This window comes from Argiope bruennichi, chromosome 2 (genome assembly GCF_947563725.1).
Source record: "Argiope bruennichi chromosome 2, qqArgBrue1.1, whole genome shotgun sequence".
NCBI classification, from domain to species: domain Eukaryota; kingdom Metazoa; phylum Arthropoda; class Arachnida; order Araneae; family Araneidae; genus Argiope; species Argiope bruennichi.
In genome coordinates, this window is record NC_079152.1 from 123,403,845 (window position 1) to 123,475,933 (window position 72,089).

At 27.0% G+C, this 72,089-nt stretch overlaps 2 protein-coding genes across 4 annotated transcripts; one reads left to right on the forward strand and one right to left on the reverse strand.

Annotated features, from left to right (window-relative positions):
* Nucleotides 1-1,348: 1,348 nt before the first annotated feature.
* On the reverse strand, nucleotides 1,349-10,378 carry LOC129955617 (RWD domain-containing protein 3-like). Of its 3 annotated transcripts, none has more exons than XM_056068240.1 (5): nucleotides 10,170-10,378; nucleotides 8,491-8,667; nucleotides 5,798-5,958; nucleotides 4,804-4,910; nucleotides 1,349-2,654 (listed from the first exon to the last, which is right to left on the reverse strand). In XM_056068240.1, the coding sequence occupies exons 1-5, from the start codon at nucleotides 10,246-10,248 to the stop codon at nucleotides 2,534-2,536; spliced, it is 645 nt and encodes a 214-aa protein (XP_055924215.1). In that variant the 5' UTR covers nucleotides 10,249-10,378; the 3' UTR covers nucleotides 1,349-2,533. The 3 variants fall into 3 exon arrangements, with proteins under 3 accessions (XP_055924215.1, XP_055924214.1, XP_055924213.1); XM_056068239.1 differs by having other exon boundaries at nucleotides 1,351-2,654; nucleotides 8,491-8,766; nucleotides 10,210-10,349; XM_056068238.1 differs by having other exon boundaries at nucleotides 1,353-2,654; nucleotides 8,491-8,766.
* Nucleotides 10,379-10,760: 382 nt separating this feature from the next.
* LOC129961571 (DNA-directed RNA polymerase I subunit RPA2-like) lies at nucleotides 10,761-51,523 on the forward strand. The gene is made up of 26 exons (XM_056075067.1): nucleotides 10,761-10,952; nucleotides 14,611-14,688; nucleotides 17,096-17,155; nucleotides 18,605-18,676; nucleotides 19,134-19,253; nucleotides 20,258-20,323; nucleotides 21,356-21,430; nucleotides 23,850-23,948; nucleotides 25,478-25,650; nucleotides 26,774-26,920; nucleotides 30,125-30,178; nucleotides 30,549-30,666; nucleotides 30,822-30,906; nucleotides 34,630-34,872; nucleotides 36,474-36,547; nucleotides 40,422-40,625; nucleotides 41,942-42,139; nucleotides 43,199-43,306; nucleotides 43,399-43,575; nucleotides 44,508-44,743; nucleotides 45,150-45,291; nucleotides 45,401-45,557; nucleotides 46,810-46,935; nucleotides 48,455-48,582; nucleotides 48,940-49,104; nucleotides 51,204-51,523. Exons 1-26 carry the CDS (start codon nucleotides 10,890-10,892, stop codon nucleotides 51,414-51,416), a joined length of 3,381 nt encoding a protein of 1,126 aa, XP_055931042.1. The 5' UTR covers nucleotides 10,761-10,889; the 3' UTR covers nucleotides 51,417-51,523.
* Nucleotides 51,524-72,089: the final 20,566 nt, after the last annotated feature.

A 72,089-nucleotide genomic window follows, 5' to 3' on the forward strand; every position in this document is an offset into this window, starting at 1 on the left:
GTACCAGATGCCTCAGACTACATATCAGCACCTTATGCAGTCAATGCCACGTCAGGTACTGGCAGTTTTCGGGTAAAAGGTGGTCATAATGTAATGGCTCTTCAGTGTATGGTAAAGTTAAAATTTTAAAACAAAATTTGACCATCTTTATCAAATATTTGTTTTCTTCGTAATTTTCATTTATTTATTTTCATTTCTTTGAATAATTTATTTCTCAAAGTCGGTTTCTGTTGACGAACACCTTCTAGATTATTTCGAAGAAGAATAGTTTAATTTTATCTTATAAGTAAAGTGTTTTATGGCAATATATAAAAGTAAAGCTATAGTTATTAAAGATATAAAGGTTTGGTAATTTGGTATTAAAATAAATACATTGAAAAATTGAATTAATTTAAAAAATAATATTCATTAAAATCGGGGCATTACATAAAAATAAAAAAAAATATGAAATAACTTTTTCCGACTATTTATACAAGGGAAATTTTTTAACTCTTTACCAAATGTTCTTACAAGAATCGGAAAAACTTCCTAATCACTAGCTTTAGGGGAAAAAGTTGTTTTAACAGTGTTTCTGTAGTAAGAGATCGTTACTAGGTAACTAATGATTTCAAAAGGTCCAATTAATTTTAATCTATAGTTATAGATGAAAAGGATTATGTAATGTCTAGGCAAATATAGGACGATTACAGAAGTTAAATTTGCTTTTTGATATTATTAATAATAACTCATTACAATTTGAATTTTAAAATTGAAACTTTTTTATCAAGCTTATATTCTTATCAAATTCTAATTCAAATGTGTCGAAAGGTAATCGTCTGTTTATCTGTACTAATTGTCTGTAATATTGTTTCTAAAATTGTGGCTATGTGACAAATGTTTGATTTTAATCCATGGTTTGAAAACAAAAATCTGGGATCATGTTGCGTTTACAGCCAGAAATTTACACTGACAGGGACGGGGAGGGATGACAGTACCTTTATTAAAGATATGTGAGAAAGTTTAGGGAAAGCCACTCCCACTGGTTTTTATTCAAAATACATTTTTCAATAAAATTTATACTAAGGAGATAAAAAAAAATCCCTATAATCGACTAATTAATTTCTCTGTATTTGCGAATGAGATCGCAATATGGAAATAGTATAAGGAACAAAGCAGATCTAAATTCTGCGGGCTGCATCTACCAGATGCCGGATGTTGTTGAAAAATAATTCAGTCTTCAACTAGAAAAATAAAGCATATTTATTCAGAGCAACCGCCGAGCTTATACTCGTCATTGCTTCGTTCTACAGTAGACTCCCGATTATCCGCGCCTGCCGCAGTAAGGTTTTTTTTTTTTTTTTTTTTTTGACTGATTTTTTCAAAAAGGTGCAGTTTTACAGTTATGCTTTTGTAATTGCATAATACATTACAGTATTAAAACAGTACATATGTATTAATTTTTCTGTGTATCCTTGACGCCTCTCGTAAGTACAAAGCACTGTTCTGTTTTCATTAACAAAATGCATTTTAGGTTAGTTTTGAGTGATATACTAAAATATTAAGCGTTAGTTAAACATTTCCTGCTGTTTATTTTACGTTTTATTGTACATAAAACGATTTTTCAAAGTTGGAATGACTGTTTTCTTTTTTGCTATACCCATTTTTAGCTTTTTTTCGGATTATCCGCGATTTTTGTTATCCGCGGCGGCTGCGTCACCCAATTCCGCGGATAATCGGGAGTGTACTGTATTTACAAATACATAATGACGTCACGCAGCAACGTCACAGTTATACACACGTGGTGGCAAGCAGCGCCACTCACTTAAAAGAAAATTTTTCTTCACAATAATAGTTTTAAATCCTAATTGTACGGGATTGACGTCCCGTACGATTAGGATTTAAAACTGAATAATGGAGTACTCCTTAGGATATCAACGACGCAAAGATGGCAGAAGCTGATTTATTTTGAGGACTGGATGTCAGGACAACACGTTTCATAATTTGCTGCGGATGGGAAAATTTTCTTGCAGTCGTCGGACGACTTTACTTTCGCTTCATCATTTTCCTGGAACACTATGATGAACCATTCAAGAGATGAGAAAAATTATTCTGTGTCAGGATGACACGCTTCTCAATGTGGTGGCAGGGAAATTTTCTTGTGATCGTCGGGACGACTTCACTTTCGTTTCATCAGAAATTCTTTTCTGTTGGGCGCCAATGTGCTGGAATGTAGATTATTATGATCTGTGCAGGAAGCAGCAAGACTGTGTTTTCGGGAATATTTCTTTAATAATCGCATTCACACACTAAACAAAAACAAGACAAGCCATTCAAGTGCGCAGCTTAACAGAACAGCATATCATCTCATTCTCATTACGCTCGCAATGCACTATGGAATGTGTATCTAATCAGGCATCGCCATCTATCGTCCAAAAGAGAAGATAAGAATAATGCAACTGCTACATTATTTTGGTTTTTCTTTATTTCACGATCACAGTGAAAAATAGAAATAACTAAGAGAATAATTTTCATATCAAACATTGAGAAGTAACCATCAGCTTTTTAATATAAGTGGTTTTAGTACTTCTTGATAAATAATTTCTAAATTCTTGAATTTTAAATATTCTTCTAGATTCTTCAAAGTTGATAATTCTTCTACCAAAAATGATGAGAAGCTAAAATGTAAAAAATACACTGTTTTTTTATTCTTGTGTGAAATATGAAATTGCTCATTTTTATGTATCATATGTATAGAACATTTTTCATTCACATGTGGCGGCTACAATGTTTCAAAAATTATATACTTTAAAAGTTAATTTCCATATAATCATGAATGACTGTTTTAAAAATTTATATTTTTGCACACTGAATCAAAGTTTCTTTCTATGTTTGAAATATAATATATTTAGAGCATAAAGAAAGTGATATATTGTTTACAAATAATTTTTTCTGTACTTTCTATTTCAGTCATGGGTTTCTCTTCTGTATTATTTTAATTATATAAAATACAGAATATTCTGTATTAATTTATTTTCTAGATTGGTTCATATTAAATATTTGTTCAACTCAACAAGTGAAACAAATAATTCTTTTTTTATGTGATTAATAACACCTCAGAATTTTGAACATACATACTTGCAAATGTCTTTTTATGTAAATCATTGTCTAATTTATTGTAATGCAAGTCTAACTGCATTTAGAGCAGTCGGTTTTATATTAATATTAAAAGATTCAGCACTACAATTATAAACCAATATTTTAAACTTAAAATACAGATAAATTATTATTATTATTATTTTTTGTAAAAAATTATTTTAATTATCTTTAATATTATATGTGTATGGGTTATAGATAAACTTGTTTATCACTATATATTGTCTAAAAATGTAGAATTAAACTAGACAATTTCAAGAATATCATTTTCCACATAGACTTTTACATGATTCTTTGATTTTAAAACAACAACTAAAGGAAACCCAACTTTGTTCAAATAAAAAAATACAAAGTGTAATTAAAATTTTCTGGAGGAAAGGAATGAAAATTTATCTTTCACTATCCATCAAGACTCAGTTAATAGAAGATAATCTAATTTTCCTCATATAACAGGGAAAAATTCAAACAGGTTATAAATATGACAATTAGATCCCAATCTCTGGCAATAAAATTTTTATGTGAAGAAGAGTATTGGGAAATTGGAAACTAAACAAGCTACTACTAGAATTATAGATTTTGAAGGAACATAAAATAATGCAAACCATTACTTATTGATCCATTTCAGACCACCAATGCATTGCAAAATGTGAAATTGAATTATAATTGTAAATAAAATTTTGAAAATGATGTATCTCGCATAATCCCTCTGAGTGAATCAAAATTCCACAAGTGTAACTAACAGCTTCACTGTGGAAGCCACTGCCATTATAATAGCCAATGTAAAGTAATACTAAAATTATAAAAAAGTTACTTAAATATAATACTGCCACATTTTCACATTTTTCTAGGGATAGAAGAATAATAGTGTCAAATAAGAGAAAACGCAAATGTAGGAAACCATTACAAAGCTATGGAGAGACCAACAACAGTGATTGTGAATGATGGGAAACATTAAAGACTGGAACATAAATAATACTGCAATACCATTAAATTAAAAATTCATATTGAATAGTTCACTCTTAGTATTCTGTTATCATATGTTTCGTCCTTTTTTACAAAGTTATAGATGTACTTTACTAAAAAGCACGAAAAGAAACAAATTTTTATAAATTTTACACAGCATCAACAAATAATTATAAATAACTTTAAATATGGAAAATAATAATTGTAAAATATAATGAGTTCATGAGTCTTATTTAATTTACTTTCATTTGCATTTTCTAATCATTTTAATCAAGAACTTTCACTACATCTCTTATATTCATTAAAATTATTTTTAAGATCCAACTGTAATCGTTTTAGAAAAAGAGCAAAAAAAAAGAAAAAAAAAATCTTAAAAATTAATTTAGACAAAATATTTAATGAGTAATATACTGAATTAATGCGTTCTCAAAAGCAGGATTATAATGATTTCTTAATAGGAGTGCTAGAGTAGAAATTGAAAGCAAAGAAAGATCTCAATAAAATTTGTTTTATGCCAACATAAAAAAAAAAACACTTCAACACAATAAGATTTGGTGTTGCTGGCTCCTGATTAGTCATGATATTAAACAGAAAGATTAGCGGAAAAAAAATCAAGCTTAAATATTAGTTGCATTTTGTTAAAGATTTTTTCACATGCAAGAATGCTTTTAAGTTTTATAATTTTTATATAATAAAAATAAAAATTACCTTTTTGGACTATCTCCTTCAAATAGTATTTTAGACATTTTTTCTTTACATGGCTTTCCAGAGGAATCTACATCAATACAAATTGTTCTATGATGAATGATATAATCCTATAAAAAATTTGATGAAATGAAATAAATTTTATTTAAATCAACAAACATTCATAAGATACTGCTATGGCCTGTGTATAAATATTTTAAAAAGTTTTTAATAATTGTGAAATTTTTTGTTAAATAAGAAAATATCTTTAACAAATTTATCTCACAATTCAATTAAATAACTATATATTTTCTGTCTTTCTAAATAAATTTTTTTTTAAAAACCATGTAATTACTTTTTCAGTTTTTCAACAATGCCATCAAAGGCCAAAATAACCATGTTTTACATCCCCCTCCCTAATCCCGATTGCATTGTAGTATATTATTTAAAAATCAATACAACTTAATGAAAAGATAGTACCTCATTGTCTTATAACAAAAATGAAATTCAAAAGTATGATATAATAAATAACAATTTCTCAAATTACTTTTAATGTTATTTTTACCTAAGAAGATAAAAAAAACATGTTAAAAAATGATTAGAATTTTATAACATCAATAGAAAGGGAAAGAACATGCTTATCCTCAATTTTTTTTTAATCCCCACGTTCAGCAAGGTCAACATGGGGATTAAAGAAGTTGCAAGATAATAAGAAGTTACAAGAACTTAATTATAAATTTGAAATCTCTTTGCATGCATCAAAGAAAAAAAAAAGACCTAAATCTTGAAATAATGTAGGTGATTCTTAAGTAAATATTTTTTCAACTTAATTAACACATTTAAAAAAAAAAGATTTAAGATATTTTGCCAAAAGAATATTTAAGAAATAAATTATTCCTTACACATTCCTTTTTTATTTTGTTTATAATGAAAGTAAAATATTCCAGAAATAAATTATTATATGCATATGTTAGTTACTAACTTCAGTTAAAATAATCATTTTTGATATATTGCTTACTTTCACATTCTTTTTTGAACCTTGGATAATTAAGAAAATCCATTTCTGACAAAATATTAGAATACCAACAATATTTAATTCTGATGCCCAAGTGCGTAATGCTTTTAAATATCTATTTCTCTGCCTGATGTGATCAATCAATATAACAGCTGTATAATCATCTGTAACATAAAATATTAAAGTTTTAAAAGTTATGGAATAATAAAATTTAGAATTATTTACATAATAAGAAAGAAATGGCAGAAAGCTTATGCAGTCTAAGCCAACATGTAATTACCCCTTGCAGCTTTCTTTAAAATGAAGTAATTAGCTTTAGTTTGATGATAATTCCTGAACTATTATTAGTTTAACTATCCAAATACCTTAAATGTTATTTTTATAATAACAAAGTAGATTGGGTTGAATAAATAAAATTAGTCACAGTTAATTATTCTTTAATGCTAGGGCTTCTAGAAACTATAGTTTCTAAACACAACTGAGATCATATATTAATGAATTTTGGAATGACAAATATACTGGACATATATTAGCATATTGCATGTGTTCAAAATATCATTAAGTAAAAATAATTCATTTTGGAATGACAAATATACTGGACATATATTAGCATATTGCATGTGTTCAAAACATCATTAAGTAAAAATAATTCATAAAATCTTCCATATTTGAAACATTTCAGCTAAATCTTATAAATATGCTACTAATGCTAAATTGTATGTTGTTATGAGAAACTTCAAGTTAAACTCAGCAAATTAAATAGAAATTCATATTTCTATTTAATTATACAGCAATGTCATGATGATAAGGCAATAAGTTGCATACAATGTTTTTAGTACACATGGACAGATATACTCATTGGATTTATTAAAGCCTATTCATTCATCATCTTTCTCAATGAAAATAAGTCTACAATACTAGAAAAATTGGATTCGCCATGGTGAAAAGGCATTATGTGAGTAAGCAGTTACATTTCATAAACTCTTCAACAATTATGTAAAATTGTCACTTCTGTACTAACAGTTCTTATAAATTTAATTTCTGCGTACAGTTTTTTTTTTTCTCTTAAAATTAAAAATACCACCAGAAAGCCCCTGTTCTAATATTTACTGAAAGTACAGAAGGTTAAGGGTTCACTTATCATTTCAAATCATATGGAAATGGTAGTAAAAATACTGCCATTTACAGTCTATATTCAAAGCATTGTTCATGCTTAAGGTTTTCCTGAAGTAAATTTCATAACTTTTTATATCCTTACTTGTACTTGAGATAATAAAAAAATTTCATATTAAAATAAGATTAAAAATTATTTTTGCATATAAAAGGAAAATAAACAAGGCAGATCAGTTCTTATAAGTGGCCCTCAAGCAAAGCAAGTTTTGATGACTCATTTTCTGTTTCTTCTGCTTCCAAAATGAGATTGTGTGTGTGTGTGTAAACAACTAAGAAATATAAAAAGAGCATAAATACAATTTGCAGATCATCTTCAAAGGAACTGCTTTCAGTATGTTGCTTTAAAAATTAAAATAACTTTAAATAAAATGGCAAATAAATTTTTACAACCCAATTTAAATACTCTAATACAAAATTTCTCAAGATTTTTTTTCCTCTTTTGTACATTTTGACAACTTACCTTCACTGCTCCCAAATATACCATCTTTTCACTTATGTTCAACATAGCTATCAATGTCCACCATCAGATTTCTGTATAACCCTAAGACCATTTCACATATATCTAGGAATACACACACAATAGGCTGAGAAATGATATTCTATTACAAAGTCTATAGGATTGTCAACTTGTAAATCAATCAGCCATGGACTGCAATATCAAAGGGATGAAATATACAATTGCCTAAGGATCCTGAAGACTTGAGATTGTGTGTGTGTATTTTCAAAATAATCTCATTTTGTACTTTCATTTGATTCACAAGAGGCATTTATTTAAACATATTTGAATTAAAACCAAGCATTCATTAAATCTGGGAACATTATTTTTGACATATTTTCATTTTATAGAAAAGGATAGAGAATGCTTTGTGATTTTATTAATATTTTGTTTAAAATTACTTTGAAATTTAAATCTTGAATTCAACTTGCTTGAAGGTGCTCTGTAATTATATTTTTCTGATTTCAATTTACTATAAAATCTGTTATTTAAAAGCAACTCATACTGTTACCAAAATAAAACCTATAAAAAATATAGTTTTGGTAAAGGAAAATAGATTTCTGAAACTTACATTGCTTAGAGACTTCTATATATCTTCATCTGGCTGTAAATCAGCCAATTACAAAACAAACTGAAACACATTTATCTGTTAGAAAACATGAAAAATATCTCTAGAATAATATTCTGAAAATTAAATGATACTTGATTTTAATTTTGATAAATTGGAGTACATAGCTCCTAGAAACAAAAGTTAAAACAAATTTAATTCACCCAGATAATAATGCAAATAAAAAATCTTGCAGTTTTAATAATGTAGATTTTAAATCACACATTTTGGGTGAATTTTAAAATTTACTATCAGGGAAAGCACAGCATTTCCTATTAGGAGTTGAGAAAAATGGAGATAAAGTGGCCAAATGGCAAGCATAAATCTCAAAATACTACTGAGCTGAATTGAACCTTAAAATAGTAATCACTAGAAAATAGAAATATTAATTTTTTAACTAAAAACAAGGTTGAACAATACCTTCACATTCCAAAGCTTTATCCTGAGACAGTTCATATTTGATAAAATGTTTTTCAAATATTTCTCGAAATTTGATAACTAAATCCATTATCATAGGAGATCCAATTAATTCTTCAGCATGATCTCTTATTTCTTTTTCGATTGAAATCCTTTCAGCTTTTAATAACTTTGTTGATGCTAAAGAGATTTGAGGTATTACTTGTGGATACTGCTCAGGAATTTCAAAAGTCAAGCAAATGTCTTCTGGTAGATTAAACTTTAAAATATGACATTGACCTAAATCAGTCAAACACAATTAATAGAGAAATAAAATATCATTTAAAAAAAAATTTCAAACTTTTAAATGAAGAATTAAAAAAAAAATGTATTGTAATAAATTAATTTGCTTAAAACTAAAGATTCTTCCTCTGATTTTAAAGTTGTTTTTTCAGTTTCAGGAAAATTTTCAATTCTACTACTAAGAGAGATTATGTGTGTTTGTACTCCATAGGCCATACTTTTCAACTCAAAACTATCAAATCTTGTACAATGGCCAGGCACATGTTAGTACGATTTTTTTTAAAAAATTAATTAGAATTACAATTTATAAAAAATTAGAGATTTTTCTTTTTCTATGAAAAATTTGAAAACTATTACATAGCATAAAAAAAAACTTTTAATACAATTTTTAAAAATTATTTGCATAATTTATAGCAGCACATTTTATTCTTGAAATAAAATTCAAATCATTTTCATTGTTTCATCCAATATTGAATGATTACATTGTTAAAAGCAAAGGAAAGATATTTATTATTTGCCCAATTTACAAGAGGAACCAGAAACTGAAGTTACAATAATGAGAAAGACAACAAATAATTAGAAGGTAGATTACTGGACAGTTGTGTTTTTAATGGCACTGTAATATCACTGGACTCGACTCCGTTAGCAGTGTTCATACAGAATTGTAAAAGACTATTAAAATAATAACCAATGCCTCTCCCAATTTGATGCATAAAAATAATTTTTTGAGGAAATGAATCAACTTTAAAAGTATTTCCAGTACAATATTTTCAACATATAATATTACATTGAAATAAAATTTAGCATTAAAATACTTAAATCAGTTATAAAATTACTAAAAAACTTTAAAAATTAATTATAACATTATTTACTACATTTAATAATTAAAAAAAACATTATTTACTGCATTTGCTGTATGCATTATTTTTTCAGTCAGATGTTCAAAAAAAAAAAGTGAAATATTTTATTAAGGAAAATGAAATATTTAGTTCAAAAAGCATGCAAGTTTGATGAAAATGAAGCAGGAGGGGGAGTGTAAAAAAGTTTTCTGCAAATGAAATGAAAGCATATATTCATCAATGAATTTTGGTAGAACGCTGTTTTATCAACAAACGTTCTTTCCAGCAACATATAAAATAGTCCCTATTTAAAATATAAAAATTTTCTAGCGCACAGGCTTGCTGAATAATTCTTGCAATAAATTTACATAGCCATCCTAATTAGACTGGCATTTAAAAAAATCTGAAAGATGAAGTTTATTATAACTTTATAACTATGCCCTAATGCAAAATGTATCTAATTTTAAATAATGTATTTTTCACCCTTCAAACTTTCTTTCAGATTCCACCAAAATCAAGAGTAGAATATATTTTCAAAATTGAAAAACAAAACAAACGCACTTGAAATAAAATGTGTAAATTCACGTGCGTCATAACTTGCTTTTAAACATTCTAATTCATCTAAAAACGAAACTTCCATTTTAAAAGTTCATCTAGAGCAGGAATTATCAACTCATCACATCAGTGGATACAAATCTTTACTATTTTGTCACAGTAGCAATCACCCCAATTTGTCGCCATGTGGCAATTCAAAATAGTAAATACGCAAATTTTATGATTGCCATTTGTTTTCTAAAAATGTCAAATACAATACGTATATTGCTTAAACAACCCTAGTCGCACAGCGGCTAATAGAAATTATTGTCATATTTAGATTTTTTTTAATTTCAAAATTTTGAATTGAAAGAAGGTATGAACTCTTTTGTATGTACTATTTATCTATAAAATTAATTTATGACTGATTTCCATTACTTATAGTATATTTGTTTTGTATAATTAAATGATGAACTTAAAATAAAAGGAGAGGAAAACCGGCACAAATAAGAAGCGTGTCCAGTAAAAGCTGCGCATACGCAAGAACGTGTTTGAGGTCTAGAATTCAATTTAAGTCATGCGCATTAATGCAGTACTTCCTTCTCAAATTCATCAATAAGCAGTCGTGTGTACGCACGTGTTAGCTAGCTTAAACATGCATCTGCTTTTTCTTACGATTTTCGGAAGGCTTCAATGAGATACATGCTTAATCATAAATTTGGTTTTCAGCATTAATAAGCGGAAAATATGCCTAGTCTACGTGAAGTACAAACACCTAATTTTGGTGTACCTAAAGATAAACAATACGAGGTAATATAAAACGTTTAATAATAGTATTGTTTGATTTGTATGGTAAAATCAAAGCTGTATTAAATAAAATCGTCAGCATAAATTTACAAAACTTGTATATAAAGAAATTTATTTTTTCAAGATAATAATATAATTTATTGATATATGAATTTTTATATTCAGAAAATATCAAATAACTTTTAAAGTGTTTACTACTTGAATATTATGTACTGTTTTAATATTTGCTTCAAGTTTTTTTCATTTTACTTGCTCAGTTTTAAATTGCAGAAACTAAATAGTTTTAAAGTAGCTCTTATATATATAAAATAAAAAAGTATATTTTCTTTCTTTCTGTGCAATAACATAGCATTTACAAATAGTACATTAATGATTTTTTTTTTTTTTTTAGTTTTGTATACCTGAATTTCTTTTATTGTTATGTACATTTTTTCTCAATTTTTATAATTTTGTAACAAATAAGTGTATCTAAATCATGTATGCCTGAGGGATTTTTAATGAAATTTTTTTAATAAAGTTTTTATTTATAGAGAAGTATTGTAAATCAGTATTTCTACAAACGCTATTCTTATTAATTTCTCTTTTATTATAAGATACATATAAGAGCATTATATTGTTAAGTTATTTCACACTTATGATAAGTAGAAAAATTTTGGTTTAAGATCATAGAGAATAAATAAAATATTTTTTTTATGCCATATTTTATATGCAGCTAATAGTTGTACCTCATGTGTTATTGATATTTTGGTGCTGTAATTCACAATGCTACATGTCATAATGGCAATTTCCTCACAGTGTCAATTATAATTTGTTATGAATTTTTAATTAAAAAATACTTAATAAAAAATTGTAAAAATTTGTATTGGTGAAGGCTATTTTTAATTAGGAACATAGTTTAAAATTTAAAAAAATTATGTATTCCTTACTCTTATTTATAAATATTTAGGCAATTGTGGTTAGATAATTAAAAAAAATCATGAAATGTTGAAAACATGTAGAGATTTTGTTTATTGGTATTAATAAACATTTCTGGTTTTATTTTGTGCACAAAAATTAATAATGTTTCTCTTTATGTAATAATTTAATGTATCTTTCTAATAATTTTTTAATGTATCATTATAAATTTTTCTCTTGCACATGTACAAAATTCTGTCATGAAAAAATATTTTATATGCAGTTTCTTGCATTGCCAATAGCACTTTTCATAATTAAATGCTCTATTGAGGATTATCAGCATATTATAAATGACCATAGTAAGATTTTATTATATTAATGATGGATTTAGATATAGCATGGAAGGCAAATAAATAAGTGTTGAAATTTATGCTCAGAAAAATTATAAATTGGCCAGTTTCTATAATTTGTATGTAAAATAAGTTTGACCTAATTTGTGAAAGGAAAAAGATCGATAGAAGAACTCATGTGAATAATACAGCACTATGAAAATTATATGCTATCTTTTACTCATTGCAAGTTATGATGGATAAAATGTTATCATTGAGGGAAAATCTTATTTTATGAAGTTTTTGGTTAACCTGCAAGCAAAATAAACACACATTTTCAAAGAGTAAAAAAAAAATCCTATAAAATAGCATTATTATCAAAGCACCTGGACTTAAAATGAAGCTATAAGTGCCAAAACATTATCAAGATGCATAATCAAATTGTCACTCAAATTTTTAATATTGAGTATTGCAATTATTATTCTAGCTACAAAAGTTAAATTTATCAAAACTCGTCTGATCCATCAGCTTTCATATGGGCCTGAAATATTTTATCAGTTCTAATTTCACTTAGAAGAATTCTAGAGAAATTTTGTCTTTCATTTGCAATATATCACTGAAATTGGCATTTTTCGAAACAGATATTTGTTGAAAAGTCAGCAAATGAAAGGATGATTGGTAAAGGGAATATATGCAAATCTATCAGTATGATTATTTCTCATATGAAAATGTATGTCTGTTTGTTTCTGTTGTGTTTATAAATTAATAAAAATGTTGTTTTTTCTTATTTGATTTTAAAATTTTCTCTCGTGAACCTAACTATAATGAAAGACTTAAGGTGGGCTAGAAATTAAAGTTAGAAATGAGAATATCCCTTATTATTTTTTATGCAGGTTTTATTGATGTTTTGTAAACAAAAGACTAAATTTCTCCTGAACTTAAACACTAACATGGTTTATTGTAAGTTCGTTCAAAAGTTGATGGGGACAAGTTTTTGGTAAATTATTTGTAGTATTAAAAAAATTGGTAAGTTACCAGATTTAAAGCTATCATCATTGGTATTTGGTGATTAACTTTATAGTAAGGTGACCATTCGTACTGATTTTACCAGTACAGTACTGGTTTTCAGGGCATAAGTCCTGGTTAGTCATTAAACAAAAGCAGTACATGAAAAGTACTGGTTTTAGATTAGAAAACATTAAAACAAAAAAAGTAATAAAATAAAAATAATAAAATTAAAACTGGCAACCCTGATAATTCCATGTGATATTGTCAGGTGTCGCATGAGCAGGACTGCCACGAGATAGGTGGATTGAAATTTTTAAAGCCTTTAAAGAAAATGATGTGTCCAGTAATATTGGCAAATTGGTAGAGTATTGCCTCTGTATGCCAGGAACTAATGCACCGACCGAACGGGATTTTTCTTTATTAAACAACATCTGGACTAGCGGGAAAACCCAATTGAAAGTGGAAACTTTGAAATCCTTGTTGATTGTCAATAATAATTTAAATGCAACCTGTATGGAATTCTATGAAAATATACAGGAAAACAAAAATTTGTTAAAAGCAATTCATTCCTCAGAAAAAAATAAAAAAACAAACTAAATTAAATAACTCCTTATGTTTTATTATGTTATTATATTAGGTATGGCTTATCATGTTATGTTTATTATGTTTTATTTTTATATTGTAAAATCATATTTTAGTTTTCACATTTCTTGTGTTTAAATAAACGCAACATTTTTTGATATCTAAAAGTTTTTTTATTTACTTTGGTATACAGGTTGGCCGTTGGGTGAATTTGTGATAAAAATTTATAAAATCTGGGCGTGGCTGGTCAAAATTCACGTTGTCCTGGTTTCAGATTTTAAAAAAATGGTCACCTTACTTTATAGCAACTTGATTTTCAAAATATTCCACCCATTTTAGTATTTATTTTTTATTTTTTAGCAGTTTTATAGTAAAGACTTGATAGATATTGGTCTGGATCATTGCTAATGGAATTATGCTTTTTTTTTCAATAAGATTTTTATTTATTTATTGCATGAAGCTACAATTATACGCTCTATTGAGTAAATAAAAAAAATTGATTTTTTTTCTTTTTTCTTCAGTTTAATACATAGACATTGAATTTAAACATTTATACAACATATTAGTTTCTTTCTTCTTAATAAAAATGTTAATTATAGACATTATAAGAAATTTCAATATGTATTATCTTGATAAAATCTCGCCATTATTTACATGCATGTTTTAATTATCAAGATTTTGGTGCAGTTTCAAATTTATAGCAATTATTTTTCTTATGGTTTAAAGTTTATTATTTTTATATTTTAGCTTTGCTTGTTGCAAGATAGTTAACCTTAACCTTTTTACATACAATAATTATATTTTTAAAAATCTCATGGTATTTTTAAATGCAATTTTGTCATTTATAGGTTTTATTAAATGCAAGTATTGCCCATGTTGACTCATTTAATTATGTGTTAAGAGAAGGACTCACTCATATGATACAGGTAAAATTTACATTTTGCTTTTAAAAATATGATCATCTTTAAACTATCCTTAAAATATGATCATCCAAACTTGTGAATCTGTGTCTTGTTTTAGAAATTAAAAATTTAAGCTATATATTTTTATTTGTTTGTAATAGATACTTATTCATTATACTTTCTGATAATTTAAAAGTAATAGGAAAACTTGAAATATTTTACTATTTTACAGCAATTGACTTTCATAATTTAATAAGAATTCTTAGTTATAAAACCTCTATAGTAGAGCTAAAAATAAAAGAAACTTCTGTGGTCACTTAAACAGTTTTGATATAAAACATTTTATATTGAATCTAGAGGATGAAAACAATTACTTAATACTGTATAAGTTGAATAATAACATATAGAAATGGTGTAAAGATACTTTTAACTTGCCAATTAGTTGATTATAAGAAGTAGAATACAATACACTGAGAAAATTTTTACTTTAATCTTACAAATTTTAATATTCTACCCTGTGCCTGTACTTTTCTGATCAATCTAATAAGACATCCCCCCTCCCATGAAGAACAGAATAATATTGTAGAATTATTCTGTAAACTATCTCACCACATCCAAAAATTACCGAAATTCCTTTTCTGTATTGCTGTCTATTAATTATAGAAATCTGGAGCATAGAATGTTTCTTAAAGAAACATTGATAAGTTAATAATTTATTAATTTTTTGATAGTACTATAGTTCTTTCCCTCCTTAAGGATATTGAAACTCAGAAATGATAAAATAAAAAAAAAGTTATTATAATAAATTTTAGATAGAAAAAGAATTATAGATAATTTATAATTGTGATATGTCTGGTTTTTATATTTGAATTACATTTCATTTATCATTTTAAGCAATTTGTAACTTTTAGTGCTGTATAATATCTTTATAATAAAGTTTTAAAAGAATATATACAGATTTTGCTTCCTTTTTTTTTATATGTAAATGAGAATATCTATATTGTATAATATGTTACACTTTTCAGTTATGATCAATGCTTTGTGTGTGTGTTTTAACAAGTATATAAAAATAGGGGTTTTTTTGCATATGTTTTATAAAAATAAAAAATAAAATCTATTTTTAAAAAGATTTATAACAATATTTTGTGTGTGTGTGTGTTGAGTTATTTAATATGGTGTCAGTGTCAGATATAGATTAAATGCAATTTTAAAGTGTATTAAAATAATTTTATTAAGATTGGACAGTTTCCTTGAAATTCCAAGTATAAAAAATCTATGGTTGAAATATGTAGAGGGTCATTTCAACTTAAACCTTTTCATATTTATCAGAATCCATGTTCTTTTTTATATTTTATCAATTTTACCTTTTGCAGTCTGGCTTTGTTCCTATTATATTCTGTTGTGATAATTTGTTTTTAATTCTGTAAATAATTTATAGGTCATTGGAATATTAATAGATTTCATATTTTTTTTTCAATAATATTATGAATATATAAATTTTAGTCCCTAAATAAATATAATAATTTGATACATAATTGTGACTTGCAATTGAGAGTTAATAAATTTGTTACTGGGACCTGATTTTTATAATTTATAAAATGTAAATAAATTTAGATTAAAATTTATTTGGCTACTTAGTTTTATTATTCTAGTTATCTGAGATAACTTAAATTTTATTGTATTTATAATTATCTAATTCCAAAATGAAAGCTATGCTCTATGTCAGTCATTCAATATTTCTTGCAAATATGCAGGTTAAGCTTGTTTGATTTCACTGCAGTCTGTGAAAAGTTTCTTTACTTACATCACAATTTACATCTGTTTGAGTTGTCTTAGAAATGGCCATTTCTATTTGTGTTGTAAAAGCTGATTAAATAACTTGGGATTTAAAATAGAATAACACTCATTGAAAATTGTTAATTATTAATAACTATTAAATTAATAAAAATATGAAATAATGAATGTGCATATTATCTTTATATCAAAATAATAGTAATAATCCTTACAATTTTATGCTAGCACATTGAAAGAAAAAAAGCTCAATCTTATTAGAAATATCTAAAATGCCTGAGTCAATTTCTGCCCATTAAATCTAAAATTCTTTCATTTGAAGTCTTAAAAAATTTGTTTATTTATGAACTAAATTATAGCAATATTTGCATTGTTTTGAAAATTTTAATGAATAGAAATAATTCTGTTCCTAAGAAATAAAATAATTTAAAATGACAAATTTATGATGGCAGGCATGTAAAAGTAGCACAATTGTTCACCAAAAACACTGATTTAGATTCTTTTTTGTTTTCTATATCTACATTTAACTATACTTTACTAATTAAGTATTTAATATAAAATGCTTATTTTCTTTCTTATTTCATGCTAAATGTTTTGCTTACATTTCTTTTTATTTACACTAATATTTGCTTTTTCCTAGAGTATCCCACCACTGGAAATGGGTCTTCCAAATGGTGATCGTGTTCAAGTTCAACTAAGAGTGAGTCATTATTTATAATATGAATAATGTTCTCTTTTTTTCATTGTCTATCAAGTTTCTATATAAACATTGCAAAATCAGAAAAAAAAATATTAACAATAAATAGCAATAATTATTTGTATATTATAAGAGCTCAAAATGAAATTTAATTCTTCTGTTTAACCCTTTATAGGGCCGTGGGAAGTATGCTTCCCACCAAATTTATCAATCTTTGTATGAAATTATGTAGGTTGCCATAAGTTCTGACAAATTTTTTTACTAAGTCAGAAACTTAGATGCTTCAATTCTTTATCTCGGAAAAAATGTGTCCTGATTTGTTACTTAGTTATTAATTAATCAAATTAAATTTATCTAATAAGCTAAATGAATCCCTTTTCTTATTCTAATTTCAAGCCTAAAAATATTTTAACGTAATATGACTAGAAAAAAATGGCCCTTTAAAGGGTTAAGAAGCTGGAAAATTTTTTGATGTTTTTCATTATTATGCGTTCAAATTAGATACTTTATTAAATTATGTAATGAAAGATTTATGTTAAATACTATTATAAGTGTGTTGTTTTTTTAAGGCACTAAGAACTTTTTGCTGTGAGATTTTCAATACATTATAATTAAGTTATGAGGCTAGTTTCTGTTGGTGAACAAATCTCGATTTGATTCGTTCTTAAATTTTAACACAAATGTTTGCTTTTTGAAACAAAGTGGTTCTTCTATCAATTTGATAGATAATTTTAGAGTATATATGTGTCTTTTAGTTCAACCTGTGTGATACTAAGAAGCTTAAAATTAGAGCTAGCATTTCAAAATTGAGATTTTAATGAGTGGGTTGTTCCTTGTTAGATTTTATAGGCTTATATTCCTCTGGATGATACTTCAGAAATAAGAATCAGAAGCTTCTGATATGATAGTTGATTATCTCTATAGTGGGTTTAGAAATGGCTTAATGTGAACTGCTTCCTACTAATGGTGGAATATGACACCTACGAGAGGGGTTTTACTGGTGATGATCCTTTGGGCTCTGGCAATGGGGGACCAGTCATGACCTCATAGTTCCTGCTTATGCTGTTGTAGCATTTTGATCATTCAAAATTTTCTGTGTGCATTCAGGCAAATTGTAGTTGCTTATCATTTTCAGGTGTATCAAAATATATATTATCTGAATAAAAATATATTTACTTGATACAAACTCAAAATTATCTTTAGGAACAATATTTGCCACCCTTTTTTTTTTTTTTTTTTTTCCCCCGTTTCTAGTTTTTAAGATCAGATATTTGTTTAAGTAATGTATGAATTTCGTTTGGACATATTTTTAAATTTTGTAGAAGTATTTTTATTTTTTTTTAAAAATTTTATTTTGAAGCATTTAGTTTTTGATAATTTAGATAATGGTTATTTTTGATTGCTCATTTTATTTCATGTTAGAGTGATGTGTTTTCATTTTTTTAAATTTAGAATTGCTATATTGAAATGCCCAGAGTGAAACGAGATGCTGTTGCTAAAACTTTTAAAGTTTATCCAGCTGAGGTAACATATTTATGTCATTTAAAAATATGTATTATTTAATACTTTTATTAAAATAAGACATATGAAATTTGATGTTTTTAAGACCACTGGTATCTGATTACAATTTTATATTAATAGTTAATCTTTTCAAAGTCACATAAATTTGAAAAAAAAAAAAAAAAAAATAATTTTAATCTTTTTTTTCCTTTGAAGATGAAATTAACAATAAGCTTATTTTTTTTTTGTAGAAGTAAACAAGTTAATTTAATTTTGTCCAAATGTTTGTCAAATCAGATGGTTAGGTTAGTTTGAAATTTGTGATCATTTAAGAAGAAAATTTTGTGTTTTTATGTTGCATTTTTAGGGTTATTGTGACCATTCTAGTTAGTGAAAAGTAATATTACCTTTTTAAATAATTCATTCTTAATCGCCACAATAAGTTTTTTTTTTTTTTTTTTTTATGTTTTCACATATTTAGTGTCGAAGTCGTCATGTAACTTACAAGGGCTTCTTTCATTTGACTACCTCTTGGTCTTTAAATGGAGTTATTCAAGATGTGGTTGAAAAGACAATTGGTGAAGTACCTATCATGGTAAAGGTAAGGCAAATCTATGTTATTAAAATATTTACCTGTATAATAAAATTTTATCGAAGTTATTCCTTTTCAAGATAAAGATTGGTATTATTCAATTTGTATATATTTTATTTTGTTTTGTGGAAATAAACTTTTTCTAATGAAATCTAAAAAATATGTTGATCAAATTACCTATTTCATAAACATTTGATGATAACAAGCTTATCTAATAAGAATAAAATTTCTAATTTTATTCATTTGTTGTGGAGACCAGGAGAAAATTTGAAATTAATGCAATTCTTATTTCATTTATTTATAGGCAGCAATAATAATATCTATGCCCTGATTTCTGTCTGTCATATTTCTTAGCAATCCAGTATTTTTAAACACCCCTTATATATACTTACCGAAATTCACGAACCATTTCATATAAGAGCTACCATTTTCTATTTCCATTCTCATCTGTTTATGTGATATATTCAGTAAACTCATTTCAGTACTTGGTATCTTACTTTCGTCTGTTCCATTTTTGTGACAGATGGTAGTAGCATGAAGTTCTACAAATCTTACGTGTAATGTTATTTCTTTCCTTTGTATGGATATAAAATTTTCCAAAAACTGTTTAATTAATAGTCTGCTCTGTATAACTGAAAGTAAGGAATTATATTTAAAATTATTAAAGATTCCTTTTAAAATCCTTAGCATTGAATTGAAAATTGTGTTGTTTTTAAACTAGTATATTTATATATCTTAAGTTTTCTTTTAAACTGATACATGCAGAATATATATTTGATTTCACACAAAACATGCAATGTTTATCAATTATCATAGATTACCATACCTCATTGTATCTTAAATGTCATGTATTTCTAAAACAGCCTTTCACTGAAAGTTATACTAAATAAAAAAATATATTTAATATTATTTACTTTATTTTCCAGGTTTAATTTGTATCCTTGCGTTCTTTTTCTATGCATTTTATATTTCCGGCTTTATTATTCATTTTCTTTCTTTCTTTTTTCCTTCAGTCTCAAGCTTGTAATTTGGATAAATTAACTCCAAAACAACTTGTTCAAGTTGGTGAAGAAGAAAATGTAAGTATTAATAGCTTCATTGTTCACAATAAATTTTTTTTTATTTGAAATTAAATTTTTTTTTAATGTTTTAAACAAAATTTGATCTTATTGTGAAAATGTCTACAATAAATTTTAAATGGTGTAGTGTTAGCTATGTATAAATTTATTGCATTGATTATATTTTTTGTTGGATTAAGTAGTGAAAAAAATAAGATTAATTAGCTTGAAAATTTATTCTGTTATTGATTTTACAAGTTGTAAATTTCAGTCAAAGTTATCAATTGTTTTCATGTTTCCATTAGTGTAATAGAGAAATGGATAATGATCTTAAAGAAAGAGGAGGAGGACGAAGAGGGGAAAAATAACTTTTTTGCATAGTTCATCTGATATTTTGAAGAATTTTTTTTTTTTTAATTTATATGTTTAGATCATAAAAAATAAAAATGAAGGGAAAAAATTTGAATGATTTTTTTTCCCCCTATTAATGTATAGAAGTTTTGTGGCCTATATAATGGAGTACATTATTATATAATATTTTTTATGTTTCTGGATTATGATGGATTTTTTTTAACATTTTGTCACATCTTTAAAAATTGATATTGTTAAAACTTAAATAAGCAGTCTGTTAAACTGGAAAATTTTGAAAAAATGCGAGTCTAGTTTAATATATTATCTTCTAGAACATTTGAATTTGTAATAGCCTAATGCATTATAATGAGGAATATCTGTTCTTACTTAACTCTTTTGATCTGACTTTAGCAAGCTTAATATTTAAATGCCATGCAAAAATGGTTCTTTCTATAATAATCCATGTAAAGTTAGGATTCATTTACCCAATAGGGAATAAAATCAGAACATTGGGATGTAAATACCCGTTAGGTATGAAAAGCTTAAACTAACATTAATTAAATTTAAAAGGTATAATATGTCTTTTGTCCAAATATGAGATCTGTTTATTGAACCTTTAGAGTTTTGTTGTATATTAGTAAAAATAAAGTATATCTTTTTTTTTCTTAGTTTTATTTTGATCATTAAATTATTTTCTTATAGGAATTTGGTGGTTATTTTATAATTAATGGTTTGGAAAAAGTCATTAGATTATTAATTGCACAAAGAAGAAATTATGTAAGTAAATCTTTCAGTTATTGTACAAAATATTTTCTTGCTTATTCTTTATTCTGATTTTTAATACTGATTGTTTTAGATGAAATTATATATTTTTTATTTTGAATTAACAGAAAATAATTTAATATATTTATTAAAATAATACATTTTTTATAATATATATATATATATATATATATATATATATATATATATATATATAATATAAATTTTTAGTCTTTCAATCATGAGTTTATATTCAATTTTAGATTTTTCTTCAAATATGTTTCCTACCATATGCTATTAATATTGCCCATATATATATATATATATATATATATATATATATATATATATATACACGCAGATTGATGAGATTTCTTCTTTATGGGTATAATATTAGAGACTAATGAAACTATGTTATAACTGTATATAAATCAAAAATACTTACCAAACTTTTTGCATTTTTTTCAAAAAAATCTTGTTTATTAAGATATTATTGAATTATACATGAATTTTAATATTAACTAATTATTTTTCTAGATTTAAGACAAGATATGCTAATATTCCAAATTGCTCTACAGTATTCTTTATACACTGTTTTATGGATACATACATACATGTTCATGGCTGCCTTCATTTTCCTCGCGTTTATTTAGTTATATGTTTGAAAATTTTGAAATAGCATTTATCCTTTTGATTTCCAATGACTAAATTGAACATGTGCAGCTTTGGATTAATATAAAGTAAAATAAGTTATTTATAATTTGGGTAACAAAACATGACTGTTCTAGTTACATAAATCTGGTATCTGCAATTGATATATCAGAGTTGTTAATAAAAATGCATTTTTGAAAACATTATTTATGATATACCAGAAAGTATTAAATATTATTTTTATCAAAAAACAGGAGTGCAAAGCAAAAATATCAGAGCTTGAGTTTTTGACAACACTACTCTTAGTGAAATATGATTTCAACTACATTTATATTTTAATGCATTATAAATGTTTAGAAATTTTCTTTTTTACAATATTCATTTTTAATTGATTTTTTTTCTTGCTGTTTTCTTTTCAATGCTTCATATATTTGATTTTTGTTTTGACTTCCAAACTTTTTATTTAAATAAATCATATTTTTAAATATTCTTATAAAAACTATTTTTTAAATGGTTAAAATCTAATTTATTATGTTCTACCTCTTAATGTTTTATGCCTTTCACAATTCATTATAATTTTATTCTAAGCTTCAATTCCTTTAATTCACTATTAGATCATGCTTTACATATAGATTAATTAATTTTAATTTAATTTATTATTAAGAATTAAATTTGAAAAATATTAAAATACTGCATTTTTATTAGAAACACGTGCCTTTTTAATAAAATTTTAGAATAAGGAATAAAATGTCATGAATTAAATATAATATGCTTATATATATATTGAACAGAAAAGCTAACTATGCAGTCCTCGCCTTTCTGTATAAAATTTTCTTTATTTTCAACTTGTTTTATTACTTGTGGAACTAAATTTATGATTTTTTAATATCAAAATTTAAATTCCTTTTTAGCTGTTTAATTTAAATTTTTGAAATTAATGATTCCCAAACTATTTAGTAGTGGTAGCTTATCAGCTTAGAAATTAGTAAAGCTGCTAAAAATATTTATCAAGAGATAGCAGTTTTAAGATACTTTATTCTTTAAAAAGCTTAAAATTTTTAATTTCAAATCCAGATATGAAGAAGTTTGTTGCATTTCAAACATATTAAATAAACAGTATGATTAAAATTTCTTGTAGCTTTGTCAATTGGAAAAAGATGTGAATGGTGATGTGATAATTCAACAGATAAAAATATTTGAGCCTCTTTACCCTCACACACTTCCATTTTCACCTTGTCTGTTTGATAATGATCATTCAAAAGCGAATATTAGTAAGAGGTGCAGTAAATGATTTGTAATATTCATAATTTTTTACCTGCAATAATCAATAATAATTGATTCCTCGTAAAAGTTTTCATTTGAATTACATTTTAGAAAATTAAACATTATTTGAAAACTTTTTTTCATAGTGTAACCTCTATCAAAAGAAAATGAATGTTCAATAAAGCAGATGTATTTTTGTCAAGGCAATGAAAATTAGAACCAAAATTGATTAACTTCCACTGACAGAGAATGATAAAAAAAAAAAAAAAAAAATCTGTTCTGATTGCAGTTTCTGGATCTTTGAATTTAAAGGGAGAAAAAGGTTAATTTTTTCTTCTGATCAACCTATCAGTTGTGTAGGGAGTGGGCAGTCATGAGCTCCACGATGAATTGCCCTGACCTTCATTTCTCTTGTTTAACTTCTAAAATAAGTTGAAAGAATGTTACAATCATAACGAATAAGTTGCTACTAATTACCAGTTAATTGTATATTATTGTATTGTTATTTTTTTTTATTTAGCCTATAGCCATGCAAAGAAATTCATGGAAAAAAAGAGGTGATTTGTTTACAGAATATGGAGTAGCTGTCAGATCTGTTAGAAAAGATCAATCGGGTGTGGTATGTATTATAATTTTTTTTGTTTTTATAAATAATATTATTAATACTGATATCACTAAAATAGGGCTGCATTTTTATGTATTATGTCTTAATGTCTGTATTTTAAAAAATTTACTAAGTATATTGCAATGCTTCAAAAATTTGCTTTCAAAAAAACAGTTATCTTAAATCCAATTTGCTTTGAAATTTTAAAAACTTTATTCAACTTCTCTGCAATTTTCAAATTATATAATAGTGTGTGATTGTTATTTAAACTTTTCAGTTGATAAATGAGTGATTATGATATATTCAAATTTGTAGAAATTCAAAAATTGACTGCTTAATCAGTCAAATTTTATAAAATACAATATTTGCACTCTTGCTAATTTAATCCATTAAAATTTAAATGTCTTCCTTATCTATTAACTTCTGATCCTATCATATGTTTTGGCTTAATCCATTTTCTATGAAATACATAAACTATGAAATACATGTTAAAAAAGACTTTATAATCAATGATAAAATTAATTTGTAGATTTCTTTTGTTACTGTTTTATTAAAAGAATTTATTATTAAACAAGGTTTAAAAATTAAACTATTTGAAGCACAAAGCATGCAATGTATAATGTTTGGACTTTCATAAGTTGTTATTGATATTATGTCTGTTTCATTAAAAAAATTGTGGTTGGTTGGATACATTTTATAAACTAATTACTGCTTTGTATCATATACACTATCATTTTAATATATATGTTTATTCAGATTTGTTATATCTTGCAAATAAAAGTGATGATTGTGTATATCAACATTACTTTAGATAGTTTTGTTCTTCTCTTCCTCTTGATCATACAATTACAATTTTTTTTAACAAAATCAATGTATTCAATCAATCAATCTATTCAAGAATTTTATGCTGATGTTTTTATGTGGGAAAAAAGCAAGTGTTCATAGTAAAAGGTATTGATTAAATATATGAGTAGTTTTATACATAACGATCTTTTACACTAAACACATTGATTTCTTATTTCTGTGGTTGTGTTTTTAATATTGTATGTGAAACATGAAGGCATTCTAAAATTATATTAGATATAAGAATGAAATAGAAATTCTTTTCTCATTTAGAAAACCCTTAAATAATTCAGTTATTGTATTTACAAATAAATATCTTCTTGCTCTTTCTTTTTTATTTGTCTCATTTTCATAGTGTAGCATAAATTAAATACCTGTTCAATATTTACTTTTAAAAATGTATTTTTATTCGAATAATGTAAATTTACTTGTGGTCGTAGTAAAATGCCAAAATAAAAGCAACTTTAAAAGGAAGTTGATGAATTATCTTCATCTCGTATGTATGCCTAAGTAGTTATTGTACTGTTCAATATTTATATTGAAAAATATGTTGAAAATATTTCGTATAATTCAGATCTAATTTTTCAGAAAGTATTTCTGGAAAGATACATGAAATGAAATATATAAACATAGCTGTCTTGATTGGAATAGTTGTTTAAAATAGAATGTAAATCTATTTCAAACTTTTATCTCCCATATAGAATCTTGTTATGCATTATCTTTCTGATGGAACCGTAAAACTTATGTTTACTTACAAGCGAGAGATGTATATTGTTCCAGTGATGGTAATACTTAAGGCCCTTATAAATGAAGTAGATTATTATATTTACAAACAGCTTATTAAAGGAAAGGAAGAAGATACATTTTTTCAAGGGTATGTATTTTGTGTTTATCTTTTTAAAGTTACCTTCCTTCTCTAATTGTTTGTGTGAGAGTGTAGTGTAGTCTTTCTTGAAATGGAATGTGGTTTTTGCGCATATACTTTATCTTGATTGTTATCTTTTAATTTGCCTATTGTTTGAATTTCATTCATATGCAGTTTGCTGAAGAGTATAGACCTTACATCATTAACTATATTCATTGCCCCCCAATGAATGCATCTGGTCATCCTGTTTGTTTTTTTTGCTATCTAACTAAATTGCAATCATTTCAACTATATTATTAACGGAGTTCTAATGATATATTCATAAACATGTATCTTCTCTCTCTCTCTCTCACACTTTCTCTCTTTTTTTTTAATCAAAAACTATTTCTTTGTGGAAAAATGATAGAAATGATAACATTAAAATACAAAGTTTTGGCATATTCGCAGAAAATTGAAATCTTATATAATTTGGAAAATGCTATTAGTGTTTCATTATTTGTTAGATGATTAGCTTTGAATGAATTAAGAATGAGAGAAGGAAGAAAAGATGCTGTTTGATGTCAAAACTTCAAGCAGTACTTAAGCAAAAATTTAGATTTCATGAATTCCATAATTTGCAAAGTTTGAAAAAATATCAATAGTTTGGAATAATAATAAAGTTAGTGAATAGCGGTTAATTGTAGATATTGTTGCTATGTGTTTTCTTTCATTTTATGTAAGGATAACCAATCATTTAGAAAGTCGATTTTCACACAAGCAAAGGTTGTCTTGATATTTTAAATATCTTAATTTTCACAATGTAAAGCTTCTGACTTTGCAAATAAAAAATTTTCAGAAATTCAAATCGAAATTTTTGAGATTGTTTGAAGAAATGGGATATGCTCCATTATGTTTTAATATGGATGAGAGAATCACTGATTTGTCAGCTAGGTTTGATAAGACAATGATTTTCTTTCATGTTTTCATTTTTATTTGAGTTTTTCTGAACTTCAGTGCAAGATACAACTTAATTAATTTCACGAACTGCACCAATCGGGTGAATAGCAATTTAAGATTTTTCAAATATAATTTTATATTGTATATTTATGTAAATTATTTATTAAATATTCCTAATGCTTATCTTCATTTATAGCTGTATAAAAACCATGTTGAGAAAAATGGCATCAGAAGGTATTTATTTTCAAGAGCAAGCCCTTAATTATCTTGGTGAAAAGTTTACTGTCAAACTTAATTTACCATCTTGGTATTCTCCTATTGAGATTGCAAAGTTTTTACTTGAGTAAGTGAATTTTCATTTATTTATTATTTTTAAAATACTTTATACTTAAACTAAAATTTTACTATTGCAAAATTTCTCTCAGGGCTAAATATTGGTATTTTGATCTAGATTATTTTTTTCATTGCTCTGGGTTAAAATATGCATTATAATCTGTTTTGGAAAGACAAATAGTTATGTGACTGACAAAGCTTTGTTATCTGTTTGAGTTACAGATTTAATTCTTAAATTGTTTTGATAATGAGGAACAAAATTAATAGATTATTTAAATTTGCTCTTCGTGTTAATTATTTAAAAGATTTTTAATATTTATTCTTTTCTCAATAATTAAAAATAATACCTTAAGATTCCAATTTTTAGTTTGATTTTTGTGATTCTTTAGTTATTTTAAAAAGTTATAAATCTGGTATTAAAGGAGATTTTAATATTCATCTTCAGATATATTTTGTTCATTAAAGTTTGTCCATGTGATGCAAACAGTGGCTTATGTTATATTTCCCTTTTTTTTTTATTATTATTCTTGTTAAAACATTTTAATAAGTTACTTTCTTGAAGCAGGCAAAACGTCCCAATTTTGCTAAAATATTTCAGAAGTGCATTAAAAAATGTGAGACTACAAAATTATTTCGTAAAACAGATCAATAAGTCAGTATTGTTTAAAAAAAAAAAATTAAGCTCTAAAGAGTGAGAAACTTTAATTTTCACTCCCATTTTTTTTTTTTTTTAAATTTTTTTTTTAAGCCTTTCTTCATTTTGCTCTTATTTCAATGCCACCTTTGGCAATTAGCTTATCCACTCGGTTTATTGACTATTTAAGGTGTTAGTTAATTAGCATGGACTTCATTTTTTAAAATGTCATTTGATATGACTGAAACATAAGGATTTCATTGAATCGATCATTTTCGAATTATAGTGGGTTCGAATTTTAAAAAATGTGCATACTGTGAAATAGAAATTGGAATTGGAAGTCTTATTTCAGAGTTAATGTCTGACAAAAGCAGGTCTTTTTTTATCTGACATTATCAAATCATATGATTGAATGTTTGATTAATGAGTTTGAATTTCATTAAACATTATAACATTAAAAAATTGTTACAGATTGTGTATTATATTTTTAAAAATAAACAATGTATTATTAATTATTATGTAAAAATTAAATGTACAGAAGTGAAATTAATATCATTAAAAAGACTATTGTATGGGTTTTAAGATATCGCAGAAGAAAAAAACTTTATTTGATGCCTATTTGTAGATTTATTTTACATCTTATTTACTTTGACTAAATTGAGGATTCCCCCTCCCTTTGTGTGTGTGACATGATGAGCTCTCTCAAGAGCATTTCTTATAATAATTTGTAGCTTGATTAATTTGTGAAGTATTGAATTAAGTGCAGTTTAAAAATGAAAATAAGGAGCATTCATATATGGATTTGTTTACATTTGAATATTGCCATTTGACAATAGATAATAACTATTTCAGTTCTAAGTACCTTAGTGTTTTATAAGAAGGAAACGCTTTGTAGTTAAATTAAATGATTTGAAATAAAAAAGACCAATATTTGAAGAAATGATTTGTAAACTGTGGAAATCTGGGAACACACTACTTGAGAAGGCAGAAAATAATTTTCAGTTTAATATAGAATTCAAATGGTTTTAGGAATTGAAGCTTCAGCAGTTAATTTGAAATGTAAATTTAAAATATTTTTATTTCACACTGTTCCCAGTTCATTTGTTTAAATTAAATAAAGATTTCTTAATCTGTATTTGTCTCACATTTTCTTCTACAATCATTGATAATTAAAAAAAAAAATGTGGTTAAGATATTCTTATGGAATTTTAATGAATTTTATTTAAAATTGGAATTGGCATCCTAGAAAGCACCCTAACTTTTAAATTAGTTTCTAGTTGTTGCTGTGGAGTGTCTAATGATAGAGGCACTTGCATTGTGCTTTCAAAAGCCAATTTGAGTTGCAAGTTTTAACTTATAAACTGAAAATTAGCATATCTAATCACCTTTTCTGCTTTTTTCTTAAGTGTTTGGAAGAAGTAAGCAAGAAAGTAATAATGCATTTCATGCATTTTTATTTAAATTTATTATATGCATTTCTATATCTAAATTATGTGATTTTATAGTTATTGAATTTTCTAAAAATGGTTCTTAAAAATCTTTGGTCCCCCTTCCCACCTCCTTCAGTAATAGCAAAAATCACGTTTATAATTAGTTGACCTATGTAGAGAAATTCTTTATAGAGAAACTCAACCATCCAAAGCAGAATTGTGAGTTACAAAGAAGAAATACTGTATTTTTTTATTAATTGTTACACATACTTTTTATAACATTAGCTTTTGCAAAAGGGGAAGAACAAGTAATACCATAGGGGAAAGAAAAATAGGGCCTTCAGTTCATGGTCATTTAATTTGTGTCATTTAAAAAACTTTTAATGCCACATAAAAATTTGCTAAATTGTTTGTGTATGTACGCATAGAGTTGCTTCAGGCCTTAAATCTTTGAATAATTGTGAATAATATGAATGAATAATTGTCTTATCCATGGTACCAGAAAATTAATTGTACTGAATCTATTGATGTCTAAATCCTAATTTCAAATGTATATTGAAATAACTTTTCATTAATGCCAGCATATTTGTAAGGTACCTTCGTAATCTGATAATTTTTTAATTAAAAAGCAAAAAACTGATATAATAATATTATAGATAGGATAATATGGATATAATATAGAAAAAAAGTGATATAATGAATTTAAATGAAATTAATGAAAACTTATATAAATGAATTTGATAATATCTTGAACTTTCTTTAAGTAATAATTGCATTAAATGTGTATATGTGGCTCTTTTTTACATTTAATGTGTACCAAACACAAAATCACTTTGTATTATTAATTTTTATTTGTCATTTTTCAACTTTTTTTTTATAAATATAGTTTAATTCCTAAATTTCAAGAAAATGTATTTTATTTTCTTGTAGATGTGTGGAAAACAACGATCGTATTTTATTATTTTTTTGCTTATCTTCTTTAAATCAATAAGCCAAGAAGTATTTGAAGTGCCAATCTTTTTTATATATGCAGTCTATACTAACAAAACTTCTTAGAAAATGATTATTAATATGAATTTTGATATTTAAGTTGAGCATTTCATTTATTATCATTATTTTTATTCTTTTAACTAAAGTTTTCTTATTTTAGACAATGTATTTGTGTTCACTTAGAAACTGGTGAAGAAAAATTTAACTTCCTTGTGTAAGTAAAATTTTAATTAATATGTGCTTTATAATTTTGAGTGATTAAAACTGTTATGGTGATGTGTCTTAAGTTCTGTTTTTTTTTTTTTTTTTTTTTTTATTATTATTATTATTATTAGCTTTTTTAAATTTTGTTAATATTTTTTTTTTTTTTTTTTTTTACTTATGATGTATTTAAAAATGATTGGAATTTCTAATAAATTTATTTAATAATGAAGTATTTGATGTTCTATTTTTCAATATTGTATTGTGTCATTTTACTTGTCATTTGCTTATACAGAATTTTTTTGAATATGATTTAATTCCAAATCTTGTATTTGTTATATTTGTCTAAAAAGTAAACAAATTCAATAATTTTGCATTTAAAGGGTTATGATTCAAAAACTGTTTGCTGTTGTAAAAAATGAATGTGCTCTTGAATCTGCAGATAACCTCATGAATCAAGAAATATTAACGCCTGGAAGTCTTTATCTCATTATACTCAAAGTATGTATTAATAAATCTGTACTTTACTAATACATTTAAATGTTTAAACTCAGATTTTTTTTGAAGTTATTTCATTAGAAAAACTTCTATATTTTTATATTTACAGCATAAGAATAATGCAAAACATTTCAAAACAATTTTTGTATTACTTTTAGGAAAGACTATACTCTTGGCTTACATCTGTTCGAGTAAATATTGAAAAGAAATTAAAATCTGCTAAAAATTCTGTTCTCACCCTAGGTAGATATTTACACTACTTTAATCATACTTTATGTAATTATTGTCACAAGTTTATTTAGTATACTAAACAATCTAATTTAATATAATATGTTAATATAATCTAATTTAATGTAAAGATGCATTGTGTTTTCATGCGATGGCCAAGTCAATCTATTTATTTAAACCATAAAAGATTTTTAATATTGATATGGTCACTATAAGATGTTGCTAGGTTAGCTAATTACGTAATAACTTAAGACAGAAGGACCCTTAAGTAGAGACTGAATAAATTGACCGACTTGGTATTACATGAATCTCGCAACTTTTTACAATAGAACAACTGAGTTGCGAGACTTGGTTTTTTTTTTTTTTTTTTTTTACACGTTATGTTTTTGATGGCATAATTATATTCTATATTATATAAATTCTTTAAAATGTTATACTCGACAAGATAAGAAAGAAATTCATATACTGGAGTTCTCAATTTGATTATGCAAAACAGTTGTTGCTATATTTTACTGGAGGCAAAAATAAATTTAAAAAAAGATGTTTTGCCTGAAGTTTTGATATATATTGTTATATATTTATAATATATATACTCACTAACTGCCTTTAGTGGCCAGCTGGTTTGCCAGAATTAATGGGTTGCTAAAATTTTCAATTAAATATTTTATATAACTTATTCTTAATGATGACTCTAATGATAGTGTTTGTTTGTGTGTGGTGTTATTCACGGATTCGAAAACCCACCGTTGATTTGCGCATGTGTCAAGATGTGTTTATTTAGTCAAATTAGGAGTGAAAGGAAAGATAAAAGGATGTTATGTTTTGGCATTTGACTATAGGGTGAACACAGATTATCCGCGGACTTGGGTGAAAACTGCGGATAACTTGTAATATTGCCGCACTAGTCAAAATAACTAGCAAATAGCCCAATCGGCAAAGTATCTCATTTCTGATTGGTTGATCCGTGGTTCGAAACTCAACCATGGTGTTTTATCCAAAGATTGAAATTCTTTTATTTAAAATATTAGCTGTTATTTACCTAAACTCTGGAAGCTTCTGTATCTTTCTTAAATATTCAAATTGAATTGTTTTCGTACATTCTGTATGAGTATAAAAGCCGAATCCCAGCAGTGAGGTGTAAGTTCTCAGTGTCTTGTTGTTGTGAGTTGCTTCATACTATTAAATGTAATTGTTTGATTAAACTAACGGCGTAATTTCTTCCTTCGAGACAATATTGTCAAAAAAGTTCTAAAGTTAGAGCGATTTTTATTTAGTGTAAAAGGCTTAGAAAGTAAATTATAGTGTATAAATTAAAAGTTTCTGTTCTTAAAATTTAGTAATTTGTTTTTTTACAAAATAATTATGATTTTTATTGTTAAATTCCTTTTTTTATAATATGTTGATAATAATAGATAATCTCGTTCATATATAATGATATATTAAATATTTTTCTTGCAGATTTTGAAAGCTTTTTGTCCACTTGAATTAGTCATATAAGCAATCAGTATGGCTTTTTGAGTTAAAATAAAATAGTACGGTAAAAATCTAGTCTCATACATAAGAAGAAAAATTGAACGAAAATTATCTAATAAAGTGGAAATCAAGATAAAAATTTAAAAAAAAATATCTGGGAAAGTGTTTATCCTTTCATATCTCACCCTCTTTTCGAGGTAGAATCGTCGAAAACTGGTAGTCTTGGGATACTGAAACGAACTATATATACACCGGGTGCGGCATAAATTCTTGCAATTATTTTAATCATAGTAAAAAAAAGCAATGCTCGAAAAAAAAAATTGCGGTTTGCGGAAATATGTTCAGAGAGCCTTTGAATTTCGTTATTTCCATTAAAAAAAATGTATTTAAAATGGCCGATAAATGGCGCTCACACGGTCATACCGAGACTGTTTATGCAAATCTAGAAAACAGAGCACAGTAACATTATAATACATTTTATTTTAAAGCAGAAGATGCTAAACATGACCGCCACCACAAGATTTTAAGCAAGTGAGGCACGTAACTACGTCTATTACAGCTGCGTGTAACATGTCGGCACTAACTCCATTTGAATGGCATCTTTCAGTTCCATCAAAGTGGCAGGGGAGCCCGAATAGACACCAGACTTCAGGTATCCCCACAACCTAAAGTCCGCTGGAGAAAGATCTGGCTATCGTGAGGGCCACTCATTCTTACATCCTCTGCTTATCACTCTGTCCTCGGTGAATGTGTCTAGGAGCAACGTCTTAACGGAACTAGCAACGTGGGGCAGGGCACCATCCTGCATGAAGGTGACGGAAGATAACGCACGTCTTTGCTGCAAAGCAGGCATAACGGGGTCCCCCAAAAGTCTAAGATAGCGTTCTGCAGTGACGGAACAGGTTTTCCAACCGGATACAGGACAAAGCTCTTCAAAAAAGAAAGGGCTTAGAATGAAGGACGCAGTGAAACCACACCAAACATTCACATGTGGAGAATGTAGTGGTTTGGTCGTGTACGCACGAGGGTTTGATGCTGCCCATATACGACTGTTTTGCGTATTGACGTCACCATGCAATGAAAAGTGAGCTTCATCTGTCCACATTATTTTCAATAACCATTGTAGGTCACGTTCCATTTGTGCGAGCACCCATGTTGCAATGGCTTGTTTTTTCTCGCAATCTGCTGGCAGGAACTGGTGAAATGCCTCTGTCTTGTACGGATGCAGCTTCAAGATTTCGTGCAGAATACGTCAGATAGACCTTTCCGGAATTTCTGTTATTTTACCTGCTTCACGTGCACTGGCACTCCCCGTTGAAGTCTCGACTGCCGCATTTCTCATGACCCTTTGGACAACAGGGACGCGGTCAGTGCTGACGGATGGTCTGCCACTTAGTGGACGATCCTCTAATCTTCTCATTTCCTCAAAACGGCGAACTAAATTCAATATCCCATTCAATGAAATTTGGTTTTTCTTCGCCTTAATTCCTTTCACCGTCCGTAACTGTCGCAATGCTTTAGTCGCGGATTCACCGTTCTTATAGGACAGTTTCACCCCTAATACTCGATCCGGTAGCGATAGCATGCTACTGGCGTCGAATGACAAATTCATTTCCAGCTTTGTGTTTTATAGCTATACTTATTTGCATAAACAGTCTCGGTATGACGTGTGAGCGCCATCTGTCGGTCATTTTTTAAATACATTTTTTGAATGGAAACAGCAAAATCCAAAGGCTCTCTGAACATATTCCCACAAACCGCAATTTTTCCCCAACATTTCTTTTTTTATTATGATTTTTTGAAGTTTGCACGAATTTATGCCGCACCCGGTATATAATATGTGCTTATGTAAAAAAATTCATTGAAACGAAAAAAAAGTACGTACTTTTCCGTTAGCCGGGCACAAATGTCGCCTGTTGTGAACCAAACGCGAATTTGGCGTAAGAAATTTGGCGGAATTCTACATTATTTGGCGATTTTTTTTACTTGCCTTCGGCTAACGGATTGTGAATCCAACACGAATTTGGCGGTAAAAATTTGGCGGAATTCTATATTTGACGATTTTTTGCTTGCGTCCGGCTAACGGAAAAGTACCAAAAATTAACTTCATTGAAATGCGATATAATTAGGATTTTTCTATTTCCTTTAATTAAATTTACTTATTATGAATACATCATTGTTTGAGAGATTTATAAATGTTATGCATTTGCTGAATGATTTTGGCGGATACCTTTCAAAATTTAACTTCATTTGTCTTTTTAACAGCTTTAATGAGAGATTGCTTTGCTCGTTCAATGGACATAACTCGATCTGTTGAAAATGTCTTGGCTACAGGAAATTTTATCCCACGTTATGAAAGTAGTTTACAGCAAAATACTGGATTGGTAATTGTAGCAGATAAGTTGAATTTCTGGCGTTATCTTTCCCATTTTCGTGCTGTTCACAGAGGGGCATTTTTTGCTCAAATGCGTACAACAACAGTTAGAAAGCTTTTGCCTGAAGCTTGGGGTAAGTTATTTATCATTATGCTGTAAGGTATATGTAATATATTCAAAAAATATTTTTTATTTAAACTTATAAAAAATTTTACATTTAAAGTTTCCTTATATATCAAAACTGAATTTCCTTTTGTCATGCTAATTGTGTTAACATTTTCGTTTGAGTCAAATTTCTTGCATACCTATTGTGTGATTAAAAACCAAATATTTTCAGTATTGTTAAATATTTTTCTGGTATTTTAATAATAATATCACCTCCACTGTAATACATGATATACTCAAAATGCTATTACCTTTGAATAAATATTATCTAGTGATTTCGCATAGCTAATAGAAAGAATTATTATGGATATTCACGAATTAAAAGTTCCTGGGATGAGGAGACTTAAAGCAATGCAATTTACAAGGTGTCCGAGAAATCTTGAACATATTCCAAAATAATGTGAAACAATAACTATAAGATATAGAAACAAAATATTTTTAATTATTATTCATCTCAATTAATTTTGATGTGAGACCATTTGATTGCTCATATTATATGCAATACTCATGCAAGTATTGGAGGGGATTGTAAGTAGAATTGCATTTATGATACAATTCATTAAATCCAGCAATTCACTACAAGGCAATCTTGCCATACCTCCACATGACAAAGATTATAAATTATACAATATGATTACTAAGTGAAGTTTTGCTCATTAACTCTTAAGTTGATTTATTTCCCGACATATTTATCTCAAAGCATTAAGTAAATGATCCTTCAGGTCTTAAGCCATTTTAAAGAAGAAAAAAAAAGTATACTTTCAAAGCATGATGGTTTTATACTTTGAATTGCTTTATAAAAATCTTCAGAATACTTCACATATTTACTATCAGAACTATTTTTGGTATATCAATTGGAAAGATCCATTAGAAGATTTTCTAATTGTAAAACGAAGAAACTTGTACTAAGTGATCTATAGGGAAAACAAAAAAATTTCTTTCAAATATTTTAGACTAAAGAATAATTGAAAATAATATTTTTAAAATGACCCTTTATTAAAATAAGACCATTTTAAGTAATTTATTATTGCTATAGTTCATTATTCTAATTTATTATCTGTTATTTACTTTTACATTTTTTGTGAATTGTTTATTTCCTGATTATTAGATTTGCTTTAATGGTTTTATAATTTGACATTGAAGTGTAAAATTTTAATTAATTTAATATGGTTAAAATTTTATTTTAGTAGAATATTGGAGAGGTATTAAATATAAATCAACTATGAAAAAATGTAACAATTTCTTTTTTTCCAAATTTTAAAATGTCTGTGCAATAAAGGAATTATTTTTGTTTGAATTCTTACACTTAAAAGAATCAAATCATCATCAGATTATATATAACGCTATTTATTCAACTCTCAAAAGATAACAATTTTGTGAAATAAAATTTTTACAAGCCCCATTTTTGTAATATTTTGTGCTAAAAAAATTTATTATTCTGAATTGTCTTTTTATATAATTTTATAATTTTTCTAAGAATTATCTTCCTTATATGTACAGTTATTCTTTTTTTTTAAATATTTAATGATTTTATTAAATTTTAATCATTATATTTCTAATTCCTTTCAGGGTTCTTATGTCCTGTTCATACTCCTGATGGAACGCCATGTGGTCTGCTAAATCATATGGCTCTCACATGTCAGGTAATTGATTAACATAATTATTCCTCTATTATAGTAGCGCAGAGAGGATAAATAGGGCCTAGAGCACAGCCCCCCCCCCCCCTCTCTCTTTCTCTCATTGTTTAGAAGATGAAATAACATTGCAGATGTTTTGTCTTCATGGGAAAAGGGGGGGGGATTATCAATAATTTTTTCTTCAATCTGATCTTCTCATTATTTTCATCAATATTTCTCCTCTCTTCACTATTATAGCAACTCCTTTATTATTGAAAGATAAATGTTTAAAAATGAGAATCATGGTTATTTTTTTTTTTTTAAATACACACTTTATAAAACCAAATTAGTAACAATATTAATATAAGCGAAAAGAGAAAAAAAATAGAATCAAAAAAGAAATTAAGAATCCGGCCTGAAGACTTTCTCAAGAGTCACCCTCAGGCAGGGATTCAAGCAAAGGATTTTTTTCTGTAAAGTGTCTAACTTTCGTCCAACAATATAAACCCCTTGTGACCCGGAAATCCCCTGAAATTGAGGCATTAAAGATCAACCATTTTCCACAGAAATAAAACAATAAATTATAACTTCCAATTTAAGCACAAATTACAATAACATAATATAAACTATAAAAGAACACTTACTACCAAAAATCATTAAAACAAAAAGGAAAGAACTTACCACTAACTGGTAAAACTTCTACAAAAAATGCATTGTGCCAAGCTATATTGATGCTTCCCACATCTCTAGCTGTCCCTGCGTGAAGCGCTTTGTTAACATGTACCAGGAAGCCTATTTTTAGTTGTGCTAATAGATTAGAAAGAAGCCAGACCTTCTCTTATTAAAACTTCTATATTGCAAAAGTTTCTGAGAAATTCATTAGTAGTTAAGTTTTTAAGGAGATTATTTGTTGCTTCAAGATAAGAAATTTTGTTATTACATACTCTTTTAATCCTGTTAAATTGTGAGAAAATTTAATTTTTGAAAATTTTAGAGTTTAGATTAGAATGGTAATTACTAAACTTAATTATTTTAAAGTTGAATTCATCCCTTTTATCATAGATACCAACTAATGTTTTAGCATTAGAAATTTCAATTTTCAACTAAAGATAGGTTGCTTTTAGAGGATTTTCTTCTGTTTCAGTTAGAACTAAATCTTTTGGATAACAATTAGTAACAATATTAGTATTTTCTAAGTTTAACAAAAGTAAGTCATCAATATATCTCCAACTATCCTATGTTTAATTATTTTTTTCTCATAGTAATGTAGAAAAATATTGGCTAAAGCACTTGAGAAAGCTATTCCCATTGGAATGCCCTTTATTTGCTTATAAAAATTAATTCCATTAAAAACATAATTTTCGGTAATATTAAATTTATATAATTCTAGCCAGTTATTTTTTGTAATAATATCTTCATTTAAATATTTGTCATATATAAAAGTACAGAGATTTATTAATTTTTCATGAGGTAGATTAGTGTATAAATTTTCAAAATCATAAGTATTAAATTTATTAATGTTGCTTTTAGAAAATCCAAAACTTCTTTGTTACTGTTAATTATAAAGTTATCTTCATCATTAATTTTATTCAGGATAATTTTCAAATATTTAAAGAAATATTTTCCCACTTGGTAATTATAACTGCCAGTGTTACAAGTCACAAATCTAAATTTTAATGGTTTTTTTTTAATGAAATTTTATTGTTGGGAACAAATAAGGATAGTTTAAAGAGCAATCTTAATTTTAGTTTTTGCGAAAGCCTGCATTCTTTTATCTAATTCCTTTTTCCAGGTATTCTTTAAAATGTAAGTTGAATTAGAATTATATTCATTAATTAATAGTTCTCTATAATATTTACAAATTAAACAGAAATTATTTGCTGATTTATCTATTAGTGTAATAACAAATATCTCTTAAATTTTTTTATCTCTTTTTTCAATGTTTTGTTAAAATTAATTCCTTATTCTTTAGATCTTCCAATATCTGCATTCATTTTTGTCTTAATTTCCTTTAAAGTTCTCACTTTCTATTCTCCGAAACCTTCCGCAAGCCAATGGTATTTTCTAGATAATTAAGAAATAAAAATATCCAAATCTTGTCAATAGAAATTAAGATTTTTTTATTGTTTATTTTTTCTCTCAATCTAAATTTGGTTCCCCTTTTCATTAAAATTTCCTAAAGAGCTGGAATCAATAATTTTTAAATTCCCTGTTATAATATGGCCTTTATCAGCATCTATATAATCTTTATAGATTTCTTTGTTACAATTACAATCTGTTTCATTTATTTTATCTAAATTTTTGCTACAGTAATTATGATTACAAATTCTTTCCCTTAAAGTTGAAGTATAATTAAATACTATTGAAACAATTGCTTTATCCTTTAAAGGAAAAAATACCTTACTGTTATGCACAATTTTAGGTAAGTTTAGGTTTTCGAAGTTAATATCCAAAAATTTTACCACACAGAATTCTTTGTTTAAATTATTTTTATTTTTAAATAATAAATCGTTTTTTCCAATATTAAGCTTAAATTTAATTAGATCAAGAACTATAAATTTAGTGAAAGAATTTTTAAACTTTAAATCTCCAAATCTATTATTCATAAATCACTTAATTTTATTTTTTCTAAAACATAAAGGTATTTCCTCATTTTGTGAATGCTTTCACTATTATGATCCAGATTACAATAATTTTGAAAATCCTCAAATATAATATGATAAATGCCACCTCTACCTTTACCTCTCTTAAATCTTTTGCTATAGTTTATCTTATCCAGAAAGTCTTTAAAAATATTAAAAAACAAAGTTTTTAAGTTACAAATATAAATTTTTTCTATAATCTTTTGCTTAAGTCAATAATATTATCATCCAGAATGTCGATATTAATATTATTAAAATTATGGCATTGAAAGTGTAATAGTTCATAGTCAAAAGTATAACTTTTTCTAAGGTTTTTAATAGCTGATCTATGGTTATTAATTTTTATATTAAATTCAGTACTAGTTTGACCTACACTTTATACGAGTTATGGCAATGGCTCTTTAATTAATAATGTTTAATGGTTCTTTAATTAAGGTTCTTTATTATAAGCTAAGTTTAAGTTTAGTACGATTGAATATTGCATTTTACATCATCGAGTCAAAAAGTATTGCTCCAAAAACATTATGTAAGTCAAAGATTTATTATAGTTATAATATTTTATTAAGCAGTATCAAATAGTATAGAGAAAATAAATTATATTTGTCCTCAAATATAAATATTCCAATGGTAGATGCATCTCATTAATTTTCTACCGCATCAGAGAATTAAAAAAGGGAGTAAAGAACAGCTAATAACTAAAAATCATGTATCCATCAGTGTAGGAGTATTATAAGAAGTCATGTCAGCATGTAGTAATTTTCCCTGAAAGGTGCTTATATGTCACATTTCCATCATTCTTTTTACTTAATTGCATGTCATTATGCATTCCTTTTTGTAATTAAATTTCTCTGATATTATATTTTTGTTTTCTTCTAAATGAATTCAAGAAGGTTTAATTAAGAGGAAAATTAATCCCTGTCGATTTCATTTTTTGTTGCTAGCTATCTTGTGGTATCAGAATATTAGATTTAATTACTTGATTAATCTTTTGTGGCAATAAATAGATTCTATATTTAATGTATATAAGAATTTAATTTAAGTGTGTGTGTGTGTGTGTGTGTCAGTCAATATTTTTTAATACTGCTTTAAATCTATTAGTATTTTTTAAATGATTTATCTTCGTTTTGAAAACAATTCTTTTTCTTAAAAAATAATATTTGTTTGATTTACTTTCAGAAACTATTTCCAAATGAATTATTTGTATTTTGTGGTTTTATAATATATGGTTTATTTTGTCTTATTTTACATTCTTGTTTCAGGTTGTTAGTTCTGAGCCATCTAAAGATCATTTGTACAACTTATTTTGCAAATATGGAATGGTTCCTTCAGATGATCCTATATCTATTCATTCTGACTTTTATATAGTTATGTTTGATGGTAGGTTAGTTGGTCGAATTTTAGAAAAAATGGCTCACAATTTTGTATTAAAATTGAGGTCACTGAAGTCTCGCGGTGAAGAAAAGGTATGAATAAAGTTTTATGAAAATTCATTCTTTTGTCCTCTAATAAGCATTATTCTTTTAAAGTAAATTGCTTAATGTGCTAATTCTGATTTAGCAAACTAATAAAGGTATATGCATGTCCATAAATTCAAAAATCAATTGAATTAGATGTTGATTTATGTGCAATATTTAAAAGGGTATATTGCTTTTGAAATTGTTCTGTCTAATGTGAATACAGCATATTTAATAAATATATCCTAGTGGTAACAAAAGCAACTTACAATTATGTATTAGAAGCACTGGGAGGGAAGAAAATATAAAAGCTCAAGCTTCTGTTACTTTCCTTTTTTGGCCATTTTCATTTCTGATTGTTTAAAGGCTGACACAATTTTTTTCCCCTTCATCAGTATCATGAATATATTTATAACATTTTTATTTTGTTATGCTTTTTTTTAGGTTCTGGATATAAAACTTATATTGAAATATTTACAGAATAAAGTGATATTTTACTGTTCAATTTTTATAACTGAGTATATTTAGATTCAGCCATGCATAACAAAAGGCCACAATTCATTTCAAATGAGTTATGATCTCAACAAAACACTTGAAGCTTTGCACAAATGATATTCAATGATGCCATCACAAATACTAATTCTGATAAACTAGTTTCTGTTATAGTTTTTTTCTTTTTTGTATATGAAAATATGCCATATTATAATTCCATCTATCATCACATCTTTTGAAAATATATATTAAATTCCTCTAATTGATGCATTAGTTAAATTCTGTCCATTAAATTCGAAAGCGCTTGAGCCTAGTCCACTTTAAATTAAAAGTTTATTGAAATTTTAGGATATCTAGTATATATTAATTTTATATATAAAAAAGAAAAGGCATATTTTATTGTTTAATAAATTCTGTGCCATTACTTGCTACATGTTGAATTCATATTTTCAACTTTTTGTAAAATTTGATTCTAAAACTTTGTTTTCTTACATTAAAAAAGTTAAATAATTTCCTTTGAAAAGGAAAAATTAAATAATTTCCTTATAATTTTTTAACATTTTTTTTGCTTTATACTTTGATTTATTTGAACATTTGCCAAAATAGTTCATCTAACTGCTGCAAGCTTATTTCTATAACTGTATTTATTCACATAACTCTGATTGAATTGGCATAACCTTTCAACATGAAACCTATTTCTATATATAAAATGGCAGTTGAAATCTATGCATAATGAATATTTCAATTTGTATACAATTAAGAAATAAATAGTTTAGTTGTTTTTTGAATATTTTTCTTGCATTCTTTCTTATTGTAGCTAAACTTTCTTATAGGTACCGAATCATATGGAAATATGTTTCATACCCAGAACAAAGCATGCTTCTCAATTCCCTGGGATATTTATTTTTACAACACTTGCACGAATGATGAGACCTGTGAAGAATCTTATCACAAATTCCACTGAACTCATAGGTACTATGGAACAAGTTTATCTTCATGTTGCTTTAAATCCTGAAGATGTTTATCCGGGTGTAAGTTAATATTTTTCAATTATTTTAAATTAAAAATGTCAGATTTTTGTAGCATTTTATTTCTGCATTTAATTATTTGTGCTTGCATATGAGCAATGTTATTTTGTATAGACAATATCTGCTTTTGAGTTACGTTAATTTGTCTTAACTGACTTTTGTTTTAAAGAATTTAATTTTGATACTACTATCTATAAAGTATGCTTACACTGTTGAGCTCTTAGACCATATGGCCTATCAAAATGTATATCTAAGATTTGATTATTATCCTTTTTGCATTTTCATCATCCAAAGGGACAAATTGTTACAATGGGATGTCCTCTTACTGTTGATGTTTGATCCAATTTGAGCCTTAACCAAGTGTTTAGTAATGATATTTTATTTGTTTCACATCATATATTATTCTCCTTGTTTTTTCTGCATCATGTTACTTTTTGACTATATGAACTCAAATATCACTATTATGAAAAACTGCAATAAAGTTAATTTTACTTTGTTTTCTGTTTTCATGGTTGTGTTTAATATCCCTCGTTATAAATCACCAATATCTCTAATGAGAAAGGCTACAACAAAGTTCAATTCACTGCATTATTTTTTCCCATGACTGTATTTAATATCATGTCTGTAAAATATAATATAGGTATTAAAATTTTATATTCCTTAAAAATTTGAATTCGATTTTTTGCAAATCCTTCGGAAATTAATTACTAGTGCATTTATTTGCTAAAAACTTATTTTAATATCTAAATAAAGTTTTTGTCTTCAACTTTGATTTTTTTTTTCCCTCTGAAATTAGTTTTTATTTATTTGTGCTTTATTTCTCCTACTGTTGAAATGTCTTAAAATGTTATCAAATTTTAAAATTTGGAAAGCTTTTTAATAGGGTGAGTTTGTAAAGTATTATATTCTATTTTTCTTTTTATGAATCTGTTGATATAAAATTACTTAATATAAGTTTCATGACAGTTACCGTGAAAAATGTATTTGGATTCAAACACAATCCTCATATTTTCAAAAATTTTCACCACTAATTTTTTAAAATCATTTCTATTTTTCTATTAGTTAACATTTCATCAAGAAATTGCTCCTACAAATGTGCTTAGCATTCTAGCAAATCAAATACCTTATTCAGACTTCAATCAAAGCCCCAGAAATATGTATGAATGTCAGGTAAATCCCCAATTTTATTTTATGAATAAATCTAAATAATGAAATATGTGTAACATTTTAAAACTTAAGTTTTTTTTTACCTCTTGTTTTAGATGGGTAAACAAACAATGGGTACATCATGCCATGCTCTCAGATACAGATCTGATAATAAACTATATCATCTACGAACACCTCAGTCACCAGTTGTTCGGCCTGAAATGCATGACTATTTTCATATGGATGATTTCCCTCTTGGTACAAATGCTATTGTAGCAGTTATATCATATTCAGTAAGTGCTTAATTTTAACATGTAATTACAGTTACAGAAATGTTTTATCAGTATCAATCCTGTTATAAATTTACATTGATCAAGAACAAGAGAAAAGTTTGTTTGGTTCGTTGCTTATAAACTTTTAATAACTGGGTAAAATTTTTAATTGACTTGTCCTTTAAGATATCTAATTAGGATTGTAGTTATTAAGCATAACACTAGATGTTTTCTTGTCTATGTAGACAAATAATATTGAAATACATAACTCATACTTGAATAATTTTAACTGTGTAATAATTTTAAGCATAGATTATTAGCATTTCTTTCTCTCTATTATATATTTCCTTGTAATAAACATATTTAAAATTATTTTTTATATAAAAAAATAGAAGTTAAAAAAAATGCAAATATTAGTCTGTAAAAAATGAAATATGTTTCATTTTTGTTTATGTCTGAATGAATATTCCTCAATTCTATATTATTTAAAATGCCTTAGCAGACTGTGGCTGGCAGTTTTTCTGCTTGCAATAGATTTTGATTTTAGAGATTAAAAATTATTTTTATTCATTTTTAGGGATTAAAAGCATATTTTGCAACAAAAAAAAACTTTTTTAAAAAACTTGTTATTAATTCTAACAATCACTAATTGTCGGCCTCATACTATAAATTCTAAATTTTCAAAAGCACATTTTATTTATTTATTTATTGTTTCTGCGCTGAATTATTTATAGGTATACATTCCTTCAGATTTTTGTGAAAGAAAATAATGAACTGTTTGTAATTAATATATATGGCATAAATATTAAGTACAAATTATGAAAAGAAATGTAAAAAAAAATTATCTGGTCTTTCAAGCTTTATTTAGTAATAATAATTTCAATTACAGGAGATTTGTGATTAATTTTGAAATTTTTATTTTAAGATATTAGTAGTGATATTTTACCTTTTAGGGTTATGATATGGAAGATGCTATTGTATTAAATAAATCTTCTGTTGAAAGAGGTTTCAAGCATGCAAGTATATACAAAACAGAAATTATAAATTTGCGTGCGATTGCTGGTGATCGAGGAACTCAAAAAACTTTTGCATTTGCTCGAGAAAAAGATGGAAAACATGCCAATTTTATTGATGTTGATGGCCTTCCTTATATAGGTACAAGATTAAATTATGGTGATCCGATTTGTTGGTAAGTTATACTTTTTGTGTTTTTAAAGATATTTTATTTATGAAGTTAGCTCTTGGTATATGAAAATTCTTTGTTAGAATTCTAATTTTCTTCACTGACTTATTTATAATTGCTAATAACAAAACATACATTATCTTTTTTATCATTGATACAAGATCAGTATGAATATGGTTTTTATTTTATGAAAATAATTATAAAATTGCTAATCAGCTATTTTTGTGCTATTTCTTAAAAAAAAAGTTTCAGTTTTTATACTATATTATTGAACTATGTTTTTCAGATAATGTATTTCACAGGGATCAAAATGTATAATTTTTATGGTTTATGAATAACTCTTTTAACTTTAATACTTTTCTGTTATGAACTCTTATAATTAATATCAAACGTTGTTTGTTTGTTTTTCTAGTTATATAGATCAAACTACAGGTACTGCATCTTATGTGAAATATAAGTCGGTTGAAGTAGCTTATGTTGAGGATGTAAAGCTTTTAAGCAATGACAGTGGTACCGACACAAATCAACAAGTTGCAATCAAATATAGAATACCTGTGAGTCTTTTTTGTATGAGTTGATTGCAGTTGATATTATTCTTTTTTTTTTTTTCTTTTTTTTTTCTTCTGTATCTTTTTATAAAATGAATTTTTAATTTTTCAATAGAGAAATCCCATAATAGGTGATAAATTTGCAAGTAGGCATGGACAGAAAGGTATATGCAGTATAATGTTACCACAAGAAGACTTGCCATTTACTGATAGTGGAATGACACCAGATATAATTTTCAACCCTCATGGTTTTCCATCTCGTATGACAATTGGTAAGAAATTGGAATTTATTTCTAGGAAATTATTTCATCATTATTTGATATATTTAGAGCTTCAGAGATACAGAACTGAATAATTATTAATTTGCTGTTATATATTGAATATGCAATAGAGATTTACTTGAAAATTAAAAAAAAAAAAAAATTCTCATGCACGAATTGATTCTGCATAGTAAAAATTACATTCTAAAGCAGCATTTATACAAGACTAGCTATTGCGCACAATGGTGTAAACACTACATAATAAATCTATAATAAAATTTTGAAGTTATTGTCAAATTTATATTTGTTAATATTTAAAGCATAATCAGAGTAAATATTTAAGGTAGATTTTTACTTATAACTATATCTTAAAATGCCGGTGTCCTAGCATTGGGCAGCGCATCTTCCCCGAGATCTGGGCGTCCTGGGTTCAAGTCCTGGTTTGAGCATGTTTGTTTTTCATCTGTTCTATCTGTGAGATGTGTAAATGTGTTCCCCTGTAAAAAGGGGATGTGCACACAAATGTGATGCGTGAGTAGCAAAATCATACTCTTGGTCCTAGTTGGTGCTACTAAAAACAAGAGACGTTCACTTTCAGCTTAAAATCGCCGAATTCAAAATGAGCGGGCTTGTCCATGGCAAGCGCCATCAGAAACAACAATAACAAATATTAAAATCGATCTAATTGAAGTATTGTTGTCAACAGATATCAGTTGATTGAGCCATTCATATAAAAACAAGTTGTACTTGCATATATGATGAATTTTAGATCCATTTAAATACAAAAGAATAGATTGTCGGAGACCATAAAATGTTATTTTTGAAATGTTAAAGAAAATTAAGAAATCAAAAACAAATCCTTGAACTGGACTTGTAGATAATGAGTTGCAATTCATATGTGATCGAAAGTGCAGTTAGGGTATTGTCAGTTAGTGTTGCATATCAATTAGTTTAGATTGTTAAATTATATTGGTTTTACAACATGCTATCATGCTATTATTAATATGCACAATTTTATGTGATTTTTTTTCTTTCTAATTAATTTAAACAGTTCATGTCTTCATTGCAACATTTTTTCTGCTATTTCTTTTGACCTGTTTCTATCCCCCCTTCTAACATTTACTGAGAACAGGAAGTATGTATTTATTTCACTGAAAAAAATTTATTAAATTAAAAATATACTCTTTCTAACTAAGCAAATGTTTTCATAAATAATTATATAGAAAATATTGAGTAGGACTTTTTTTTAATTGCATTCTTTTAGGAATGATGATTGAAAGCATGGCTGGTAAATCTGCTGCAATGAATGGTACTCTTCATGATGCCACTCCTTTCAAGTTTTCAGAAAATAATACAGCTATTGAATATTTTGGTGAATGCTTGAAAAAAGGTAGATATTTTTACAATTATATTAATTTTAGAATAATCAACATTTTCATAATCATAGGCCAATCACTGTCGAGAAACCCTGGTAGAAAATTGGTGTATGTTCTTTGAGACAGTCGATGAAATGGTCCAAAATCGCCTGTTTTTATAGAAGAATGATATTCAAATTTCATAAATTTGTCAGTTTTGGTGATTGATTTAGTTGATTGGAGTTAAACAATTTTCTTTTAAAATATTGGTGTTTCAAGAATAGTTTGTAAAATATGATCAAAGGGCAGAGGACCTATGTAAAAATTTAAAATTCAGAATTCATCGGAGCATTTATTGATTCTAGATAAAATGTAATTATTTAGTTCATTTAGACCATTCTGTTAGCAGATGTATGTCCCAAATTAGCTGACAAGAGTGATTATCCTATATATATATTATTACATTATATAATATTACAATATAAATTTTATTAAATCATGTTTGCCTTAAATTAAACTCAATAATATAGATATTGTAAAAAACCATTGAAAAATTTTTCTCCGTTTACTTTTTAGAAAATATCATATTTCAAATTTTTTTTCACTTCATGCAGACACGTACTGAAAATTACACTTTTATATGTTTAATTTGCAATATTAGTTAATGTATTTTTTTAATCTGAACTTCTAGTAATGTGATGGCAACACGCTAATAAGTGTTAATTTTTTCTCATTGACATGCTCGTGCAGATTAAATTTTATTTTTATTTTGTGTGAAATATATTGTTGAAAAATATGGTTAAAATATTTCTTTGTAAATTCATTAAAAATTGAAACTTAATTTATAGATTAAAGCATTGATATCAATAAAAAGATAATTTTTTTTAGCTTTAGCTTGATACAAAAATCAATTTTGTGCTGTAATATTTTCAGAGGTTATAGTGGAAAAACACTGTAATTTTGCTTAATTTTTAATTAATTAAAATTTTAATTAGAAATTCAAAAATATCGCTCTCAATTGCACATTCCTAGCCTCCAAAGTATACACTTGCCAAATTTGAAAGCAGTAGGTCGAATGGTCTGGCCTGTAGTACGCCAACACACACATTGAGCTTTATTATAAGTATAAATATATAATAAATTAATGCATTTCATTTGATCACTCCTTTACTACATTTTACTTCTTTCACAGTTAATTACTGAAAGAAAAGTTATTTTTCCATTCTGTCAATAAATACCAATGCTAGCAACAACAAAAAAGGTTAATTACAATAGCATTGCTCCTCAAATGGGGCAAAAAAGTAACTTTTGTGCTATAGAATGGTGCTTTATTTGGCAAGTTTGGTGTGTATTTTAGTTTCTAGTGAATTGATGGTAAAATATCAAAAAGAAAAGTATATTTTGATATTTTTAATTTTGAAAGCAACAATTTATAAAGACAATATTTTATGTTTTAATTCTTTGTTGTTATAGTCTGTAATTTCTTTCAAAATGTTTCTTATAAGTTTTTTCTTTGGAAATTTTTACTTAATGCAACATTTTTGTTATTTAAAGCTGGATATGATTATTATGGTACAGAACGAATGTACAGTGGTGTCAGCGGTGAGGAGCTGGAAGCAGATATCTTTTTTGGAGTTGTTTATTATCAGAGACTGAGACATATGGTTTCTGATAAATATCAAGTAATACATTTGTGATGTGCAGATTTTTTTCTCCTTCCTTAAATTTTTATTATTTTTAAAATATTTTTTAAAGCTTTTCTATAATTAAAACAAAAAATTAGAATTTCAATAAATAATTTTTGCTTTTGCATGTTGATAACCAAGTGACTTACTTATGAATCGCATCTTCTATTTAATTTTCTTTTCTAATACAATTTAAAGCAATAGCAAAGAATGAATACTCTAATTAGGTACATGATCTGAATCTCAAATTATAGAACCTAACATGTTATAATGAGATATATATAGAGGATACAGACTATTGCATCATAAATAAGGCAGTTGAATTTAAATTAATATGTTATGAAATTTCTGCAGGTAAGAACCACTGGACCTGTTGATCCTCTCACTAGACAACCTGTGAAAGGCCGTAAACGAGATGGGGGTGTCAGATTTGGAGAAATGGAAAGGGATGCTTTGATTGCACATGGAACTGCAGGATTACTTCTCGATAGACTTTTCATGTGTTCAGATGCTTCTCAGGTAATCTACTTCAAAAATGGAAAATTGTTGATTATATTAATGTAGTTAAAAAATATGCAGTTACTGGAAAGGAATATGAAAATTTAAATGTCTATTTATATTTTGGAAAATATAGATCAGCAGCACTTGATAGCAGTGCTGAAAATCTGTTACTGAAATAAACAGAAAGAGGAATTTGTTGTTATTATTTATTTGTTGTTAAGTATTAATTGCAATTAATAAATTTTATATTTAAAACTAATTTTGTTGTTTTTGAATTGATTTAAAAAAAATTGAATTCCTAATTGCAAAAAGGAAAAATTAATTTAAAAGTGCTTGCTTTTTTTATGGCACTTTAAAAGATTTCTAATCTTCCTTGCTGCATAATTCTATTATTTACAGTATGCTACTGTGGATATAATACTATTTGTATTTCTTTTTCTAATAAGATAATTCATCAAAAATTTTGGACCTACATTTTATTTTTGGAATTGAAAAAGTCCATTGATGTATTTAACTTTTTGTGGTTGTTGGATTAAAAACTGTAGGCCTTTAGCCTATGTCTTTAATGATGGAGGATTTTTACTGACTTGGACCTTAATAATGTAAGGAACTGTATAGAAATTTTGAATAACTAATTTTTCATTTCTTAAAACTGTGTGCCTCAATGAAAGACTGTTGAATCAGATTTAAAACATTTCTTGCAAATTATGGACTTTTTTTTACTACAATTATTTAGTATTCTTTTTCTAATTAAGTTTACTATTGTGAAATTGATTTATTTAAATTTTAGACTTAAACAACCATATTTAAGTAATTGCATTTGTTTAAATAATGATTTACTACTACATGTAGAAACGTCTTGCAGAGAAGATTAATCAAAGATCAACCAAGGTTAGATAACAATGCAGGATCAATAATACAATTATAACTAGTTAAAGCGCCTTATCAGTGTAAGGCATGCCAATTTTGGCAACCCCGCTCACCACTTTTAGCAACCCTACTTTCCTAACGGAGAGAGGGCACGGGAGAGAGAAATCGGTTTGAAACCGAAGATGAGAATGGTGACCTATTAGAGTGTTGGTGTTTTTTTCGTATTTTATGTGTTACTGTGTCCCGTATCAATATGTGAGTAAAAATTTGGGACTAAATTTTGAAGTGATCACTGTCTCACACTAAAGAAATCCCATGCAAAGAGGGGTCCTTACAATCAGAGAACCAATACATTTGTACTGAAAAATTTTCATTTAGTAGCCACAAACCAAGATATTAAAGCCTATTAATTTGGATTGTAAAAGCCTATTAATTTGGATTAATTTGGACCCAAAGAATAAAGGTCCATCATGGTCTTTTGCCAATACCATCAAACCAAAGCAATTCTCTATGAGCAATCATTTTGCTACCGAATTTATGTTTTTAATAGCAGATGTATGGATTGAATTGGTTTGAATTTAGTGTTTGTGTATATGCATTTTTATCTGATATTTTGACTTTTACTCATGATAAAATAAGGTCACAATGATTTTTATGGATGCTTGTATATATATTTTACTGGTTCCCTAAAATGTCCTCCGATTTGTAGCAATTGCATTTTCAATAATTTCCTAGATTGCTTCCTGGACCTAATTTGTCTTTGAGTAATTTCCCCTATCCAGAAATTTATACACACAGTACCAAATCATTTTAAACACATGATATGGTTAAATTAAAAGTGCAGCTGAAAATTGGAAGGCAAGACTTTTGAAATTTCTTTTTTAAAAGTTATCAATACTGAGTGCTTTGGTGATTAAGTTCATGATTGATAAATTCTGCAAAGAGCAATGAAATAATTTTGTAAATAGAACATGTTATAAAGAGGTGAAAAATAAACTTTTTTAAAAAAAAATATTGATATTAACAAAAATGTTTTGTTAATGATGATGTTTCACACAAAATTACATTCGCAATGTTTAAATCGTCTCAGTAACAAACATATATTCCAGAATTGGCATTTTACACAATTTCAAAGTTTTATTATTCTAAATCTTAAAATATGTATAATTTTTTAATTATATTTCTTTATTTATAAGTGCATATATGTTTATAATTCATTAATTTATTCATTTGTTACAATTTTATAGCAATATGTATGTGTCAAATGCCAAGATCTTCTTTCACCTATTTTGAAGAAGCAAGAGCAACCATTTATAAGTTACAAAGAGTGGATATGTAAGCTTTGTGGTTCCAGTGAAGATGTTGCACTAATAGATATTCCATATGTGCTTCGATATTTATGTGTTGAATTGGCCGCCATGAACATTAAAGTTAATTTGGAAATTGGCGATTTTATGTGATATAAATGTTTAGTCAGTTTCATCAGAGATAAAGCATTTGTTGTGGTTTAATGTCCTTGTTGAGAATTTCATTCATGTATATCTTTTTGAAGTTATTCCTAGCATCACTGACTGTAAATACTTTATTTAATAAATTATTTTCATAATTTATCTTTTGTGTGTATTGTGCAAAAAAAACAGAATTCCGTTTGACTGCTGTTTAATTTTAAAAATTAAATTAAGGTAGTAACTGAAATTATGCAGTACTATTTTTATTTTGAGTTTCATGATGAATTTTTTAAATTTTATAGTCACCTCTTGTAATGTCTACACAGATGTCACAATCAATCAATTATACTAATTATAAAATAGCTTGAAATCAGTTTTCTATATCTAAATGCATAGAAATTATCTAATGCTTCTAATAATCAATTTTGATGGTGAGGTGGTTAAAATCCAAGGCCAATAAAAGAGATCAAAGGCTTTACAGTATTGAAATATACCGATTTTCTCTGAATTTGGTCTGAAAAACTCAGAGCGCTTTTTAGTTATTATGTTTACAAATAGACAAACAAAATTTTAACAATAATCAACGAACACAAGCAATGTGTATTTCAGACCGAGGAAAGTCTGAAATGTAAAAATTCGTCAAAATCTAGCTATAGATTTTTTGACGATTACAATATTTTCTCTATATCTTGTATATGAGAAAATAAAACGATTAAATAATACACGAAATAGTTTGCAACACTTATTAGAAACAATAAACAATTAAATAATTTTTTTCCAAAAATACTAATAGTACTTAATTTTTTTTAATTTATTAGTTAATTAAAATTTTGAGAAAAAGTGCAAAACTTTCTTTCAGTGAATTAAAATTAATCAAAAATGATCTGCAGTTAAGTGAAAATCACTTCAATGCTCTGCCCATATTAAGCAAAAGATTGTTATGTTGAAAGATATGTTTAAAATATTTGTTAGATTCATTGAAAATAGAAACTTTATTTGTATGTTAAAAAATTGTTATTATTCAAAAAAATGTTAAACTATTTTTGTACTGGAATATTTTATGAAGTTGTCATAGAAAAATGCCAAAGTTTTGCTTAATTTTTATTTAATTAAAATGTTTACTTAAATTTCAAAAATATATATATATTACTGATTTGCACATTCTAAACTTCAAAAATATATATGTGCCATGTTAATTCTAGGTCAAGTAGTCTGGCCTATAGAGTATCAACATATACACCCAAATTCATCACCAAATATCTGAAGGCAGAGAATTAATTTTAACAATGGTAAAAGTGTGCTATTGATAATGTAACAAAACAGTAAAATAAACTTAATATTTCGAAAGAAAAAGGGGGGGGGAGATTGATGCAACACTCCAAGCAATTGTGTTCCAATTCATTCTGAGCATTTAATTAAAAATTGAAGAATGGTTGTATAATAATTAAATTAATGCTAAATTTTAAGGTAATGTAAAAAATTTTGTGTGAGTATGTAGGTTCTGAAGTTATGGTGGAAAAATCAAAAATATTATTACCCCATTTCAAGCCCTTTAAAGGGGCTTAGAAATTTTTTAGAGTGCAGTAATTCCTTCCAAGCGCAAATGAATATGTGTCCCAAATTTCGTTTAAATCCAGCATGGAGTATAGAATTATATACGATGTAAACAAAAACATGACATTCAATTTTATATATACTAATTAGCCACAGACCGGCTGCTCCAACTACATTTATTCGCTATATTTGTTTATAAAAGAGGAAGAAGAAAAAGCATTTTTCTTGCATCTAAAAGCCTTCAAATTTTTATATTCCATCTCTGAAGAGTTTTTAGATTTCTTAGCTTTATATTTAATTAAGCTAATAATATTTAGTTGCTTCTTTAAAACTTTGGGATAAAAGACAATTTTAGTTTGTTTCTTTTTTTTTTAATGAGTTTTTATCTTTAATTAAAATATATTCAGTTGATTTAGAGATTAATGGTTAAGAAGAGAGGTTGGATGGTTAAGAAGAAAATTAAAGATAATTTACATTTTAAGCTCAAATTTTATGGAAATCCAGAAAAACAGCCAAAAATATATTTTCAATCATTAGTTCATCAAAAAAAGAACGTGCATGCACAGAAATAAACGAGGTATAGATACAAGTTTGTTTGTTTTCTTGTACAGAATGGGACGGGATGAGATCTATTTCAATGTTAAAAACGATTTTTAAAATTATTATTTAAAATTTATGTTAAGACAGTTTAAATTCTATGAGTTGACATTCTCAAAAAAATAACAAAATATTATTTCAAAATGATCATTCTCTGGAAATGACATAAAATTGATGGAAAAGCTTTTATTCAATCTTTTATCTTCCAAAATAATTATAAAAACTATATTAAGAACTTGATATAGATACTCTGTTGAATTCTAGGCTTTCTGAAGAATGTGAAGTAGAATATAGCAAGATTCTTATTCCTAGAGTCTAATCCTTTTAAAATTCAAGTGGAGAATATTAAAGGTACAAGACTTTTATACTTATAGACTTTTGCTAATGCCTATATTAATGTGTTTGGAAAAGAAGGTATATAATTTTCTTTCTCTTTAAGATATGGCATAACCTTTATTTTCAATTGTTGCATTTGTTTTTAAATGCTGAAATATTTTAAAAAAATAGTAATGTTGTTTTTATTTTTTGAAATAGATATTAAGGAGTAAAAAAGTTTATTAAAGTTCTGAAAAAGCAATTCCAAATCTATATATTTGCAACTAATAATGTCTACATTACTTATAACATCCAAGTAATAAAAAATATATTACACCTATTTAAATACTTAGTTAACTATATATTATAGATTTTTTTCATTTTTTAAATCATAAGATTTCTGAATGCTCTATTAAACGTCTTTCAAAATATACATAATGTTCTTTAGAAAATTTATTAATTTGCATTATTCATTGCGTTAAATCTTCTAATAAAAAGCATAAATTAATAATTTAACATAGTACATTTTTCATTTGTTAACATATATATTTATCTATTTTATCTGCAGCTTTATGTTGAATTAATTCTAAGTCAACATTAATAATTGTCAATGGTGGTTTAAATTTAGTATATTCAATATATATATATTATACTTTGAAACTTTTATCGATGCTATAATAAATTCAGTTAACTCAGATTGCTCAAAAATCAATTTTATTCAATTACATAATATATATAATTTTAAAATAAACATGGTATTATACATGTTACAATTTTGAATAACAGAACAATGTTATCAATCAAATTGTTTACAATATATATATAATATATGATACCTTTAAAAAAAATCTAAAATTTTGGAATCCATTAAAATATTAATTATAATAAATTAATAAAATATACAGCAATTAATAAAACATACAGCAATTTATTCAGAATCAATGGACAGGATTTAAAATAGATCGTGACTTTGCAGTCGTCCAATTCAATATAACTATGTATTTAAATTTATTTCCTCAATCTTTAAAATTTTCAACTTTAATTATTACCTTTAAAAATTGACACACTGTATAGTTTATTTATTTGCTAATTATTTCATTCTAACTCAAAGACAGCGTTTTATTTATTTATTTTCAATTTATACCCAATCTCGGTTCTGTTAAGGTATTTCCTGTTTTTTAAGAAAACTTTTTCGTAAAGAACTAATTTAGCAAGAGTTCTCTTCAGAGAACTCAAATGAAGATAAGTGTGATTTTTTCTTTTCTCCCATAACAACGGATCCGATTTTCAAATAATTATTCCATCTTCGAAACATCTATTGGTTTCTAACAAGGCCCTTGAATTCTTCGTTCCTTTTGCCTAATGTTCCGAGACGTTTTGTTCAAAACTGTTCAAAAAAAACGATATCAGCCGGAATTCATAGCCTACGATCCACGTAATAACAGAAACAGAGGACGGTCACCCACTCCCCTTCTTAAATAGACAAACATCCTGATCCCCCTGCGTTCTAAAGAATGGCTAAAAGTGAAGAATGATTAAATGTCCGATAGATATTAGGGTTTTCATTAAAATGAGCAGGTTTAATTTATCCCTTTCTTTTTTTTTTTCACTCATTCTCTTCTTTTATATTTTTATATAGTAACAATATAACTAAAATACGAATCAAATCTTTTTCGTTAGTCAAACTGTTGTACTATATTTAATTTTAGGCGCGAGTCGTATTATATCACTAACTATAACTTTCCATTTCCAAGCGGAAAATCAAAGGCCCCATGTCTAATCTCTTCTCAAGATTGTCCCCCCAAGCATCATTGGTATTATCCTTAGCCTGGTTGTTATTGGCCTGATAATCAACAGTTTCATGTAACATGTTTGCTATTAAATTTATTAGCTGTCGTTTTATATTTTCAGCAGCTATTTTGCTTTTAAACGCGGATCTAATAATTTAGCTGTTGCCAAAATTTTATCATTTTCTATGTGATCTAATCTACTTATTAGAAACTGTAAAAGGATTTGTCATTGTTTTCAAATGAAGTATCTTTCAGAAATGAAAGGACTTCAATAATTTAATACAACATCGTTTATTCGTTTACAACAACGATGACTAAAGATGCGGTTATGTAGTTCTCCCTTCTTTTCATCTTTGTAGCATCTACAAAAAACTTCGAATTTTTACATAACATCTGTATTGCTTTCCACTATCCTGCTGTTAAGTGAGGAAAATCTGCATCTAAGAGGGTGATTCTGGTTTTAATACAACTTTCCAACCCGACAAACTGATCTGTCATATAAAATATTGAATTCCATTGAGTGGGAACATGTTGAATTTATATATATATATTCCTTACTTGATATCACTTGACATTCTATCAATTTCGAATTCGCCTTAGTGCTTCTTTTAAAATGGCTTACAACAGTTTTCACTTTTTAATTAAGTCAGAAATTTAGGTCATGAAATCTTTTGAGTATTAGTGTATGGGCGAAGCATCCCCAATTTTGGTCACCCGAGATCATTTCTTAACTCTCGAACAATATTACTAATATTGTCAGTGACTATTACCAGGGTCGCCGCGTGGGTATTAGGCGCCCTTGTTCAAATTGAAATTTGGCGCCCCTTTATGGGGTTCTGTTGTACTCTTACAAAGTGCTACCAATTATATGTGAAATACTCTTTTATAGTATTCAAAATTTGACTTTCGAACTGAAAAGCTTTAAAATTATAATATTAAAACAGATTTGTCTTATTGTTTTTTATTATTTCATAAATTATATATTCAAATATTGATTCTCCTAGCTTTAGCAGCTACAAATGCTCGTATCAATTCCTTTATATTTAATTTATCCAAAATTTCGCACTCTATGGATATAATTGACAAGTCCGATAATCTCTCCTGCGCCATGGTAGATCGCATATAGTTTTTTATAATTTTAAGTTTTGAAAAACTTCGTTCTCCAGTTGCCACCGAAACTGGCAGGGTTAAAGAAATCCTTAAAGCTATTGCAATATTTGGAAATGTATCGGTAAGATTGTTTTCATAAATATAATTTAAAACATCAATAGGTGACATATCCTCTTTGGTAAAACATCGCAACGATTTTATTTCTTCGAACAAATTTAATCCATCAATGTCCTTTTCATTAACATTTTTAGTATCCGTTAATTTTTGTTCTAATTCTTTACATTGTCTTAAAATTTCATTGTCACTCCAGTTTTTTAAATTAGGTATATAGTGTACTACCTTGAAGTAATTGTAATGTTCTTTTAATTGACTGAATCTTTCAGTAATTGAAGAAATAGCAGTGTCTAATATTATATTGTAAAATTCAACCTTAAATTTTTGTCTTGGATTGTTGATTGGTTCGTCAGTTATGTAATATCTTGAAATAGTTTCTTTTTAAACCTGTTTCGACTTTGTGGAAAATCAGTATCCACCCCCAAATCATCAGCAACGATACTTGCATTGGCAATTGCATGTTCATACGCTTCATCTGATCTACGATTATTTAGTTTTGATATAAGATTTTGTAAATTGTCAATCACGATTTGTATATCACATTTAGAATTTTGCATTATTTTATTTACCACATTTACTAAATTTAAATATCGTGCCAGATGTTAATGGAACAAATGAATTTAAATGAGGAAACCTTCTGAATCAAATTTTTTGCTTGAGTTCTTGATTCCATGTCTCTTGTTTGATCTTCTTGAATATTTATTAACGCTCTCAAAATTCCCTTCAAATCGTTTTTCAACGGTCTTAAAGCTTGAATTTTACTTTCCCATCTGGTATTGGAGAGTGGCTTTAAAGTTAGATTTTCAACATAGTGTTGCAAAATAGACCAACGTTTAACGGATGAAGAAAACTAGTTGTAAAGCTCCTGCACTACTCAGAAGAAATTCACTGTTTCGAAGGAAATTTTAGCTGCATCATTTACAGCTAAATTTAGAGAATGAGAAGAGCAGGGGATATGTAGTGCCCTCGAATTATTTTCAATAATTTTTTGTTGCAATCCTGCGTTTTTACGGGAAGCAAAAAACTGCGTTTCGAGAATTTGAATAAGCTAAATAATTTCTAAATATTTTTTCTCCATTTGGTAATGTTCTATAATAGAACGATTCTGAAAACTTTCTCTCGGAATTATCTCTCGGAAAATGCCAGAATTATCTCTCGGAAAATGTTTGGTTATCAAGCGGTGAGGGCCATTTTCAATTAAATAATCTCTCATTTTTATAGAAATTGTATCAGGCCAGGTAGCTGGATCGGTTAATTCAAAGTCAAAACCTTCGTTTTGAGATATTACGTTATTACCAGGCGAATTTTCTACGTCAACATCTAAGTTTTTTATTGGTACAATCGTGGTTTCTCCTTGATCATGTTCTGGTGAATTTACATTTTGAGATAAATTTTCATTATGAGATTCCAAACCAGATGTTGATGTTGATGGTCCTGGTTCAATTGCTTGTCTGTCTAACCCTATTGTGTTTCTGAGATATTTATTTAGAGATCCCGCCAGTTTCTGATTAGCTTTCTCTCGTTGCAATTTCCTTTTTCTATTTTGTGCTCCAGACTTTTTTTCTTTTTTTGAGAACATGTTTCTAAAAAAATATTTATTGCGCTTAATAAAAAAAAATAATTTTCATTCCATATACAAAATGCATCATATGATTTTCTCTCAATAAACTATTTAAAAATCGAAAGTCCATTTATGTCATTTTCTACTAAATAAAGATTCAGATAAAGAATGCATCATATACAAAATGCATCATATGATTTTCTCTCAATAAACTATTTGAAAATCGAAAGGCCATACTATATGTCATTTGCTACTAAATAAAGATTCAGATAAAGAAACTAATTTGATTGAAAATTTAGAAACAATTTTTTTTTTCGGAAAATTTATTTCTGAAAATTCAGTGTGAATTTTTTTCTTCTTTCTGCCGATTCAAAATATTTAAGTAAATTAAACCAACGTTAATACAAATTACTAAAAAGCATTTGTTATAAGCAATTCAAATATTGAAAACATCTCAGATGCATAATAATTATAAACTTTTAATGAAGAAGGGCTATAATAATTAGTAATTATTTAGATTATTTGGAAATTGTCATTGTATATCAGAAATAGACAAATCAATTTCTGCCGAATTAAGGGTAAGATTTATCTAGGTTTTATAGAGATAAATAAAAAGTTGCTTTTTGAATTATTTTGTTGATTGGAAAGATAAAATTTTTTCATAATGAATTGGTTTTTTTTATGAATATTTACTGCTATGAAAATAATACTAATAATTTATTTAAATTGTTCACTTACCTCTAAATAATAATCCTATTTTTTGGAGCAATTATAAAAAAACAAAAAAAAAACGATTTGAAAACAATAAATCACAGTAGTTTGCTTGCGGAGCAATTCACAGAATGTACGTCACTTTATGAGCAGCGATTAGTACGTATATGATTAAAAATAAGGGTATTTCCCTGTTAATTCAAGGGCACACAAGCACGGTGGCGCCGTAACCATCATTCCAAAAAAAAAAAAAAAAAAAAGCCAACTAAACAACGACGTTGAACAGTTACAGCTTCACAGCTCATAAAGAATAAATATATGCCGATAGAAAACATTCCCATTTCCTGCTGCTACATGTTATAAATTCTTAGATTTTTAACTCAATCCGTGTGGTAGCGCGAACTCCACACAGAACGTGTTTTTATTGTTCGTATCGGCAATCAAATTTTGTTTGACACAAATGATAACAACCTGTAGAAACGGAAACAAAATTAAAATATAAAATAAAAATAAAATAAAATCTCATTTTATTGCTTAGAAAATATAAAACATGCAAAATTGCAAGCGTATAATTAACAATTTTTGTTTAAGTAACATTAAATAAATAAAACAAAAAAAAACTATAAGTACTATAAATTTTGGCGCTCCCCTGGTCCAGGCGCCCTTGTGCGGTGAACAATTTTGCCACCCCCACGCGGCGGCCCTGACTATTACTAACTACTGTTTATTGTCTAAATTCCAGTTTTTAATTGTTCTTGTTGTTTCTCAACCAAGGTTTGTGCTTGAATGTGTCACAAATTCAATGGAAATCTAAGTAAAGAATTCATTTTGAATTCATCGCCTAAGTAGTAAAAATAAACTTTCATAATTCACTGGAATTCAGCAATCAGTTGTAAGATAAGCTTTTTCGACGGTACAAAAAGCCTGCTTTACGTAGTGTGATACTTCTTCATGAATAGTGGCTTTAATATATTATAGTCTGTGTATTTTCGGTAGGCGGTTCAAGGTCACATTTTCTACCTCGTTACTGGTTGTCTGCCTCGCAAACCTCAGGCAGATAACAGACATTTTTTTTTTTTTTTTTTTTTTTACAGACAGTTGTTAAGGTGTTCCGAAGGTAAGGTATTCCCGAAACGTACTGACGTGGGGAAAAAAAAAAAAAAAAAGCTTTGTCGAAACCATGGCAATGGAGAAGGAGAAAGAGTGAAGAGTAGGGAAAACAAGTATCCTTGAAACGCCTACAGAAATTACATAGACTATAATTACTGTGTCTCTGTTTTTCAGAAGATAGACTGGATTTAAAGTCGAGATAAAATTTTTAAATAATCTTTAGTATATAATACTAAAAGATTGCCCATTAAAAATATATATATTTTAGCAGTTCAGTATTAATTTTTTTTTTTATCTCACTAAGAGTTAACTTCGTTGACTTGAAATCCGTTTCCCAAACAACTGCGCTGAGGTTTTTATTGAATGATATGGTAGGAAATCAATTGATGCGCTTTCAGAATTTGCTCTCTTCTTTGTAATACCAAAGTAAATGTTCTTGATGGCTCAACAATTGCTTCCTCGATAGCATGTAAAGATAATTTAGTGTCAATTTTAGCTTGTATTAATGAATCGCATTTCATTATTTCAGATGCGAATTTCTCATTCAGAATTTGTTGGGAGAGGGGAGATTAAATTTGCAATTTTATTGCTTGACTTATAAAAAGGAACTGTTTCTAGTTCAATATAATTTTTAGTCTTTTAATTAAAATTAATGATAATAATCAAGCTAATTAAAAAAAAGAAGGAAAATTCTGCTTTTAGAGATTTTCAGAATACTGTTGCAATAACTGCTTATTGAATCCAGCTAACATAGTATATTATTCTTCCTGTATGCCCACAGTACGAAAAAAATATATTTTATATTTGTTAAAAAAATAATATTAAAGTAATTTCTCAAAGTTTCTTTCACATCGAATGCAACTTCTTATGTTTGAGGAACAGGACTTTCCCCACTTGAAATTCTCGTTTTTTTAAAAAGAAATTTTAGAGAAATTTTATTAAATGAATAAATATTTCTATCTTTCATTTCAAATTGATTAAACATGAATTTCACAGTATTGTTACTTTAGAGATATTCCATTTCAGAAAATAATTTAAAAGATAAACTCTGCCCATTTTCAATTCTATGATAATATCAGTACATTTAATTTTATTAAATATTACGATTTGTTCACTTTCGACCCACTTGCTGTATTTTATGCCAATCTAATATTGATAGAATATTAAACTGGAGTTTCGTTAACTTTTCATGGTTTAAAATTAACTAATAATGAATAACTCTAAACAATTTTCTATGTATTCAATCTTAAGCAATAATTCTAACATTTCTTCTAATGATTTTTATGTTAGTTTTTGAAAACAATTTAACTTTTGCTATGTTAATTTTTATCAATTCTAAAAGTAGAATTTTTTTTATGGAAAAATAAGAATTTTTCTGCTAAGTTCTTTATCTTGTAACACATTTATATTTTCCATAAAAAAAAAATTCCTTTAAAAGTAATGTTAATTTACAAATCAAAGTGATGAACTTTTTCAAAGATTACCTTGTATTACCCATTAACTAAAATACAGACTTATCTAAATTAAGATATCCGACAACGTTTGGATGTTTTTTAAATTTTAAATAATGATATTAGAAGAAATATTTTTCTTTTTTCAAATATCATTTATACAAAAATTTAATTTGACATACAAAAATATTTCTATATCTTATTATTATTTTAACTACTTGCGCAGGTTGCGCAGATTTACGTATGTGCATGCTAAAACATTTACTGTAATTCACAGCGAGGCCGCGCAAAGTATTTCATACCTTACAGAAAGATTTATATCTTCTAAATGAATTAATTTTCGACCGAACGAACGCTGTGCTCCGGTAAAAATCTCAGTCGATGGGTCACGAACATCATTTTTAATTATTTGATAATTAACTGCCAACGTGTACAGCACGTAGTTGGCGATTTTATGGCAAAAGCATTTAACGTCTTAAAAAACCAAATTTGACCCTTTATTTATTTATTTTTTATTTGATCTTAGAAGTTTTTACAAGCTTTAGTTAGTTTAGCTATATTTTAGGGTTGACGAATATTTTACAAGAGGTTATTATGTAACCAATATCAAAAAGTCACAAATACCAGTGATCAAAACTTTTCAAAGAGGGGTGTGATACAAATCCTTGATATAATCTTACTGCTGATCTTTCGATTACAGGTCTTGGATCACGATAGAAAGTAACAATCGATACGATCTGTTCAACAGAAGCTCTCGAACAAGAGTTCAATCATGAATAAGGAAAGTCCCTTACCCACTGAAGTGAACGGATCGGTTATTCTTGGAAGTATCGTATCATTGAATTGCATATCACTGGAAAGTGCGAAGTCATCTCTCCACTTTATGGGAGTGACCTTGACTTTCAGATATTCGCATTTGACGATGTACTATTCCATACAGATCATTTTAATTGCTTGTGACATGACTGACTTTGATTGCATATATTCTGTTTACTGCTGGCGCCATCTATAGGCAGAATATAGAACTAAAGTAAACATTTTAAAGAAAGGACATATATATTTAATTCAAATTTTTAAGAAAATGATTTACTCCAATAAAGAAATTAAATTAATAGTTTTGGGGGGAAAAAAATTTTAGAAGTAAGCTGAAATAGATAAATTAATTCAATCATAGGTTACTCAAATTAATAAATTTTATATTTAAAACTAATTAATAATTTTTAATTAATAATATGATTGAAATAACAAATATTTGGAACAAATATTTAAAAATAACAATAGCAAAATTATTTGTTATTCAAAAAATCGTGGATTATGTATCTCGACTGGAAAGTGTGAAGTCACAGAAGCTTAATGGTAGCGCCCTTGACTGTCCGATATTTGCATTTGACAATGCACTATCCCAGGGGTGTTTGTGCTCCGGGGAAACCCCGGAATTCCGGGGATTTTGAACTTCGATACCCGGAAATTCCGGGGATCATCGTTCAAAAGGAAGTAGGAATAATAATGAATTATTTATTTTGATCTGGGTAATTTTGTTTGCTTTGAAAGCAGAAAGCGCAAGGTCAGTGTGTGTGGTGAAAATTTTTCCTTTCTTTCTCCAAAGGCAGTGATAATGCGTGAAAAGGGGGGAAAAACTTCTTTTTTGTTCTTTCCTTATTGCGAGTTATGACTCATTCCCCCGGTTCTCGGACATTCTCTTCTGGATTCTTTTCGGCAAGTAGGCGCAGCAGAAAAAAAAGGGAGAGACTTCGTTCGACCAGATGTGCGATCACGTGACCTGGGTTCAAAGGTCTTAATTTTGCAAAAAAAGTAATTCATTGAACTTTTATAATTAGGTCATTCAATACTTAATAATCGTAATTTTTCATTTCTCTCCCCCCCCCCTTCTCGAAACTGCAAAATGTCGGTAGTAAGTCCGTAAAAGTTTCCGGGGATTTTTTGGGGTCCCACAAACACCCCTGACTATCCCATAAAGATCATTTTTGATTACCTGTGACATGACTTTGTGATGGCATTCATTTTGTTCATTCTGTTGGCGCCATCTGTTGGTAGAATATGGAACAAAAGTAAACATCTTAAAGAAATAACATTTATTTTTAATTCAACTTTTTCAGAAAATGCTTTACTCCAATAAATTAAATAATTAGTTTTGAAAAAAGAATAAATGAAAAAAGTAAGCTGAAAGAGATAAATTAATTATATCGCATGTTATTTAAATTAGTCAATTAATTACAATTAATAAATTTTATATTTAATAATAATTAATGATTTTTAATTAATAATATGATTGAAATAACGGATATTCTGAACAAATATTTAAAAATAACAATAGCAAAATTATTTGTTATTCAAAAAATCGTGGATTATGCATCTCTACTATATTTCAGACATTTTAACTAATACCACAGTTACCAAAAATTATTATGTTTGTAGGGATGGCCAATATCTTGCGAACTGTTTTTATGTAACCCATATTAAAAAGTTATAAATACCAGTGATCAATACTTTTCAAAGAGAAGTGTGATTCAAATTCTTTGATATGATTTTATAGGTGATATTTCAATTACAGATCCTGGATCACGATAGAAAGTAACAATCGATATGGTCTCTCCAGTTAAAGTTAAAGAACAAAAAGTCAGTCATACGTAGGGAAAGTCATTTACGCAAGTTCCAGGAAAAGATCCCCAATTGTTGTTGCGGGACTTACTGGTCACATACAGCGAGCTTCCCATTACACAAAGAATTAAACGGAAGCTCTCCAGAAACAATGCCTCATAATGACTATCGCTGGCAGCAACAAGCAGCTTATCTCACTTTGCATAAACCACTCTTTCGCAATTTTTAAAGAGATTTCTGCAGGCATTCAATTCCGCAAATTAATTCCATATATGATATTCTTTAAATGTGAAAGTAAATCTACATAATGCGAGTAAATCCCATAATTACTCGCATATATTTAATATTTTCCCATAACAAGCGATTTGATATTCACAAAATTTAATTGTCTGTGCCCAGTTAGCGTCAGAATTCCACTGCCGCTAAAGAATGCCCAGTTTTTTAAAACAGATGCATGACTTAATTTTAAGTTCTTTTTAAGATAAAAGTGATATTTTTATCATATTGTCACTGATAAATTTCCCTTCACATATTTTTAAATATATTCGGGATGATGCATAGAAATTCATCCAAATGTAAATACCTTTTTTTAAATGTTCAACAGAAAATGTAAATGTTGACATAAGGTGGATATACATCAATGATTTTTATGTATCATCAGTAATAGAGTTGGCGGTGTGGTAAACAAAACAGTTTCGTTTATTAAAATTTCTAATTTTTTATTATGTTATTAAATTTATTTTCAGTTTAACGTGGATTTTTCCTTAGTGGAAAAAAAATCATAATTCTCGCCTTAAAATTATTTATTTTTACTTATTCTTGTTCTTTTTTTTCCAATAAACTAATTTTTTCAATTGTAATGCAAATAAATAAACTGCCGCTTTAATATATATATATATATATATATATATATATATATATATATATATATATATATATATATATATGTAATGATATTTTAAACTCTTAATTTAATCCAAATTAGTTTCCAAAACTTTATATGAATTTAGCCCATAGTAATTTCATTCTCTTATTTCTTGATCTAATTCCACTTTCGGTTTAATTAATTCCTTTGTAAAAAATAATGCGTCGTCAGTACTACGTTTCAAATGAAAGAGATACTTTTGCCCTTATCAGAGGTCAACACATGGCTCGTGGCTGGAAATCCTATGTTATATAAGACTAGTGATGTTTTGTTTTTCGTTTCTTTCTTAATTCTGCTTTTGCGCCGCGCTGCGTCTGCTTGTAAATAATGCTTTCCCAAGATGGATATTAAAGAGAATTAAAAATACAACGTCTCGTCTGCTTCAACCAAAATAATGTTACATATTATTAAGTCGACAGGATAGTTTCCTGGGAAAAAATGTTCAAAAGAATGAAAAGAATTAAATCCCCGGAATGAGAGGCAATTTGATGTTACGGTACGGCTCCTTGATTCGCCGGTAATCTGAAGATGGTTCCGTGCTGGCTCTTCCCCGGTTACCTCCCGTGGCATAGCGTCTTCAGATCCGACCACGTCATTGAAATTCTACTGCCGTTTTTGTTACCGCATCATCGTTACTTCTGCCGCATTAACCTGTGACATCATGTGACTCTCCGGCTGTGTTTAGGTGCTCCTTGTCATCATTGAGAACTTTCAGTCAATCAAGGCTCAAAATTTCCTCTTGTTTTTGTGCTGCTTACTTTCAAGAAGTTCCAACCTGTGCCATGATTCATCAAAAAGTTATTAATGTTAAAAAAAGAAAAGAAAAGAAAACGCCTTCATCAACTGACTCAACGGATGAAATTCAAGATTTGTATTTTGAACTTTTGATTTGATTTTAAATTGCATTTTTCTATTATAATATTATTGCAAATAATCTTTTTATATTATTATTCAAAATATTATGAATTTTAGTTTAAAATATTGAGTTTTTAAATTTTTCCATATCTATTATTTAAATTTTATTCATAATATTATAATTTGTTGAATTTGAAATTTATGTGCATGCTATTAATAAGTAAGAAAAAATTATTTCCCCAATTTAATTAAATTTATTTAACTCAAAAGTTTTTTAAAAATATGCATACAGACTTTGTGAACGATAAAAATAACATACCAAGATTCTTATATACTTAATAATTAATGGCACATGATAATTAGACTAAGGTAGTAAATACTTCAGGGGAAATTATTACACCCCTGACAGTTATTAAGCTGCCCTCTATTATCACTGTGTCCAAATACTTGTTTTTTACAAAATACAAATGTTTTTTTTTTTTCTTCATTTACTCAACTATTTCTTATATTACATATTTTACCCCTCAAATATTATAAGAGTATTTTGAGTGTTGTGTTTTTTTGCATTCATGCACAAGTGTTTTGTTTGAAATCTTTGAATTTTGCATTTATCACTTTGGTTCCAAGTTTTTCATTTGATATTTTTGAATTTTGCAATTATTATTTCCAAATGGTTTATTTGAAATACATAAATCTTGCATTTATTTATAATTCCAAAAGTTTTTTACGAAATATTTCAAGTATTTATTTTCATATCCAAGTTTTTTTACCTGAAGTTTTGAATCTTGTGTTTTTATTTACAGCTAAAGTACTTTACTTAAAATCATAAATGATACTGTTATTTCATTTTGGTGAAATCAAAACAATATTGATATTATATTTCATATTTTATTTCTAAATTAATAACTTTGTTGAGTCAGAATTCCTAGCATTTAAGAATTATATAGGCAAATATACCATAGACTTCTTCATTAAATTAAGTTCATCAATTGAGTTTTTACAGAAAAATGGTAAAAATAACTTTGTGCTCTATATCATTTAAATTTATTAATATTTTGTTATGAGTTTTGATTATTAAGTTTATATAATATTTTCATCAATACAATCCTTGGTCTTTTAATGCTTCTGATATAAAATAATGAATGGGATTTCTGATTAATGATTGTATAACGTGAAGGTAAGGAAAACTGAGGTGTCACTTTCAATATACTTTTAAATTAAACTTACTCAGACACCACTGTAAGGTATGGCTGTGTGTCGAGAGCCTCGACGCACTTCCAAACGTCTTGCGGTGGGGGGAAAATGCAATGAAATTTTAAACTCTTAATTTAATCCAAATTAATTCCCAAAACTTTATATGAATTTAGTTTATAGTAATTTCATTCTCTTATTTCTTGATCTAATTCCACTTTCGGTTTAATTCATTCCTTTGTAAAAAATAATGCGTCATCAGTACTACGTTTCAAATGAAAGTGATACTTTTGCCCTTATCAGAGGTCAAAACATGGCGCGTGGCCGGAAATCCTATGTTATATAAGACTAGTGATGTTTTTTTTTCCCGCTTCTTTCTTACTTCTGCTTTTGTGTCGCGCTGTGTCTGCTTGTAAATAATTACTTTCCCGAGATGGATATTAAAGGGAATTAAAAATACAACTCTGCACTCTGCTTCATACATATGTTACACACACACACACACACACACACACACACACGCACACGCACACGCACACACACAAGACTGGTTTGAAGACTCGAAAATATAATAGTCCATAATTTTGCTATAAAGTTGTTTCAAGAAAATGAAGAAAACGCTGATGATACTTGCTGAGTCACAATATCTAAAAAATATCAAATAGAAACGAAATTTCTGAAAATAAAGGAATTGATGGAAAACGTTTGTAACCAAGCTTTTGACTGTATTCCAGTGTATAAATGTCTATATTATTTTTATTAGAATTTTATTTTATCTTTTCAGAGAAAGTTTTAATTAGAAAAACAGAAAGAGTATAATAAAAAAATCATAAAATTTCATTAATTACAAAATATTTATCAGCAAAATATAAGTATCTTAAAATTATCAGTTTAAATGTTGAAATAAGAGCTACATTTTTAAAAAATTTCTGTTTAAGTTTCTTAGCTATGTTTCACAGAATTTTTTTTACAAATTGATATTGTGTGTAAGTAAGGCACAGCAAAATGCGGTGTTTGTGGTTCTCAAAATTATATAGTTTTAGGAGTAAAAAAACTTAACTAAAGTTATTATATTATTTCGATAAATAATAATTATATATAATAACATTAATATTTTTATATTTTGGAAAAAAACCTATAATTTCAAAACATCGTCCAACAAAATTTAAAGATCATAATTTGTAAAAGTTCACTTTATCCCTTTTGTTATTTTACCTTTTAACAAGGTAATCCAGTAGACGTCGTCAGCATGAATCTCTTTCTATTTACATAATTTACGAAAAAAAATCTGTCTTCTATTGTTTAAAGGTCCAAATATACAATTTACAAATAAAAACACATTATAACGGTATTAGTAAAAATGATGCGATATATGGTTTATTTATTCATTAAGCGTGTAAAAATTAAGCGGAGTCTATAACTCATATAAAATTAGTTTATACAAATTTAATATATACGTTAAATAATTCCCGTTTGATTTTTGCAGATTATTAAGAAAATAAATCCGATGAGTTAAATATGAGGATATTTATATTGGTTGTTCCATTACAGATTACTAAATATAGAAAGCCACTCAAATTAAAATGATAAATCAGTAAAGAATTTAATTCAGTTGATTTAAATAATAGAAAAAGTATACCATCTAGAAGATTCCTATCTCCAAAATATACGATTTTATCAATAAAATGATGAATAGAAATTTTTTTTTTCAATCATTTTCTCAAAACGATAGAAGTTTTACATATATATATATATATATATATATATATATATATATATATATATATATATATATAAATAAAAGTATTAGAATCAAGTTAATAGAAAAAACAAAAATCAAAAAAATTAAACCAAAAAAATTATAAAAAATACAAAAAGAATCCGGCCTGAAGACTTTTTCAAGGGCCACCCTCAGGCAGGGATTCAAAGAAAGGGATTTTTTCTGTGAGGAAAAACAGACATTGTCTAAAAATGATTCCTCGTGACCCGAAAATCCCCTGAAATTATGCTCAAGAGATATACCATTTTAACAGAAAGGAAATATAAAACAACAAATAAGAAGAAATTAACCACAACAAAGTAAAAATACAATAACAAAAATAACAATAAAAACAAACAATAGCACAAAATTAAAAATTAAAAACGAAAAGGCCAGTACATACCATTAACAGTCAAGAAAACTTTAAACTATTGATTGTGATTCCCTGTTTTTAAAAAACTAGCGGTAAATTATGTAAACAGATGTAGGCTCCCAGCGCCATCTATTGAGTAATCCAATATGCAAGGAAAGTTCTATTTTTATTTAAGCCAAAGGATTAATCCCAAACCATACCTTGTTTAATTAAAAAATTGACATTACAGTAATTTCTAGGAAATTCATTTTTAATTAAATTTTTAAGGAGGTTGTTTGATGCTTCAATATAAGAATTTTTATTATTGCAAACCCTTTTCATCCTGTTAACTTGTGAGAAAATTAGATTTTTGAAAATTTTAGAGTTTAGATTGGAATGGTAGTTACATAGTTTTGTTATTTTAAAGTTGAAATCATCCCTTTTATCGTATATACTAACTAAAATTTATAACCTATTTAAACTAAAACCAAAAAAAAGAGAACTTCATATATATATATATATATATATATATATATATATATATATATATACATTAGGCCTAATTTCAGGGGATTTTCGGGTCACGGGGAATCAATAAGTTAGACATTTGAGTTTGTATTCCTCACAGAAAAAATACCTTTTTTTTAAATCCCTGCCTGTGGGTGACCCTTGAGATAGTCTTCAGGCCGGATTCTTATTTTATTTGGTTTAATTTTGATACTTTTTTTGCTATTAACTTCGTTTTTATAACTATTATCTTTATATATATATATATATATATATATATATATATATATATATATATATATATATATATATATATATATATATATATATATATATATAAATTTTATGCATAAAATGAGATGAAAGGCTCTTGATGTCAGTCTTAACCCTTTACTGGGGACGTGCGGTCTGTGAGACCGCTAGCGATGGATTTTCGGTAACCCCTATTCTATTTTTAGCTCAATTGAATGGATAGACCCTGTAGCTTTCTTTTTTGTGGCCTTCAATACAAGTGCACTTTTTCACCCGATTTCAGCGGGTGCCTTTTAAAATAATTCAATGATTTCTTTAAGCATGGTCTCTAAGACCGCAACTCCCTGTTAGTGTCCCAGTGATAAACAAGGCTTAGCAGATGGCGCCAAAATTGGACCCCGAAATATCATCCAGTTTACTCATCCTATTATGAAGCAGTGTTCCAGACACTTTTAAATGAAGCATAAAGTGATTTTAGTGATAAGGAAGAATTTTTCCATGAAAGTTCGCATTCAACTTATTTTATATGTATGTTCAAACATAATTAATTTTTCTAGTGATAATGCATTTTGAAATTTTTTAAAATATATTAATATACCAAGATATATATATGCAGAATTTATAGGTTGATTTTTATACTAGTTCTTAACCTGTATGTTTGAAATGCGCTAGAAAACCGTGCTATGAAAGTCACACAAGCCTATTAAAAAGGGACAAATTTACCCATTGTCAATTTTATTATTTTTTATATAATTGTTGAATTTTACATTATATTGTCTTCTATATACCTTCATAAACAGAAAAATAAATATGATTTAAAAATTAAAATGTTTTTTCAGGAATATTATTTATTGTAATAGGTAATTTGAAAAGAAAACGCATCTTCCAACGCATTTACTTTTTTCAATGATAATATATTGAAAAATTTCTAAAACATATCTATATATCAAGAAAAATATCTGCAAAATATATTGGCAGTTTTTCATACTAATACATTTATTAGAAAATTTAATTTGAGCCTAAATGAAATGCGGTCTCGTAGACCACACCTCCACTGTGAAGTCCTAAATTTTCACTTCCCGGTTAATGAAATGCCTTAAAATTCGTCTTATTTGGTTGAATTTTTTTGGCAAGTGTTTTATCTGGTTGGCTAAACGTTTTCCCCTAGTTTAATCCTTCTGAGTTACCATAGAATTAATCAATAGGGTAAATTCACGGTCACGTGTCAGGTACCAAACAAACCGTTTCTGTTCAATTTTCAACCGTTCTGCGCATGTCGTGATGTTTGCCGATAACGTTGATGAAACCATTGTTTAATAAATATTACTCTAGCCAATCAATTATTAAAAACTTCTGATTTTTTAAAGATATTATTTTGAATTATTTTCTCCAAATTTTCTTAGTTATATAATTTTAATTTTTATATTAAAATTTTAATTAGTATTTTTAATGGAATTATTGTTTTTGCATAATTAATTAACATAGCTTTTTAATTCGTTTGGTGCCGCTTTTTTTTTCCTTTCCCATATCCTCCCCCTTTCTTTTTTTATCCGAAGGATACATTTTGACAAATCACTATGGCAGTGTTTTTAAAAAATTACATATGTTCTTTTTTTCATATTATTTAAATAGTATTGAATGTTGAATCTTATGAATATAGTTCCCCCAGTTAGTTCTTTTTAAAAATAATTATTATTCTTAGATAAGTTAATATTTTAAAGCTTACTAATAAAATTATTATTTTTTTTTCTTATGTAATTACTTTTATAAATATTGAGACTTTGATGCTTTCAGTTGGCTCAGAGGAAAGAACATGAAACTCAAATTAGTATATATTAAATAAATTAGGTTTACAATTGCAAATTATAAAATATAAAAGGTATAGATACCTTTTTTTAAATCTATGCCACTT

Bases quoted from the DNA above. Each gene is read 5' to 3' on its own strand.
- LOC129961571 (XM_056075067.1), top strand. From the start codon at position 10,890: ATGCCTAGTCTACGTGAAGTACAAACACCTAATTTTGGTGTACCTAAA. The intron at 23,949-25,477 runs GTATGTATTATA...TCTCCCATATAG, and splicing joins GAAAAGATCAATCGGGTGTG to AATCTTGTTATGCATTATCT. The intron at 36,548-40,421 runs GTAATTGATTAA...TTCTTGTTTCAG, and splicing joins ATATGGCTCTCACATGTCAG to GTTGTTAGTTCTGAGCCATC.
- LOC129955617 (XM_056068238.1), bottom strand. From the start codon at position 10,248: ATGGAAGTTTCGTTTTTAGATGAATTAGAATGTTTAAAAGCAAGTTAT. The intron at 4,911-5,797 runs GTAAGCAATATA...AATTTTTTATAG, and splicing joins GTTCAAAAAAGAATGTGAAA to GATTATATCATTCATCATAG. The intron at 2,655-4,803 runs GTAATTTTTATT...TTTACATTTTAG, and splicing joins GAAGGAGATAGTCCAAAAAG to CTTCTCATCATTTTTGGTAG.